At 36.3% G+C, this 72,089-nt stretch overlaps 2 protein-coding genes across 2 annotated transcripts; one reads left to right on the top strand and one right to left on the bottom strand.

The window, feature by feature from the left end:
* Window positions 1–3,647: 3,647 nt before the first annotated feature.
* On the bottom strand, window positions 3,648–4,993 carry LOC112723513 (uncharacterized). Its single transcript, XM_025774911.1, has 2 exons — window positions 3,983–4,993; window positions 3,648–3,716 (listed from the first exon to the last, which is right to left on the bottom strand). The coding sequence occupies exons 1-2, from the start codon at window positions 4,991–4,993 to the stop codon at window positions 3,648–3,650; spliced, it is 1,080 nt and encodes a 359-aa protein (XP_025630696.1).
* A 47,232-nt stretch (window positions 4,994–52,225) lies between these two features.
* Window positions 52,226–66,981, top strand: LOC112723505 (uncharacterized). Its single transcript, XM_072208507.1, has 18 exons — window positions 52,226–52,731; window positions 53,693–53,902; window positions 54,742–54,864; window positions 55,681–55,733; window positions 56,015–56,111; window positions 56,931–57,004; window positions 57,481–57,580; window positions 58,010–58,120; window positions 59,683–59,759; window positions 60,071–60,137; window positions 63,358–63,423; window positions 64,034–64,141; window positions 64,279–64,409; window positions 65,136–65,202; window positions 65,299–65,363; window positions 65,434–65,524; window positions 65,876–65,892; window positions 66,412–66,981. Exons 1-18 carry the CDS (start codon window positions 52,582–52,584, stop codon window positions 66,803–66,805), a joined length of 2,001 nt encoding a protein of 666 aa, XP_072064608.1. The 5' UTR covers window positions 52,226–52,581; the 3' UTR covers window positions 66,806–66,981.
* The last annotated feature ends 5,108 nt before the right edge of the window (window positions 66,982–72,089 follow it).

Below are 72,089 nucleotides of genomic sequence, written 5' to 3'. Positions count from 1 at the left end.
TTTGAGAGGAGTGTTGGTCGTAGGATTATTGATTCTGTTTTGTTGAGGATCTAACCCCAGGCCCCTTAGAGACCCTATTTTTTATCCTTTTTTCTTTTCCCTTTTTAGGTTTCACAATCCTTTTCCTTTTTGAAAAAAGATATCTTCTATAGAGACCCTTGCTCAGTGGGTGGATGTTATGGTTCTTGGGGAAGAAACTTTTGTGGATACTGACTATATCACTGACCTTCGCACGCATCATAGGATTTGTGCTTCTGATAAGGATGAGCCGAAGTATGAACTGGTGGCCCCGGGTCCGGAAGACCGGGTTTGTTTTGGGAGGGCTTCTGATGCGGACCCTCATTTCTTTTTTATGTATCACAGTCTGTTCACCCGTTTGGGTGTTTTTCTTCCTTTTTCCGACTTCGAGATAGCCATTTTATCTCATTGTCGCGTTGCCCCTACCTAGCTTCACCCGAATTCTTGGGGTTTTCTAAAAATTTATCAATTTGTCAGCCATGCACTAGATTTTCCGACCTCTTTGAAGATCGTCTTTTATCTTTTTCATATGACCAAGCCCTTTAGTGGGAAAAATAACAAACGGCAATGGGTGTCTTTCCGGGCCATACAAGGCCGGAGAGTTTTCACCCTCTTTGACGAATCCTTCCATGATTTCAAAATTTTTTTTTAAAGTGCAATCTGTAGAGGGTCACCACCCATTTTTTCTGGACCAAAACTCTTCTCCTCGCTTTCCTTTATACTGGTCGGAGTCTTCTCCCTGTGAAAAATATGGGTTGGATGACCTGGATGAGGTGGAGGCGGCCTTCGTAGGGTTCTTCTGAGAAGCATGGGGAAGAGCCCCTTATTTAGAGACGAAAAAGTTCCTGTAGGGGTCTCCGACCTTTGTGCAGGCCCAATTAGGTAGCGTTATATTTTTATATTCTATTTTCAATCCTGATAGTTTTTTTCGAGTTTTCTTCTCCAACTTGCATGCTGACTTTCTATCTAATGGTTTTTTACAGAAACGGCGAAGAAAATTTTCCGGGAGTCTTATCAGAGAGTCCAGGAGGCCAAGTCGAGGGTTCGCGCCAGAACTGGTGGTGCTAAGGCTACTGGCCCTCTTCCTCCTCCCCTTCCTCCTCCTCTCCTCAAAACTTAGGGACCCCCACCCATCCTATTGTCATATCCTCTTCATCCTCTTCTCTTCCATCCCCTCCTCCCCGATCTTCCCCTGAGGCAGAGAAGAAGAAGCGTAAGGTTTTAGAGTCTAGCTCTTCTTTTGAGGGTGAGGCCAAGTCTAATGCGCCTCAGTTCGTTCATAATTATATTTATCCTCATACTCGTATAAATATGGATGATGCTTCCATTCGAAACCACCTTAATTTTCTGGTTCAGGGGAGTGTTAGGGCGGCGGGGGTGTGCACTAAGCTTATGGATATTTTTTAGAAGACTCTCCTCAGCTCTTTGGGTTTGTCCCTGAGGGTTGAGGAGCTAGAAAGGAGGATTCTCTTATATCAAGAAGCTGAGAAGAGGTTGAAGGAGGAGGTCGTCGAGTTGAAGGAGGAGAGGGATCATATCCTGGAGAGGGAGAGGAAGTTGATGGGCCAGTGTGCCATGGTGGAGGGTCTGAAGGAGAAGGCGGAGCATAGCTATACAAGCTTGTTCGAAGACCTTGTAGAGGTGAAGAAGGATTTGGTGAGAGCTCGAGATGCCTACGTGGAGCTGGAGGACTCTATTGCTGAAGGGGCCGAGGAGGCGTGGAGGATTTTTAAAGAATAGGTCGGGGTTATTGCTCCCAACCTGGATCTCTCTCCTTTGAATCCTGATAAGGTCGTGGTTGATGGGGCTATTGTTTCTCCTCCCTGTCCTGTGTCCGAATCTGAGCTGAAGACTCAGGGACAGAGGATAATAGAATCCCCTCCCCGACCAGGAGATGCCCCGAGTTCCTCGAAGGCTTCCGAGAAAGGTTCTGATCATCCTGATCCGTCCTCTATTGGTGCTGCTTTGACTTCTCTCCCTAGTCCTGATAGTGCTCCGACTGCTCTTCCTGGCTCTGGCGATGATCTTCCTCTTGGTGGTGGTGACCTTCATTCTTCTAATTAATCTATGGAGGCTATATGGGGGCCCGGCCTATGGGTCCCCTATTTTTTAAACAATTTTATATTTATTGTTTTTGGTGGTGGCTGTTGGTACTTTCACATTTTTTGGCCCTTTGTGGCCAAAAACAAAATTAAAAATACCATTTTTTGGATAAGGGTTTTAGGTTATGTTTACGTTGGCCTGCATGCTTTCTATTCAGGTTTTGAGAAAACCTTTTTTGATCTTTTTCTTTTGTTGAAAACCCTTTGTTTCGGAAAAACTTTTACCTTGGCTGGCTGTCCCTTATTTAAGTTATCTTGAACTTTTCTTGAAGGCTTGGGGATAGTCTTTGCCTTTGGTTTTTTATGGGTTTTCCTATCTCTTTTTTGGTATTCCTCGTACTCAATTTTCTATTGAGTTTCTATAACTTAGGTTATTTCCGCGATGCATTTCATTCTTCTCGAACTCTACGACTTGTAAGTCGACTAGGTTCCAAGTTCCTACATGATCTACTTTTATAACCTCTTTACACCGACTTGTACCTCGTCGTTTTATCCTGACGACCATCTAGGTTGGTTCATGGGATTTTTACACTTTGTCGAGCATAAGTCGGTGCGTTTCGTAGAGAGTGAAAGCATAAAAAGGAATTTTGTAAAGAGATATGGGAAAAAGATCTTTATTTGAAGGTACTTTTTTGCTACCAAGGGTTTTGACAATTTTTGTTGCCCCTTAGTCCCCACTTTGATGCCTCGTTAAAAATTCCCCTTCAGGAAAACACTTTCTTTGGGAAAAAACCATGAAGTTGGGAAAAGAGTACATCAGGGAGTGGAGTTTGCTTTTAACTATAGTACCTTTTCATGTTACAAGCATGCCATGACCTAGGTAGCTCCGTGCCGTTTAATTCGGTCACTTTATAGTAGCCTTTTCCTAAGACCTCCCTAATTTTGTATGGTCCTTTCCAATTTGCCGCGAGCTTGCTGATAGGCAAAATTATGATTTACTCTTTTTATAATTCGAACAATTCTTAGTAATGGCTCCAGAGACTTGGTGCACAATACTATGGTTCACTCACATTCCTCACAACTTCGCACAACTAACCAGCAAGTGCACTGGGTCGTTCAAGTAATAAACCTTACATGAGTAAGGGTCGATCCCACGAAGATTTTTGGTATGAAGCAAGCTTTGGTCATCTTGTAAATCTCAGTTAGGCGGATTCAAATAGTTATAATGGTTTTCGAAAATAATAATAAATAAAGCATAAAATAAGGATAGAGATACTTATGTAAATCATTGGTGGGAATTTTGGATAAGTGTATGGAGATGCTTTGTTCCTGTTGAATCCTAGGAGCTTTATCAGCCTCTGTTTTAAATCTCCACCTAGCTTGGCTCCTATGTTAGTATTTTTCCATTCCTCTTCTCCGATTTGAACCTCTTCATGTTTTTCCCCCTGTTGCGGCCACAGCTCTTCTTTAGCTTTTACCCCACCGAGCTCTATGGTGTGAACTTTCTTGCCCTTTCCTCTGAGGTTCAAGCTCTTATTGTAGCACTTTCTTGCCAATTTTTGGTCTCCCCGCACCGTCGCTATTCCCTTAGGCGTTGGAAATTTTATGCAAAGGTGAAGGGTTGACACCACCGCTCTGAGCCGGTTTAGGGTAGTTCTGCCAATTAAGGCATTATACGCCGACCCAACATCAACGAATACAAAGTCGACACTCAGAGTTTTGGATTTTTCCCCCGTTCCAAAGGTCGTGTGGAGGGGTATGTATCCTAGTGGCTTTATTGGCATGTCTTCTAATCCATAAAGGGTGTCCAGGTAAGCTTTTAGCTCCCTTTCATCCAACCCTAGTTTGTCAAATGCTGGCTTGAAGAGTATGTCAACCGAGCTCCCTTGATCCACCAAGGTTATGTGGAGATGGGGATTTACCAGGATCATGGTTATCACCACCAGGTCATCATGCCCAAGGATGATCCCTTGCCCATCTTCTTTGGTGAATGAGATGGTTGGGAGATCGGGAGTCTCGCTCCTGACCTGGTAGACCCGCTTTAGATGCCTCTTGCGAGATGACTTAGTGAGCCCTCCTCCTCCAAATCCCTCCGAGATCATGTGTACATGTCTCTCTGGGGTCTGTGGTGGTGGGTCTCTTTGGTTACTATCATCTCGCTTCCTTTTTCCATGTTTGTCCGACCTTTCTACGAGATATCTGTCGAGCCGACCTTCCCTGGCCAGTTTTTCTATCACGTTTTTTAGGTCGTAACAGTCATTTGTAGGGTGACCATACATTTTATAGTATTCGCAGTAGTCGTCACGACTCTCCCCCTTTTTGTTCTTGATGGGCCTAGGGGGTGGAAGCCTTTCAGTATGACAGATTTCCCTATACACATCGATTAGGGAAACTTTCAGAGGACTATAAGAGTGATATCTCCTCGACTTCTCTACGCCGATCTCCTTCTTCTTCTTGGACTCTCTCTCTTTCTCTTTCAACAGGTGATAGTGCCCAAGCCGCCAACTTGGCTCTCGTAGTCTAGCGTTTTCCTCTATGTTGATGTACTTTTCGGCTCTTTCCTGTACATCATTCAAGGAGGTAGGTTGCCTTTTTGATATGGACTGGGAGAAGGAGCCTTCCCTGAGTCCATTTACTAGGCCCATGATTATTGCCTCCGTGGGCAGGTCTTGAATCTCCAAGCACGCTTTGTTGAACCTTTTCATGTAGTTTCTTAAAGGTTCTTCGACCTCCTGTTTCACACCTAGGAGGCTCGGTGCGTGTTTTACCTTGTCTTTTTGAATGGAGAACCGCATCAGAAATTTCCTCGAGAGGTCGTCGAAGCTCGTGACCAATCTTGGAGGGAGGCTGTCGAACCACTTCTTCGCTACTTTCGTCAAGGTGGTCGGGAAAGCTTTACAGCGAGTGGCATCAGAAGCGTTGGCCAGGTACATCTGACTTTTGAAGTTGCTCAGATGATGCTTTGGATCTGTGGTCCCGTCATAGAGGTCCATATAAGGGCTTTTGAAGTTCTTTGGAACTTTTGCCCTCATTATGTCCTCACTGAACGAGTCGTCTCCCCCCAAGAACAAATCTTCTTGGTCACTGCGAGAGTTCTGGCTTATAAGGGAATATTCTAGCTTTAAGAGTTTTTCTTCTAACTCTTTTTGTCGCTCTATCTCTTCCCTTAAGTTCCTCTCTGCCTCTCGTTATCATTATAATTCCTGTTCTAGCTGCTCTAAACATCCTTGGTGGTCGTGGACCAATTCCATTAGTTTGGCTGCATGGGGCAGTCCTTCCTTTCCTGATTCGCGTCCTTCCGAAGAATTTATCTTTGGGTTTTTTAACCCAGAGGTACCTTCTTTGTGTTGGTCATTCGCTTCCTGGTGAAGGGCCATATCCGCATCATTGTTTCCTGTGTTCAAATTTTCATGTTCTGAATCGGTCGTGGCGTGGCCATCTTCGGGTGAGTTGTCCGTCATCGAAGGATGATCTCTCGGGTCCCCGGCAACGGCGCCAATGTTACATTGGGTAATCGGAGATTGATGGACTGGACTCGCGAGATTGGCCCAATCGTCTTGGGAAGAAGGCCTTCAGGCTTGGTCCTGCGTTTGAGACCTTCGTCCGACTTGTATTCGAAGGAAGGAGAAGGGGGTGGTACCTGCAAAGACACTCCGATGCCTAAGTCAGCAAAGGTCTAAGCAAGTTTAGAGAGTATGGGAACTTAGAGATACCTGAGGGTTGTCAGTGTACTTATAGTGGTGAACCCATAACCACCGTTGGAGTGGTTCCACCTTTTAAGGAGGATAACCGTCCCTTTATCTTATGGAGGTTAAGATTTAACTCTTGGAAGTCGGTTGAGAGATTTTAGGGGCAGTTACTTATTTGAATAAGTGTTATCTGTCAGCTAATCTGACTCCCGACTTCCTTTTAGTGGAGTTTGCGTAGAATCTGACTTCTTGGATGGAGGTCGGTTGCGAGGGGAGGCCAATCTATGGATTGGGCCTCTTTTTCTTATTTGGTCCTAGACCTTAGTGTTGGGCCAATGTATGAACAATAACTAAATAAACATAGTAACTAATATCTTCACATCCATCTTTTTAAGATTTTTGATAATTTTAGATGTGTTTACAAAATTTTTGGTTTGATATTTGTTATTTTAGATGTGTTTATTTAATTTTATCAAAGAAATTTATATTATATGTAGTTTTGAATGTATTTTAAAAATATTTTATTTATTATTTATTATTTTTTATGTATCTTGATTATAATTAAAAATTATATAAAAAAAACCAAATCACTTTTTATGAAAGACACCACTAAAAAACTATGAAAAAACATTTTTCAGCTTCTTGTGGTAAAAGATTCTGTCTTTTTAAATTTATATTTTTGTTTGTTTTTGAGGGAGAAAGCTTCATTATTGTAAGAATGATTTTGAAGCTATCATAGCTATATAAATATAGATAATTTTAGATATGTTTACAAAATATTCAGTTTGTTATTTGTTATTTTAGATGTATTTATTTAATTTTAGCAAAAAAATTATATTATATATATTTTTAAATTTTTTTTAAAAATACTATTTTAGATGTGTACTTAATAATATTTAACAGAAAAAATAAATAAATAAATTTATGAAAACAAGTGCATAGAAAAAAATAGTGGTATGTGTTTAATTGGTTTGGGATATTTTTTTAAAATATTTTTTAATATTTCAAGATAAAATAAGTAACTAAAGCTTAATAGTATAGGAAGTTCAAAAATAAAAGAGAATTGAAGGATATAAAAGTTAAACTAAATCTCAATAGATATGATTTTTTAAAAAATTAAAAAATTAGTAATTAAAAAGTTATTAAAATTAAATGATTACATTTAAAAAACTGTTTAGAGGATAATATTTTAAAGAAAAAGTATAAGTAGATAATGAGAATATTAAATAATGTAAACAATAGATATGTCAGATGTTCAAATCAATAGGTATGCAGATGATTATATTCATTATTTTTAATTGAATAGTTATTTCTTTTGATTCGATTTACTCGTATACAATTAACAATGGCGAGATTTTTAATTCACTAAGTGCAGAGGCGGAGCAAGAAATTTTTTTGAGAGGGGCAAATATGAAAAATATATGTTAAAAAAAGAGAAAAATTAAAAATTAAAAGAAAATTAAACTGAAAAATTAGAGATTTGGGAGGGACCATTGCCTTCTTTCCCACAAAGGTGGCTCCGCTACTGACTAAGTATACAGATAATTATTCTAATGTTAAGGTTTAAAAAATAATTTAAAGTAAAATGTTTTTTTATTTTATTGAGTTAGTTTTAAAATTGATTATTTATATTGTTTATAAAAATATTATTTATCTAACAAAATCATATTTTAAAAGATGAATAATATTTTTTGTTATTTAAATAAAAGACGGACTAAAAGCTGAAATTTAAAGGATAAGTAACATTTTTGTTCTTCGTTATGGAAAGCAGTCTCGTGTTTCTTCTCTAGTTCTGTAATAGTTTCACCCCCATGCGTCCCTGAACTGTGCAACTCCTCCAATTGAGCTTGAAGATTTTCAATCTCAACTTTAGAATTAGTTGTGAGTCTGCTGCCAATGTACTACTAGATGTGGCGCGGACATCGCTTCAATTTCTGGGCCAATATATACATAGCTTGATGGTTTCAGTGACTAAGAGAAGGGGGGGTTGAATCTTAGCCCCCTTTTTGCTTGATTGCACTTGCTGACTTGTTGGACCAATTCTGGAAACTTTTAGTCTTTTTATCTCATCACTGCAAATGAGACTTTTTCTTTTGTCTCGTCCTTAGCCACGAGACTTTTCTTTTTGTCTCGTCCTTAGCCACGAGACTTTTCTTTTTGTCTCGTCACTTGGCACGAGATAATTTTGGATTTTGCTCCTGTGTAGTAGAAACAGAAATGGAGTAGAAAGGAGAAGAAGATTACACCAGATATATCCTGGTTCAGCTGCTAAGTGCAGTACAGCCTACATCCAGTCTCCATCACAAACATGATGGAATTTCACTATAATCAATCTGATTACAACTTGTAAAGTTCTAACCCAACTTACAAGGTGATTCCCACAGAATCAAGAAACATAACATAGATGAACAAAGGAACTCTAAGACATCTATGGCTTTTTCTTTTAATTTTGCACTCTCTGCCTTTTTCCGCTCTATGGCTTTTTCATACAAACCTCACTGTTTGCCTTTTTTCCATGAGACTCAAGACATGACAAAATTAAACAGAAAAATTACAAAACAGAATACATTGAAGGAGAAGAGAAAACTGTTAGCTCAGGTAGCTCTAAGAACTCTGTGCCTTGCACTCTCAAATTTTCTCCTTGCTTCAAACAGTGGCTGTTCTCTCTTTTTAAAGAAGAGGGAAACCTCCACACTTGAAGCCAACACCCAAACCAACTTCTTCCTCCTTCAAGAAACAGAATCGGTTCGGCCACATAGAGAGAGAAGAGATAACCATGCAAAACCCAACATGCAATTACCTTTAGTCCTTTCTTGATCATCACTCTTCATCAATCCGAGCTCTCCATCTTGGCTTGCTCTGCAAGATGGATTTCTGGCCCTTGATGCTTCATGATGATGATGACTTCATCTGCTTCAATCTCTGCCTCAACCATCACTTCGCCGCTCTAGCTACTTCCTGTGGTGCTTGAGCAGAATCAAAGACAAGCCATGCTTCAAGAATCTCCCTTGCTGGCCGAATATTCATCTTCCTTTTTTGAGCATGAAGAGCTCGAGATTACCTCACCAAATCTAACCATATTTGGTGAAAATCTCAACCACTACATACTTTTCTTTTTCGTGTTTTTCTTGCCATCATTAGCTTGATGGTCTTGATGCATGCAACTTCTTCTTTTTCCTGATAGATGAACTTAGCTTCCATTGTTTCCTGAGCAAGGACCGAAAAAGAAGAAAGAGATGAGAGAGAAGAGAGAATCTGAAGAAAAGCAATTCAAAGTGATTAAACAAATTAAATGAAAATAGCTTGCTTTTACTTCCCTTTGCTGAGAGGCGTGCATAGCTATCATAGCTATCAAATCAATCTTCTCTCACTTACTTATGTTCCCAATGCTTAAATTAAATTTGAAATCCATCCCAAAGATAAGAGTGGAATCCGTTGGAAAGCATGAGGCAAGTGATAACATTTGCTTTCCTAATGCATTTTGGATTCGGATCATGCATGGAAGCATTCATCAAAATTGAGATTGGGCTTTGTAGCAATAAAGCTTAATCTGACCCAATAAAATTTTGATTTATTCAAACTAATTGGGCTTGTATCATTAATGAGTAAAGTTGGCCCAAATTATTTATTTTCCATTCACCCACAGGAAGCTAACTTCATATTAATGCTGAATATATTAATCATTGGGCTAGAAACATTTTTATTTCGGCCCAATGGTTTCAGCCATATATGATCATAATATACTAACACCAAAGCTGAATTGGGCTTGCACCAGAATTTTATTTTCGGCCCATTTTATACCTGCACAGCAAAATTAATTAATTAACATATATGAATCAAAATTAGATTAATAATTTTGCTGTTAATAATGCTTGATCATCATTAATTTAATTTAGAATTTTCCAAACTCATCAATCTCCCCCTTGATGACAAACAATATTAAAATTGAAATAGAAAGAAATTTAAAGATTGAGTAAAGAATACTCCCTTTGAATTTGAATTTCTCCCCCTTTCTAAATGTCACATGGCTCCCCCTTAATGTATGCTATTTTACCAAGGGAAGCACTAACCTGTAACATTTGAATCAAGCTTCAAGTAACAATGTTATTTAGCATATTTATTCATGATACTAAATGTTTGATTTATGAGCAGTTTTAAATTGATAATCAAACCTCATTTGATATCATAAACTGATTTTCTGCTCAAACTTTACACATATCAACAGAGCATAAAACAATGTTGTTCAAAAGGTTTCAAATATTTTTCAGTCAAGATATACGAGCCATATTTTTAAGTAAAAAATGTTTTTGAATCACACATGATCACATCAAAACATGGCAGCTGTTAGATATCACAGTTTTAAAGGAACTGCCAAAAAAAAATTTTCAAACCAACATGTTTATCAAGATGAATCAACAACCAGGCATTCATATGATCAAAATCAAACATCATTATAAACCAATTGCCAAATGCAATAAGCAACAGTGACCATAGTGAAACAAATGTAACAACAGTATGTATTCTTTAAACAAGGGTGATCATGAATTTTCAATTGAAAATTTCATCCCCTATTTTCAGCAAATCTTTCCCTGTTTCATTAGTTTCAATTTCAATTTTAGAAACTAATTTTCCTCCCCCTTTTGGCATCAAGGGGCACCTGCACAAAATATGAACAGCACAACAAAATATCCATGATAAAGTAGCAAGAGTGTATCAAAGTATCATAGAGCAGTGAGTATCAAGTCATGCTCTTACAAAAAAAAAACAGATTGAGCCTATTGGAGCCAATATCAAATAAAGTAAAGAAACAGCTATTAATCATCAGAAAGATTAATATCAGATTCCTCAGTGCCTCCTTCGCTATCATCTCCCAGATCTTCCTTAAAACTTTCTATCATCAGATTGATCCTTTCTTTGCAATTTTTCCAAGCTTTTTCACTCTCATAAGCTTGTTTGCAGGCATCTTTGTGAGATTGAAACATCATGTCTGCCATGTTTGATAGTTCCCCCAAAATCTGTTTGATGGGCTTGGCTGTTTTGGAAGATTCTGGCCTGCCTTCATAGTCACTATCTGACGCAGCAGATTTGCGCCCTTTGGTTCCCTTAGTCGCTCCTCCTCCTCTGATTGAGGACACCTTATTTTCTACAGCCTCATTCAGCAAATCAACTTTAAAGTATTCAAAAATTCTAGTTAAAAACATACCATAAGGTAGGTTAGCCTTTTTGGTGCTTCTAACAGAATCCCACATATGCCTAATCATAATGTAACCAAAGGATATTGGAGTAGAGGTAACCAAAGCAAATAATATGAGACAGTCAGAAAATGTTACACGGTTGTGTGAGCCACTTTGGGGAGTCAGAATGTGGGTGATGATTCGGTGAATCAGAGAATTAACTGGTCCTAGAGCTTTGTGGGTTAGAATGGTTCCATGCAAACCAGAAAGGTTCTCGCAAATGTGCTGAAGAACTATGTTGTATGGAACGCCGACTTGTGTATCCCATTTGTCCACCATGTATGCTCGCGGTCCTTCATCCTTGAAGCCCAGGGCCGCTCCAATGGTCTCAAAATCAAGGGCTATTTGAACCCTTTTGACATAGGAATGAAGAGTGTCGTCAATGAGTCGCATATTGGCATAAAACTCTCGAACAAGGCCAGGATAGACTGGTTTCTGGATGAGAAGAAGTGGCTTCCAGTTGAGAAGTTCAAACAGAGAGGAGATGTTGATGCCTTTGTTAGTGAGAGTGTCGAGACTAACAAGGTAGGCTGCACACAAATGACGCTTTTGCATAACCTCTTTGTGAAACTCAAAAGAGGTGCAAGAGTTGAATCTGCTTGGATCAAAGTGGGAGTGAGTCTTGCCATATTTATTTTTGAATTCCAAAGATTCCAAATTTGGAGGTTCGGTAGTGTCGTTCAGTGCAAACCCTTTGGTCTTCTGTGAACTTTTTCCGGAAGTAGCTTTCTTCGGTGATGAAGGTGGTGAATGAATGGGAGATGTATGAGATTCTTCATCTTCCTCAATGCGGGGTTCCTTATTCTTCCCGCTTCTTCTTCTTCCGGAGCTCTTGTGTGCCACTACTTTTCTTCTCATGGCTTCGGTCTGCTTGGTTGGGGGTGAGGGAGAAGATGAAGAAGTAGAATGTATGTGGATATGAGTGTGGGTTTGAGGCGTTGATGGTTTTTGAGAAAGAAGAATTATTTCACTCTTTCTTAGCGCGGTTTTCTTTTTCATGGTAATGGAGGAATAAAATATGAAAGGTTAATGGAATAACCGAATTGAGGGAGAGAGAAGCAAAGTTGGTGACACATTAAATGAGGTTTGGAGAGAGAATATGGTGGAAGTAATGACCATTAGTGGACGGTTAATGACCATTATGGGGTGGTTATTACCCAAAAATGATTTCCCCTTTTTAAATTTTGAAATCTAAAACTGAAAAGTTGTTGCCTTAAATCAAGGGATTAGATGAATTGAAAGGATTTGATTTGACAACATGCTTCTTCCAACAAGATATGATAGGACAACTTGGAGATTTGATTTCAAAAAAAATAGGTAACTAACAAAATGGTCCGAGATGGATCAAAAAGGTTTTGTGGGGCCCATTGGAATTTATTTCTGTGCAGTCTCCCCCTTAATCATAGCTCCTCCATCAAGCATGCAGTTTTATCTCGTCCAAACCTACGAGATAAAATTTGAACAGAATAAGAATTTTAAAAATTTTCAACAGAACTTAAATCAAACATTCCCAAACTTTCTCTCAAGGTACAGAATCTGTCTTCACAGAGGGGTTTTGTAAAAATATCAGCAATTTGGTCTTCAGATTTTACAAATTGAATATCAATAGTACCCTTTTGCACATGTTCTCTAATGAAATGATATTTTATCTTAATGTGCTTAGTTCTTGAGTGCAGAACAGGATTTTTTGAAATGTTTATAGCACTCATAGTATCACAAAATAAGGGTATACTATTGATTTTTAATTTGTAATCTTCCAATTGTGTTTTTAACCAAATTAATTGAGAGCAACATGCAGATGCGGAAATATATTCTGCTTCAGCTGTGGATAGAGCCACTGTGGCTTTTTTTTGCTTGACCACATGTTGAGTGAGCTTCCAAGGAAGTAACACATGACGGAAGTGCTCCATCTATCCACTCTATCTCCCGCATAATCTGTATCACAAAATCCTACTGCACAAAAATCATCAGATTTAGGATACCATAAACCATAATCACATGTTCCCTTAATATATCTAATGATGCGTTTAACGGCCGATAAATGGGATTCTTTTGGGTGAGATTGAAATCTTGAACATACACCCACACTTTGAACAATATCTGGTCTAGAGGAAGTAAGATACATTAGTGAGCCGATCAATCCCCTATACCGTGTCTCATCCACATCTAGGCCATCATCATCCTTTTCAAGTTTAGTGTTAGGATTCATTGGTGTTCCCATTGGTTTGGAATTTTCTAGCCCAAATTTCTTTATCAATTCTTTTGCATACTTGCCTTGGTGAATAAAAGTGCCACTAGGAGTTTGTTTAATTTGGAGGCCAAGAAAGAAAGTTAGCTCTCCCATTAAACTCATTTCAAACTCACTAGTCATGAGTTTTCCAAACTCTTCACACAAGGACTCATTGGCCGATCCAAACACAATGTCATCCACATAAACTTGAACAAGAAGTATATCATCATTAGATGCTTTAATAAATAAAGTAGTGTCGGTGGTACCCCTTTGAAAATGGTTTTCCAACAAGAAGGCACTAAGCCTCTCATACCAAGCTCTTGGAGCTTGCCTAAGACTATAAAGAGCCTTTGAAAGTTTAAAACATAATTTGGAAAATCTTTATGTTCAAAACCGGGGGGTTGTGCCACATACACTTCTCTATCAATAAAGCCATTAAGAAAAGCACATTTAACATCCATTTGAAACATTTTGAAACCCTTATGGGCAGCATAGGCAAGAAACAACCTAATTGCTTCCATTCTAGCTACCGGAGCAAAAGACTCATCAAAATCAATACCCTCTTCTTGATCGTAACCTTGGGCCACTAATCTAGCCTTGTTACGAACAACTTGTCCATCCTCACCAAGTTTACTTTTAAACACCCACCTAGTACCCGTTACCTTTTTACCATTCGGATGAGGTACTAGTGTCCAAACCTCATTTTTGTCAAATTGAGCAAGCTCCTCTTGCATGGCCTTGACCCATGATGGATCTTCAAGAGCTTGTTTGACATTGTTGGGCTCCATTTGTGACAAGAGAGCAACGTTGCTAGGTTCGGTTTGCCTTTTGGTGGAGGATCTTGTTGTTATTCCTTGAGAGGGATCACCAATGATGAAGTCATGAGGATAACCCCTCATAGACTTCTATTCCCTAGGCTTTCGGACAGGTGTAGAGCTTTGATGAGCTTCTGGTGGTCTCACTATTTCAGTTGCTTGTGCTTGCCCAGGAGACAAAATGGAAATGTCTCCTTCAATCTGACGAGACAAAACTGGGCTGACAGATTCTTCATTTTGCACAGATTTGGGTTTTTCTTTACTTGTTCCATCTTCTTCACAATCTAAATCATTTTCTATCACAGTACTGGGAATTAAGTTAGAATCACAAAAAGTAACATGTATGGATTCCTCTATGGTTCTATGCTCTTTTAGATAAACTCTATAGGCCTTGCTTGTGGTGGAATATCCAACAAACATCCCTTCATAGGATTTTGGATCAAATTTTCCAAGGTTTTCCTTATTGTTAAGCACAAAACATTTGCATCCAAAAACATGAAAGTACTTAAGATTTGGAGGGGTTCCTTTCCATAGCTCATAAGGAGTCTTCTTTAACCTTTTTCTTATGATTGTTCTATTCAAAATATAGCATACTGTGTTCACAGCTTCAGCCCATAAAAATTTAGGAATTTCATTCTCACATAGCATAGCCCTAGTCATTTCTTGAAGGCTTCGATTCCTTCTTTCAACCACCCCATTTTGTTGGGGGTTCTAGGGCATGAAAAGTTATGAGAAATTCCTAAGTCATCACAAAATTTTTCAAAGTCTTGATTTTCAAATTCTCTTCCATGATCACTTCTCAAATGGGCAATTTTCAAATCTTTTTCATTTTGAATTTTCTTGCAAAGGGTGGAGAAAGCATAAAATGCATCATTCTTATGAGCAAGGAAAAGTACCCAACCAAATCTAGAGTAATCATCTACCACCACAAGACATAGTGTTTACCTCCTAAACTTTGAGTTCTAGTAGGACCAAAAAGATCAATATGTAACAGCTCCAATGGCCTTTTGGTGAGATTCCATCTTTTGACTTAAAAGAGGATTTTACTTGTTTTCCCAATTGACAAGCATCACAAGTAAGATCCTTATCAAACTTGATATTTGGAATTCCTCTAACCAAATTCTTTTTAACTAGCTTAGAAATTTGGTACATGCTTGCATGGCCCAACTTTCTATGCCAAAGCCATTTTTTAGATTCAAGAGAGGTAAAGCATGTTACATTTTGTTCCTTTAAATCCTCAAGAGTTAATCCATACACATTGTTACATCTTTTAGCTTCAAAAAGAACATCCCCAGTTTTCTCACAAACAACTAAGCAAACAAACTTCTTAAAAATAACTTCAAAACCCAAATCACATAATTGACTAACACTAAGTAAATTATGTTTCAAGCCATTACAAGAAGGACATCATTTATACAAGATGAGAGATTTTTACCCACTTTTCCAACAGCCACTATTTTTCCTTTTGCATCATCACCGAAAGTGACAAGTCCTCCATCATATTCATCAAGCTTTATGAAGAAGGTTGTCTTTCCGGTCATATGCCTAGAGCATCCGCTATCCATGTACCACATATTTTCTTTCTTCTTGGATGCTAGGCATACCTACAAAATAAGCTCAAGTGACCTTAGGTATCCAAATTTTCTTGGATCCTTTCACGTTAAACCATCTCTTATGTCCCAAATCATTGTAATTAAAAAACAACTTTGTAAACTTTATCATCTATCATTCTTTCACTAAAGAAACAATGAACTGGAAAATGACCACTTCGGTTACATAATCTACAAAACCTTGGAGTTGCTGTTTTATTAAAGTAGGTGGGATCTTGATACCTTGTGTCATTGGATGAAGAAGGTTTTTCTTTAAAAGAGAGTTTCTTATCAGATTTATAAAATCCCAATCCAGCTTTATCAAAAAGTAGTCTTTGACTAGCCAAGATTTGATTTAGATTTTCAGAACTGAGAGTAAATTTGGCTAAGTCATTTTCAAGATTTTTAACCTTCTCCAGCAACTCTTCATTTTCCTTAAAACAATTTACATACGCAACTACCGAGTGATCACTTTCACAGCTTCTAAGTTGAGCTTTCAACTGCTTATTTTCTTCCACAAGATCACAAGCAGTTTCGGCCTCTCTTAGTTTTTCTTTGAGAAAATCATTTTCAACTTTAAGAATGAAATTTTGTTGTTCAAGATCTTGATTATCAGTTAGAAAACATCTTAACTTTTCAAAGAGGTGATCTATCATAAGATGAAGGTCTTCAGTGTCAGGGTTTTGAAAGAATACCTGATCTACATCATTTGCCATGAGACAAGGCTGTGACTTAGTCTCAGATTCTTCATCATCATCATCTGAGTCATTTTCCAAATCTTCCCATGAAGCCATCAGTCCCTTCTTCTTTCCCTTTTTCTGCTTTTCCTCCTTCTTTAACTTGGGACAATCAGATTTGAAATGCCCCATTTCCTTGCAATTATAACAGATTACTTTGCTAACGTCTTTCTTCATCCTCCTTGAGCTGCTGCCTTTGCCTTTGAGTTTCATCATTTTCCTGAATTTTTTTGCAAACAACACAAACTCATTTTCAGAAGAGTTATCACTGGATTCATCATCCAGAGGGTTAGTCACAGAAGAAAAAGCAATTCCTTTCTTTTTTGAATCTTTTTTCAAATAGGAGTTTTCAAAAGCAAGTAGATTTCCTCTCAAATCATCAAGTGTCATGGAGTCTAAGCTACTACTCTCAGAAATAATTAAAGATTTTGTTTCCCACTCTTTTGTAAGACATCTCAACACTCTTCTCACTAGCACAGATTCTGAATGTGTAGTTCCAAGAGCATCCAAGCCAACAATGATGGAGTTGAACCGTTCAAACAGTTCATCAATGGATTCTCCTTCCTTCATTGCAAACATTTCATATTCTCTGTTCAACATGTTTGTCCGAGCTTTCTTTACAATGGTGGTTCCTTCATGAGTGATTTGTAGCTTGTCCCAGATTTCCTTTGCCGTTGTGCATCATGATACTCGTCGGTATTTCTCAAAGCTGATAGCACAGTTGAGCAGGTTTACTGCCTTTGCATTTAACTCTACCTTCTTCCTATCTTCCTCGGTCCATCTTGCTTCTGGTTTGAGAGAGACTACTCCTTCAGCACTTGTGGTAGTTGGAAATTCAGGTCCTTCAAGGATAATCTTCCAAAGTCTGTAATCCAATGCCTGTACAAATATCTTCATCCTCTCCTTCCAATAGGTATAATTTTTCCCATTGAAAAGGGGAGGTCTGTTGCTTGATTGACCTTCAGTCAGATTGTAAGACACCACATTTGCGCCACTGTTTTCCGCCATGAGGATCTTTACTCCAAGCTGCAAAGTTTGATCTCTTTGAGACCAAGCTTTGATACCAATTGATGGTTTCAGTGGCTAAGAGAAGGGGGGTTGAATCTTAGCCCCATTTTTGCTTCATTGCACTTGCTGACTTGTTGGACCAATTCTGGAAACTTTTAGTCTTTTTATCTCATCACTGCACACGAGACTTTTTCTTTTGTCTCGTCCTTAGCCACGAGACTTTTCTTTTTGTCTCGTCACTTGGCATGAGATAATTTTGGATTTTGCTCCTGTGTAGTAGAAACAGAAATGGAGTAGAAAGGAGAAGAAGATTACACCAGATATATCCTGGTTTAGCTGCTAAGTGCAGTGCAGCCTACATCCAGTCTCCATCACAAACATGATGGAATTTCACTATAATCAATCTGATTACAACTTGTAAAGTGCTAACCCAACTTACAAGGGGATTCCCACAGAATCAAGAAACACAACATAGATGAACAAAGGAACTCTAAGACATCTATGGCTTTTTCTTTTAATTTTGCACTCTCTGCCTTTTTCCGCTCTATGGCTTTTTCATACAAACCTCACTATTTGCCTTTTTTCCATGAGACTCAAGACATGACAAAATTAAACAGAAAAATTACAAAATAGAATACATTGAAGGAGAAGAGAAAACTGTTAGCTCGGGTAGCTCTGAGAACTCTGTGCCTTGCACTCACAAATTTTCTCCTTGCTTCAAACAGTGGTTGTTCTCTCTTTTTAAAGAAGAAGGAAGCCTCCACACTTGAAGCCAACACCCAAACCAACTTCTTCCTCCTTCAAGAATGATGAGCGGATAATTTATACGCTTTTTGGCATTATTTTTAGGTAGTTTTTAGTAAGTTCAAGCTACTTTTAGGGATGTTTTCATTAGTTTTTATGTTAAATTCACATTTCTGGACTTTACTATGAGTTTGTGTGTTTTTCTATGATTTCAGGTAATTTCTGGCTGAAATTGAGGGATTTGAGCAAAACTCTGAAAAAGGCTGACAAAAGGACTGCTGATGCTGTTGGAATCTGACCTCCCTGCACTCGAAATAGATTTTCTAGAGCTACAAAACTCCAATTGGCGCGCTCTCAACGGTGTTGGAAAGTAGACATCCAAAGCTTTTCAGAAATATATAATAGTTCATACTTTATTCGGAAATTGACGGCGTAACTTGGTGTTGAACGCCAAGTACATGCTGCTGTCTGGAGTTAAACGCTAGAAACACGTCATGATCCGGAGTTGAACGCCCAAAACACGTTATAACTTGGAGTTCAACTCCAAGAAAAGCCTCAGCTCGTGGATAGATCAAGCTCAGCCCAAGCATACACCAAGTGGGCCCCGGAAGTGGATTTATGCATCAATTACTCACTCATGTAAACCCTAGTAGCTAGTTTAGTATAAATAAGACTTTTTACTAGTGTATTAGTCGTCTTTTGACCACGTTTCATCTTTGGTCTCAGTTTTGTATTATTCTTCATCTTAAGAGGCTATTGATCACGTTTTAGGGGGCTGGCCATTCGGCCATGCCTGAACCTTTTACTTATGTATTTTCAACAGTGGAGTTTCTGCACACCATAGATTAAGGGTGTGGAGCTCTGCTGTACCTCAAGTTTCAATACAATTATTATTATTTCTATTCAATTCTCTTCTATCCTTATTCCAAGATATACGTTACACTTAACGTTGATGAAGATGATGATCCGTGACACTCATCATCATTCTCACCTATGAACGCGTGTGACTGACAACCACTTCCGTTCTACTTTAGGCCGGGCGCATATCTCTTAGATTCCCCAACAGAATCTTCGTGGTATAAGCTAGATAGATGGCGGCATTCATGGGAATCCGGAAAGTCTAACCTTGTCTGTGGTATTCCGAGTAGGATTCCGGAATTGAATGACTGTGACGAGCTTCAAACTCCTGAAGGCTGGGCGTTAGTGACAGACGCAAAAGAATCAATGGATTCTATTCGAACCTGACTGAGAACCGACAGATGATTAGCCGTGCTGTGACAGAGCATTTGGACCATTTTCACTGAGAGGATGGGATGTAGCCATTGTCAAGGGTGATGCCTCCAGACGATTAGCCATGCAGTGACAGCGCATAGGACCATTTTCCCGAGAAGATGAAAAGTAGCCATTAACGACGGTGATGCCCTACATACAGCTTACCATGGAAAAGAGTAAGAAGGATTGGATGAATGTAATAAGAAAGTAGAGATTCAAGAGGAGCACAGCATCTCCATACGCCTATCTGAAATTCCCGCTATTGATTTACATAAGTATTTCTATCCCTATTTATTTTATTTATTTTTATTTATCCAATATAATCACATTTGACTTTATGAGTCCACTTAACTGAGATTTACAAGATGACCATAGCTTGCTTCATACCAACAATCTCCGTGGGATCGACCCTTACTCACGTAAGGTATTACTTGGACGACCCAGTGCACTTGCTGGTTAGTTGAACGGAGTTGTGACTTCAAATAGAGCCAATTATTAAATTTCATACAAGTACAATAAGTATGGATCACAATTTCGTCCACCAAGTTTTTGGCGCCGTTGCCGGGGATTGTTCGAGTATGGACAACTGACGGTTCATCTTGTTGCTCAGATTAGGTAATTTTCTTTTCAAAAAAATCTTTTTCAAAATTTTTCTTTTCTTTTTCGTTTTTCTAAAAGAATATTTTTGAAAAAATAAAATAAAAATACAAAAAAATTAGAAAATCATAAAAATCAAAAATATTTTGCTTTTCTTGTTTGAGTCTTGAGTCAAATTTTAAGTTTGGTGTCAATTGCATGCCTTAAAAATTTTTCTTGCATTTTTCGAAAAAATTCATGCATTCATAGTGTTCTTCATGATCTTCAAGTTGTTCTTGACAAGTCTTCTTGTTTGATCTTGATGATTTCTTGTTTTGTGTCTTTTGTTGTTTTTCATGTGCATTTTTGCATTCATATTTTCCAAGCATTAAAAATTTCTAAGTTTGGTGTCTTGCGTGTTTTCTTTGCATCAAAATTTTTTCAAAATTATGTTCTTGATGTTCATCATGATCTTCATAGTGTTCTTGGTGTTCATCTTGACATTCATAGTGTTCTTGCATGCATTATGTGTTTGATCCAAAATTTTCATACTTTGGGTCATTTTTATGTTTTTCTCTCTCATTTTTAAAATTTCAAAAATCAAAAAAATATCTTTTCCTTTTTTCTCTCCAAATTTTCGAAATTTTGGGTTGACTTGGTCAAAAAATTTTCAAAATTAGTTGTTTCTTACAAGTCAAGTCAAATTTTCAATTTTAAAAATCTTATCTTTTCAAAATCTTTTCCAAAAATCATATCTTTTTCATTTTTTTCTATTTTTCGAAAATTCCAAAAATCTTTTTCAAAATATTTTCAAAATCTTTTTCTTATCTTTACATCTAATTTTCGAAAATTAGCTAACAATTAATGTGATTGGTTCAAAAATTTGAAGTTTGTTACTTTCTTGTTAAGAAAGGTTCAATCTTTAAGTTCTAGAATCATATCTTGTAGTTACTTGTTAGTTAAGTAATTAATTTTAATTCTAAAATTAAAATCTTTTTCAAATATCTTATCTATTTTATCTTTTATCTTATCTTTTTCAAAAATTTTATCTTTTTCAAAATTTGATTTCAAAATATCTTATCTAACCTCCTATCTTCTTATCTTTTCAAATTTTGATTTTAATATCTTTTTCAACTAACTCTTTGACTTTTTGTTTGTTTCTTATCTTTTTCAAAATCACCTAACTATTTTTCCCTCTCTAATTTTCGAAAATATCTCATCTCTTTTTCAAAAAAAATTCTTTTTTTTTTAAATTTTAATTTAATCTTATCTTATCTCTAATTTTCGAAAATTACTAACCCCTTTTCAAAATTTTTTCGAAATTCTCTCCCTCTTCTCTTCTTCTATTTAATTATTTATTTACTAACACCTCTCTTCACCTCTCTTCATCTGAAGATCCGAACCCAATCTATCCCTTGAGTTTGGATTCTTCTTCACTCTTCTCCCTTTTCTTCTTCTACTAATATAAAGGAATCTCTATACTGTGACATAGAGGATTCCTCTTCTTTTCTTGTTTTCTTCTCTTTCATATGAGCAGGAACAAGGAAAAAGGCACTCTTGTTGAAATTGATTCAGAACCTGAAAGGACTCTGAAGAGAAAATTAAGAGAAGCTAAATTACAACAATCTAAAGGTAACCTTTCAGAAATATTAGAACAAGAGAAGGAGATGGAAGCCGAAAATAATAATAATGCAAGGAGAATGCTTGGTGACTTCACAAAGCCAACGTCCAAATTTGATGGAAGAAGCATCTCCATTCCTGCCATTGGAGCTAATAACTTTGAGCTGAAACCTCAGCTAGTTGCCTTAATGCAACAAAACTACAAGTTTTATGGACTTCCATCTGAAGATCCTTATCAGTTTCTAACTGAGTTCTTGCAGATCTGTGAGACTGTAAAGATGAATGGAGTTGATCCTGAAGTCTACAGACTCATACTTTTCCCTTTTGCTGTAAGAGACAGAGCTAGAATATGGTTGGATTCACAACCCAAGGATAGCCTGGACTCCTGGGATAAGCTGGTCACTGCCTTCTTGGATAAATTCTTTCTTCCTCAAAAGCTGAGCAAGCTGAGAGTGGATGTTCAAACCTTCAAGCAAAAAGATGGTGAATCCCTCTATGAAGCTTGGGAAAGATACAAGCAGCTGACCAAAAGATGTCCATCTGACATGTTTTCAAAATGGACCATATTAGATATATTCTATTATGGTCTATCTGAATTTTTGAAAATGTCATTGGACCATTCTGCAGGTGGATCTATTCACCTAAAGAAAATGCCTGAAGAGGCCCAAGAACTCATTGATATGGTTGCAAACAACCAATTCATGTACACTTCTGAGAGGAATTCCGTGAATAATGGGATACCTCAGAAGAAAGGAGTTCTTGAAATTGATGCTCTGAATGCCATATTGGCTCAGAACAAAGTGTTGACTCAGCAAGTCAACATGATCTCTCAAAGTCTGAATGGATGGCAACATGCATCCAACAGTACTAAAGAAGCAGCTTCTGAAGAAGCTTATGATCCTGAGAACCCTGCAATGACAGAGGTTAATTACATGGGTGAACCTTATGGAAACACCTATAACTCATCATGGAGAAATCATCCAAATTTCTCATGGAAGGATCAACAAAAGCCTCAACAAGGCTTTAACAATGGTGGACGTAATAGGCTGAGCAATAGCAAGCCATATCCATCATCTTCTCAGCAACAGACAGAGAATTCTGAACAAAACACTTCTAATTTAGCCAATCTAGTCTCTGATCTGTCAAAGGCCACTTTCAGTTTCATGAGTGAAACAAGATCCTCCATCAGAAATCTGGAGGCACAAGTGGGCCAGCTGAGTAAGAAAGTCATTGAAACTCCTCCCAGTATTCTCCCAAGCAATACAGAAGAGAATCCAAAAGGAGAGTGCAAGGCCATTGATGTGATCAATGTGGCCGAATGCACAAGGGAGGAGGAGGACGAAAATCCTAGTGAGGAAGACCTCCTGGGACGTCCTTCAAGCAAGAAGGAGTTTCCTATTAAGGATCCAAAGGAATCTGAGGCTCATATAGAGACCATAGAGATTCCATTAAATCTCCTTCTGCCATTCATGAGCTCTGAAGACTATTCTTCCTCTGAAGAGGATGAAGATGTAACTGGAGAGCAAGTTGCTCAATACTTAGGAGCTATCATGAAGCTGAATGCCAAGTTGTTTGGTAATGAGACTTGGGAAAGTGAACCTCCCTTGCTCATTAATGAACTAGATACCTGGATTCAGAAAACTTTACCTCAAAAGAGACAAGATCCTGGCAAGTTCTTAATACCTTGTACCATAGGCACCATGACCTTTGAAAAGGCTCTATGTGATCTGGGGTCAGGGATAAATCTTATGCCACTCTCTGTAATGGAGAAGCTGGGGATCATTGAGGTACAACCTGCCTTGTTCTCATTACAATTGGCAGACAAGTCATTGAGACAAGCTTATGGAATAGTGGAGGACGTATTAGTAAAGGTTGAAGACCTTTACATCCCTGCTGATTTCATAATCTTAGACACTAGGAAGGAAGAGGATGAATGCATCATCCTTGGAAGACCTTTCCTAGCGATAGCAAAAGCTGTGATAGATGTCAACAGAGGTGAATTAGTCCTTCAATTGAATGGGGACTACCTTGTGTTTAAGGCACAAGGCCATCCCTCTGTGACAAAAGAGAGTAAGCATGAAGAGCTTCTCTCAGTTCAGAGTCAAGAAGAGCCCCCACAGTCAAACTCTAAGTTTGGTGTTGTGAGGCCACAACCAAACTCTAAGTTTGGTGTTAAGACCCCATATCCAAACTCTAAGTTTGGTGTTGGGACTATACAACATTGACCTGATCACCTTGTAACTCCATGAGAGCCACTGTCATGCTATTGACATTAAAAAAGCGCTTGTTGGGAGGCAACCCAATTTTATCTAATTTTTATTTTATATCATTTTATTTTTATTTTGTGTTTTCTTAGGTACATGATCATGAGGAGTCACGAAAAAATCAAAAAAATTAAAAACAGAATCAAAAACAGCAGAAGAAAAAATCACACCCTGGAGGAAGCATAGGCTGGCATTCAACGCCAGTAAGATGCATCTGGACGGCATTCAACGCCAGAACAGAGCATCATTCTGGCGCTGAACGCCAGAAACAAGCAACATTCTGGTGCTGAACGCCAGGAATGTGCCTAGAGAAGAAAAGCTGGCACTGAACGCCAGTAACAAGCATGAAACTGGCGTTCATCGCCTGAAACATGCTTTAAATGGGTGTTGAACGCCCAGAATGTGCACCACACAGCGTTTAAATGTCAGAATGGTGTGCAAAGGCAATTTACACGCCTATTTGGTGCAAGGATGGAATTCCTTGACACCTCAGGATCTGTGGACCCCACAGGATCACCTCAGGATCTGTGGACTCCACAGGATCCCCACCTACTATATTCCTACCTTACCTCCTAATCCTATTTTTGTGATGACTATTCCCCATGTCACACTTCCCAACACTCTTCACCAATCACCTCAATTCCTCTTCCCAATCACCCCTTTCACCACTCACATCCATCCACTCTTCCCCATAAACCCCACCTACCTTCAAAAATTCAAAAACCATCTTCCCACCCATTCCCACCCTAAATGGCCGAACATACACTCCCCCCTCTCCCTATATATACCCTTCCATTCTATTTCATTTTCAAACAACACAACCCCCTCTTCTTCACCTTGGCCGAACCTACATCTCTCCTTCTCTACCATATTCTCTTCTTCTTCTTCCTATCTTCTTTCTTCTATTGCTCGAGGACGAGCAATATTTTAAGTTTGGTGTGGTCAAAGCACAATATTTTTTGTTTTCCATTACCATCAATGGCACCTAAGGCCAGAGAATCCTCTAGAAAAGGAAAAGGGAAGACAAAAGCTTCCACCTCCGAGTCATGGGAGATGGAAAGATTCATCTCCAAGAGCCATCAAGACCACTTCTATGATGTTGTGGCAAAGAAGAAGGTGATCCCTGAGGTCCCTTTCAAGCTCAAGAAAAATGAGTATCCGGAGATCCGACATGAAATCCGAAGAAGAGGTTGGGAAGTCTTAACCAACCCCATGCAACAAGTCGGAATCTTAATGGTTCAAGAGTTCTATGCCAATGCATGGATCACTAGGAACCATGATCAAAGTATGAACCCGAATCCAAAGAATTATCTCACAATGGTTCGGGAGAAATACTTAGATTTTAGTCCGGAAAATGTGAGGTTGGCGTTTCACTTGCCCATGATGCAAGGAGATGAACGCCCCTACACTAGAAGGGTCAACTTTAATTAAAGGTTGGACCAAGTCCTAATGGACATATGTGTGGAAGGAGCTTAATGGAGAATAGACTCCATAGGCAAGCCAGTTCAACTAAGAAGACTGGACCTCAAGCCTGTGGCTAGAGGATGGTTGGAGTTCATTCAACACTCCATCATTCCTACTAGCAACCGATCTGAAGTTACTGTGGATCGGGCCATCATGATTCATAGCATCATGATAGGAGAGGAAGTAGAAGTTCATGAGGTCATCTCCAATGAAATCTACAAAATAGCCGACAAGTCCTCTACCATGGCAAGGCTAGCTTTTCCTCACCTTATTTGCCATCTATGTTACTCAGCTGGAGTTATCATAGAAGGAGACATCTCCATTGAAGAGGATAAGCCCATCACCAAGAAGAAGATGGAGCAAGCAACAGAAACCCTTCACGGTTCTCAAGAGATGCATGAGGAAGCTCATCATCAAGAAATCCCTGAGATGCCTCAAGGGATGTACTTTCCTCCCAACAACTATTGGGAGCAACTCAACACTTCCTTAGAAGATTTGAGCCACAATGTGGAACAATTAAGGGTGGAACATCATGAGCACTCCATCATTCTCCATAAAATAAGAGAAGATCAAAGAGCAATGAGGGAGGAGCAACAAAGTCAAGGAAGGGACATAGAAGAGCTTAAGGACATTATGGGTCCTTCAAGAAGAAGACGCCACTAAAGGTGGATTCATTCCTTGTTCTTATTTCTTTCTGTTTTTTGGTTTTTAATGTTGTGTTTATCTATGTTTTGTGTCTCTACTTCATGATCATTAGTATGTAGTAACCATGTCTTAAAGCTATGAATAAAATCCATTAATCCTTCACCTCTCTTAAATGAAAAATGTTTTAATTCAAAAGAACAAGAAGTACATGAATTTCAAATTTATCATTGAATTTAATTTAATTATATTGATGTGGTGACAATACTTTTTGTTTTCTGAATGAATGCTTGAACAGTGCATATTTTTGATCTTGTTGTTAAAACTGTTGGCTCTTGAAAGAATGATGAACAAAGAGAAATGTTATTGATGATCTGAAAACCATGAATTTGATTCTTGAAGCAAGAAAAAGCAGTGAAAAAGCAAAAGCTTGCGGAAAAAAAAAGGTTGCGAAAAAAATAGAAAGAAAAAGAAAAAAAGCAAGCAAAAAAAGCCAATAGCCCTTAAAACCAAAAGGCAAGGGTAAAAAGGATCCAAGGCTTTGAGCATCAATGGATAGGAGGGCCCAAGGAAATAAAATCCAGGCCTAAGCGGCTAAATCAAGCTGTCCCTAACCATGTGCTTGAGTCATGAAGGTCCAAGTGAAAAGCTTGAGACTGAATGGTTAAAGTCGTGATCCAAAGCAAAAAGAGTATGCTTAAGAGCTCTGGACACCTCTAACTGGGGACTCTAGCAAAGCTGAGTCACAATCTGAAAAGGTTCACCCAGTCATGTGTCTGTGGCATTTATGTATCCGGTGGTAATACAGGAAAACAAAGTGCTTAGGGCCACGGCCAAGACTCATAAAAGTAGCTGTGTTCAAGAATCAACATGCTTAACTAAGAGAATCAATAACACTATCCGAAATTCTAAGTTCCTAGAGAAGCCAATCATTCTAAACTTCAAGGAAAAAAGTGAGATGCCAAAACTGTTCAGAAGCAAAAAGCTACAAGTCCCGCTCATCTAATTATAATTAATATTCATAGATATTTTGAAATTTATAGTATATTCTCTTATTTTTATCCTATTTGATTTTCAGTTGCTTGGGGACAAGCAACAATTTAAGTTTGGTGTTGTGATGAGCGGATAATTTATACGCTTTTTGGCATTGTTTTTAGGTAGTTTTTAGTAAGTTCAAGCTACTTTTAGGGATGTTTTCATTAGTTTTTATGTTAAATTCATATTTCTGGACTTTACTATGAGTTTATGTGTTTTTCTGTGATTTCAGGTAATTTCTGGCTGAAATTGAGGGATTTGAGCAAAACTCTGAAAAAGGTTGACAAAAGGACTGCTGATGCTGTTGGAATCTGACCTCCCTGCACTCGAAATGAATTTTCTGGAGCTACAGAACTCCAATTGGCGCGCTCTTAACGGCGTTGGAAAGTAGACATCCAGAGCTTTCCATAAATATATAATAGTCTATACTTTATTCGAAAATTGACGACGTAACTTGGCGTTGAAAGCCAAGTACATGCTGCTGTCTAGAGTTAAACGCAGAAACACGTCATGATCCAGAGTTGAACGCCCAAAACACGTTATAACTTGGAGTTCAACTCCAAGAAAAGCCTCAGCTCGTGGATAGATCAAGCTCAGCCCAATCATACACCAAGTGGGCCCCGGAAGTGGATTTATGCATCAATTACTCACTCATGTAAACCCTAGTAGCTAGTTTAGTATAAATAAGACTTTTTACTAGTATATTAGTCGTCTTTTGACCACGTTTCATCTTTGGTCTCAGTTTTGTATTATTCTTCATCTTAAGAGGCTATTGATCACGTTTTAGGGGGCTGGCCATTCGGCCATGCCTGAACCTTTTACTTATGTATTTTCAACAGTGGAGTTTCTGCACACCATAGATTAAGGGTGTGGAGCTCTGCTGTACCTCAAGTTTCAATACAATTATTATTATTTCTATTCAATTCTCTTCTATCCTTATTCCAAGATATACATTACACTTAACTTTGATGAAGGTGATGATCCGTGACACTCATCATCATTCTCACCTATGAACGTGTGTGACTGACAACCACTTCCGTTCTACTTTAGGCCGGGCGCATATCTCTTAGATTCCCCAACAGAATCTTCATGGTATAAGCTAGATAGATGGCGGCATTCATGGGAATCCGGAAAGTCTAACCTTGTCTGTGGTATTCCGAGTAGGATTCTGGAATTGAATGACTGTGACGAGCTTCAAACTCCTGAAGGCTGGGCGTTAGTGACAGACGCAAAAGAATCAATGGATTCTATTCCAACCTGAATGAGAACCAACAGATGATTAGCCGTGCTGTGACAGAGCATTTGGACCATTTTCACTGAGAGGATGGGATGTAGCCATTGTCAAGGGTGATGCCTCCAGACGATTAGCCATGCAGTGACAGCGCATAGGACCATTTTCCCGAGAGGATGAAAAGTAGCCATTGACGACGGTGATGCCCTACATACAGCTTGCCATGGAAAAGAGTAAGAAGGATTGGATGAATGTAATAAGAAAGTAGAGATTCAAGAGGAGCACAGCATCTCCATACGCCTATCTGAAATTTCCGCTATTGATTTACATAAGTATTTCTATCCCTATTTATTTTATTTATTTTTATTTATCCAATATAATCACATTTGACTTTATGAGTCCACTTAACTGAGATTTACAAGATGACCATAGCTTGCTTCATACCAATAATCTCCGTGGGATCGACCCTTACTCATGTAAGGTATTACTTGGACGACCCAGTGCACTTGCTGGTTAGTTGAACGGAGTTGTGACTTCAAATAGAGCCAATTATTAAATTTCATACAAGTACAAGAAGTATGGATCACAATTTCGTCCACCAAAGAAACAGAACCGGTTCGGCCACATAGAGAGAGAAGAGATAACCATGCAAAACCCAACATGCAATTACCTTTAGTCCTTTCTTGATCATCACTCTTCATCAATCCGAGCTCTTCATCCTTGGCTTGCTCTCCAAGATGGATTTCTGGCCCTTGATGCTTCATGATGATGATGACTTCATTTGCTTCAATCTCTGCCTCAACCATCACTTCGCCACTCTAGCTACTTCCTGTGGTGGTTGAGCAGAATCAAAGACAAGCCATGCTTCAAGAATCTCCCTTGCTGGCCGAATCTTCATCTTCCTTTTTTGAGCATGAAGAGCTCGAGATTACCTCACCAAATCTAACCATATTTGGTGAAAATCTCAGCCACTACATACTTTTCTTTTTCGTGTTTTTCTTGCCATCATTAGCTTGATGGTCTTGATGCATGCAACTTCTTCTTTTTCCTGATAGATAAACATAGCTTCCATTGTTTCCTGGGCAAGGACCGAAAAAGAAGAAAGAGATGAGAGAGAAGAGAGAATCTGAAGAAAAGCAATTCAAAGTGATTAAACAAATTAAATGAAAATAGATTGCTTTTACTTCCATTTGCTGAGAGGCGTGCATAGCTATCATAGCTATCAAATCAATCTTCTCTCACTTACTTATGTTCCCAATGCTTAAATTAAATTTGAAATCCATCCCAAAGATAAGAGGGGAATCCGTTGGAATGAATGAGGCAAGTGATAACATTTGCTTTCCTAATGCATTTTGGATTCGGATCATGCATGGAAGCATTCATCAAAATTGAGATTGGGCTTTGTAGCAATAAAGCTTAATCTGACCCAATAAAATTTTGATTTATTCAAACTGATTGGGCTTGTATCATTAATGAGTAAAGCTGGCCTAAATTATTTATTTTCCATTCACCCACAGGAAGCTAACTTCATATTAATGCTGAATATATTAATCATTGGGCTAGCAACATTTTTATTTCGGCCCAATGGTTTCAGCCATATATGATCATAATATACTAACACCAAAGCTGAATTTGGCTTGCACCAGAATTTTATTTTCGGCCCATTTTATACCTGCACAGCAAAATTAATTAATTAACATATATGAATCAAAATTAGATTAATAATTTTGCTGTTAATAATGTTTGATCATCATTAATTTAATTTAGAATTTTCCAAACTCATCAATCCCTTCTTGATGACAAACATTATTAAAATTGAAATGGAAAGAAATTTAAAGATTGAGTAAAGAATACTCCCTTTGAATTTGAATTTCTCCCCCTTTCTAAATGTCACATGGCTCCCTCTTAATGTATGCTATTTTACCAAGGGAAGCACTAACCTGTAACATTTGAATCAAGCTTCAAGTAACAATGTTATTTAGCATATTTATTCATGATGCTAAATGTTTGATTTATGAGCAGTTTTAAATTGATAATCAAACCTCATTTGATATCATAAACTGATTTTCTGCTCAAACTTTACACATATCAACAGAGCATAAAACAATGTTGTTCAAAAGGTTTCAAATATTTTTCAATCAAGATATCAGAGCCATATTTTTAAGTAAAAAATGTTTTTGAATCACACATGATCACATCAAAACATGGCAGTTGTTAGATATCACAGTTTTAAAGGATCTGCCAAAAATAAATTTTCAAACCAACATGTTTATCAAGATGAATCAACAACCAGGCATTCATATGATCAAAATCAAACATCATTATAAACCAAATGCCAAATGCAATAAGCAACAGTGACCATAGTGAAACAAATGTAACAACAGCATGTATTCTTTAAACAAGGGTGATCATGAATTTTCAATTGAAAATTTCATCCCCTATTTTCAGCAAAATCTTCCCCTGTTTCATTAGTTTCAATTTCAATTTTAGAAACTAATTTTCCTCTCCCTTTTGGCATCAAGGGGCACCTGCACAAAATATGAACAGCACAACAAAATATCCATGATAAAGTAGCAAGAGTGTATTAAAGTATCATAGAGCAGTGAGTATCAAGTCATGCTCTTACAAAAAAAAACAGATTGAGCCTATTGGAGCCAATATCAAATAAAGTAAAGAAACAGCTATTAATCATCAGAAAGATTAAGATCAAATTCCTCAGTGCCTCCTTCGCTATCATCTCCCAGATCTTCCTTAAAACTTTCTATCATCAGATTGATCCTTTCTTTGCAATTTTTCCAAGCTTTTTCACTCTCATAAGCTTGTTTACGGGCATCTTTGGGAGATTGAAACATCATGTCGGCCATGTTAGTTCCCCCAAAATCTGTTTGATGGGCTTGGCTGTTTTGGAAGATTCTGGCCTGCCTTCATAGTCACTATCCAAGGCAGTAGATTTGCGCCCTTTGGTTCCCTTAGTCGCTCCTCCTCCTCTGATTGAGGACACCTTGTTTTCTACAGCCTCATTCAGCAAATCACCTTTAAAGTATTCAAAAATTCTAGTTAAAAACATACCATAAGGTAGGCTAGCCTTTTTGGTGCTTCTAACAGAATCCCATATATGCCTAATCATAATGTAACCAAAGGATATTGGAGTAGAGGTAACCAAAGCAAATAATATGAGACAGTCAGAAAATGTTACTCGGTTGTGTGAGCCACTTTGGGGAGTCAGAATGTGGGTGATGATTCGGTGAATCAGAGAGTTAACTAGTCCTAGAGCTTTGTGGGTTAGAATGGTTCCATGCAAACCAGAAAGGTTCTCGCAAATGTGCTGAAGAACTGTGTTGTATGGAACGCCGACTTGTGTATCCCATTTGTCCACCATGTATGCTCACGGTCCTTCATCCTTGAAGCCAGTCCGCTCCAATGGTCTCAGAATCAAGGGCTATTTGAACCCTTTTGACATAGGAATGAAGAGTGCCATCAATGAGTCGCATATTGGCATAAACTCTCGAACAAGGCCAGGATAGACTGGTTTCTGGATGAGAAGAAGTGGCTTCCAGTTGAGAAGTTCAAACAGAGAGGAGATGTGGATGCCTTTGTTAGTGAGAGTGTCGAGACTAACAAGGTAGGTTGCACACAAATGACACTTTTCCATAACCTCTTTGTGAAACTCAAAAGAGGTGCAAGAGTTGAATCTGCTTGGATCAAAGTGGGAGTGAGTCTTGCCATATTTATTTTTGAATTCCAAAGATTCCAAATTTGGAGGTTCGGTAGTGTCGTTCAGTGCAAACCCTTTGGTCTTCTGTGAACTTTTTCCAGAAGTAGCTTTCTTCGGTGATGAAGGTGGTGAATGAATGGGAGATGTATGAGATTCTTCCTCTTCCTAATGCGGGGTTCCTTATTCTTCCCGCTTCTTCTTCTTCCGGAGCTCTTGTGTGCCACTACTTTTCTTCTCATGGCTTCGGTCTGCTTGGTTGGGGGTGAGGGAGAAGATGAAGAAGTAGAATGTACGTGGATATGAGTGTGGGTTTGAGGCGTTGATGGTTTTTGAGAAAGAAGAATTCTTTCACTCTTTCTTGGCGCGGTTTTCTTTTTCATGGTAATGGAGGAATGAAATATGAAAGGTTAATGGAATAACCGAATTGAGGGAGAGAGAAGCAAAGTTGGTGACATATTAAATGAGGTTTGGAGAGAGAATATGGTGGAAGTAATGACCATTAGTGGACGGTTGATGACCATTATGGGGTGGTTATTACCCAAAAATGATTTTCCCTTTTTAATTTTTGAAATCTAAAACTGAAAAGTTGTTGCCTTAAATCAAGGGATTAGATGAATTGAAAGGATTTGATTTGACAACATGCTTCTTCCAACAAGATATGATAGGACAACTTAGAGATTTGATTTCAAAAAAAAAATAGGTAACTAACAAAACGGTCAGAGATGGATCAAAAAGGTTTTGTGAGGCCCATTGGAATTTATTTCTGTGCAGTCTCCCCCTTAATCATAGCTCCTCCATCAAGCATGTCATTTTATCTCGTCCAAACCTACGAGATAAAATTTGAATAGAATCAGAATTTTAAAAATTTTCAACAGAACTTAAATCAAACATTCCGAAAATTTTTCTAAAGGTACAGAATCTGTCTTCTGGTGCACGAAATTGCAATCACACTTTGCAATCCCGCACAACTAACCAGCAAGTGCACTGGGTCGTCCAAGTAATAACTTACGTGAGTAAGGGTCGATCCCACGGAGATTGTCGGCTTGAAGCAAACTATGGTTATCTTGTAAATCTTAGTCAGGATATCAATAATTATCAAGGTTGATTGTGAAAAGTAAAAGAACATAAAATAAGTACTTGTTCTGCAGTAATGGGGAACAGGTTGAGGTTTTGGAGATGCTCCATCTTCTGAATCTCTACTTTCCTACTGTCTTCTTCTTCAAGCACGCAAGGCTCCTTCCATGGCAAGCTGTATGCAAGGGTTTCACCGTTGTCAGTGGCTACCTCCCATCCTCTCAGTGGAAATGTTCAACGCACCCTGTCACGGCACGGCTATCCATCTGTCGGTTCTCAATCACGCCGGAATAGAATCCAGTGATTCTTTTGCGTCTGTCACTAACGCCCCGCCCTCAGGAGTTTGAAGCTCGTCACAGTCATTCAATCATTGAATCCTACTTAGAATACCACAGACAAGGTTTAGACCTTCCAGATTCTCTTGAATGCCGCCATCAGTTCTAGCTTATACCACGAAGATTCTGATTAAAGAATCCAAGAGATATCTACTTAATCTAAGGTAGAACGGAGGTGGTTGTCAGGCACACGTTCATAGTTGAGAATGATGATGAGTGTCACGGATCATCACATTCATCCAGTTTAAGAACAAGTAATATCTTAGAATGGAAGCAAGCATAATTGAATAAAAAACAGTAGTAATTGCATTAATCCATCAAGACACAGCAGAGCTCCTCACCCCCAACCATGGGGTTTAGAGACTCATGCCGTAGGAAGTACACAAAGAAACGTGTAAAGTGTCATGAGGTACAGATACAATGTCAAAAGATCCTATTAATAGTGAACTAGTAACCTAGGGTATACAGAAATGAGTAAATGACATAAAAATCCACTTCTGGGTCCACTTAGTGTGTGCTTGGGCTGAGCATTGAAGCTTTCATTTGTAGAGACTTTTTCTGGAGTTAAACGCCAGCTTTCATGCCAGTTTGGGCGTTTAACTCCAAGTTTTATGCCAGTTCCAGCGTTAAACGCTGGAAATTCTGAGGCTGATTTGCCACGCCGGTTTGGGCCATCAAATCTCGGGCAAAGTATGGACTATTATACATTGCTGGAAAGTCCAGGATGTCTACTTTCCAACGCCGTTGAGAGCCTGCCAATTGGGCTTCTGTAGCTCCAGAAAATCCACTTCGAGTGCAGGGAGGTCAGAATCCAACAGCATCTGCAGTCCTTTTCAGTCTCTGAATCAGATTTTTGCTCAGGACCCTCAATTTCAGCCAGAAAATACCTGAAATCACAGAAAAACACACAAACTCATAGTAAAGTCCAGAAAAGTGAATTTTAACTAAAAACTAATAAAAATATACTAAAAACTAACTAAAATATACTAAAAACATGCTAAAAACAATGCCAAAAAGCGTATAAATTATCCGCTCATCACAACACCAAACTTAAATTGTTGCTTGTCCCCAAGCAACTGAAAATCAAAGTAGGATAAAAAGAAGAGAATATACTATAGACTCCAAAATATCAAGGAAACTTAGCTCCAATTAGATGAGCGGGACTAGTAGCTTTTTGCTTCCGAACAGTTTTGGCATCTCACTTCATCCCTTGAAGTTCAAAATGATTGGCATCTATAGTAACTCAGAACTCAGATAGTGTTATTGATTCTCCTAGTTAAGTATAATGATTCTTGAACATAGCTAGTGTATGAGTCTTGGCTGTGGCCCAAAGCACTCTGTCTTCCAGTATTACCACCGGATACATACATGCCACAGACACATACTTGGGTGAACCTTTTCAGATTGTGACCTAGCTTTGCTAGAGTCCCCAATTAGAGGTGTCCAGGGTTCTTAAGCACACTCTTTTTTTGCCTTGGATCACAACTTTATTTCTTTCTTTTCTTTCTTTTTTTTTCATTTTGTTTTTTTTTTTGAATCACTACTTTTTCTTGCTTCAAGAATCAATTTGATGATTTTTCAGATCCTCAATAACAGTTCTCTTTTTCTCTCATTCTTTCAAGAGCCAACAATTTTAACATTCTCAAAACAACAAATTCAAAAGACATATGCACTGTTCAATCATTCATTTGGAAAACAAAGAGTATTGTCACCACATCAAACTAATTCAACTAGTTTCAAAGATAAATTCGAAATCCTGTACTTCTTGTTCTTTTGTGATTAGAGCACTTTTCATTTAAGAGAGGTGATGGACTCATAGGACATTCATAGCTTTAAGACATGAATTTTAAATTTTATTAATTATGAATTAAGCACAAGACTCAAAAATAGATATAAGATGATACTAAAATAGAAAACAAAAAACAAAAAAAATTAAATAGGCTCCTAATGATAGATGTTTTCACAGAGTTAGGACTCAACAACCTTGATTTTGAGAAGTGGATGCTCCCTCAAATTGAGGGGAGAATTTTTGGCGTTTCAGTTCTTGAAGTTCACGCCCCTGCTTCTCTTGTTCCTTCAGCAATTTGCAGAGCATGCAGTTCTGATTCTGCTGTTCTTCCTTAAGTTGCTCCATAGTTTCTTGCAACTTGGTGATAGATGCTTCTAGGCTGGCCCAGTAGCCAATTTCAGGAAATTCAGGGAGGAACTCCTGCGCCCTCCTTTTGATAGAGTTGTCTTGCACTTGTCCTTCCATTGACTTCTTGGTGATTGGATGTTCAATGGGTATGAATTCATCTACTCCCATCTTTACCCCAGCCTCTTTACAGAGCAAGGTGATCAAGCTTGGGTAAGCCAATTTGGCTTCAGTGGAATTCTTATTTGCAATTGTGTAGATCTCACAAGCAATCACATGATGAACCTCCACTTCTTTTCCAAGCATAATGCAATGAATCATCACTGCTCTCTTGATAGTGACCTCAGAACGGTTGCTAGTGGGCAGTATGGAACGCAGAATAAAGTCTAGCCAACCTCTTGCAATTGGTTTGAGGTCTCCCCTCTTGAGTTGGTTTGGGACACCCTTTGAATTGGTTATCCACTTAGTTCCAGGGAGGCATATGTCCTCTAGAACTTGATCCAACCCTTTATCTGCTCTCACCATTCTCCTATTAAAGGAATCAGGATCATCCTGCAGTTGAGGCAATTTAAAGATTTCTCTTATTTTGTCGAGATGGAAGTACATAACTTTCCCTCTGACCATGGTTCTGTAGGTATGGTAGGCAGTTCCAGTCATTCTCTGCTTATCTGTTAGCCACAGATTTGAGTAGAATTCCTGAACCATATTTCTTCCAACCTTTATCTCAGGATTGGTTAGAATTTCCCATCCTCTGTTTCGAATTTGCTCTTGGATCCCCGGATATTCATCTTCTTTCAGATCAAATTTAACTTCCGGGATCACTGACCTCAGACCCATTATTTTGTGATAATGGTCTTCATGTTCTTTGGTTAAGAACTTCTCTTGATTCCAAAGATTCTTCGGATTATTCTCTTTCTTTCCTCTTAAATTGGTTTGTTTTCCCTTAGGAGCCATGATCTTGATGAATCTTGGCTCAGTGATCACGGAAAAGCACACCAAACTTAGAGGTTTGCTTGTCCTCAAGCAAAAGAAAGGAAGGAGGAGAGAGAGGAGAAGAGCAAATTCGAATGGTGTGGGGAATGGTGAGGCCGAACGTCTATATATAAGGGGGAAGAAGAGATTTCGAAAAATTGGAAGGAGATTTGAGAAGATGTGAAGAGATTTTGAGAGATTGGTGAGTTTTTGAATAAGATTTGGGATTGATTTGAGAGATTTGAAGAATGATTTTGATTTTTGAAGATTTGAAGGTGAATGATGAAAGGTTGAAATGTGTTTATGTAGAAAAGTATGGGTCAAAAAAAGGAAAGTTTGAAAAAAATTTGATTGGAAAGCAAAATCTTGGTCCCCCACCTTTCTGGCGTTAAACGCCCAGAATGGTATCCATTCTGGCGTTTAACGCCCATTTGTTAGCCAATGTGGGCGTTTAACGCCCAGCCAGGTGCCCTGGCTGGCGTTAAACGCCAGGATTCCCTTTATCACTGGGCGTTTTGCTAAACGCCCAAGATGCTGCACACCTGGCGTTAAACGCCCAGAATGGTGCCCATTCTGGCATTTAACGCCCAAAATGGCACCTTTACTGGCGTTAAACGCCTAGAATGGTGCCCATTCTGGCGTTTAACGCCCAAAATGCCCCTTACTGGCATTTTTTCGCCAGTAAGCTCTGCTTCTCTGCTTTTTGCACCAAATCCTTCTGTAACTCTGTGAATTCCTTCATTTTTGATACTTGCCTCTGTAGAAACAAAACATATAACCTGCTAATGACTGGGTTGCCTCCCAGCAAGCGCTTCTTTATTGTCGTTAGCTGGACCTTTACTGAGGATCATTCCAGCCCAGTTTTGAGCATTCCTGCTCAATATTGCTTTCAAGATAATGCTTGATTCTCTGTCCATTAACAATGAACTTTTTGTCAGAATCAATATCCTGAAGCTCAACATATCCATATGGTGACACTCCTGTAATCACATACGGACCCCTCCACCGGGACTTAAGTTTTCCTGGAAACAATCTGAGCCTAGAGTTGAAGAGCAGAACTTTTTGTCCTGGCTCAAAGACTCTGGATGACAACTTCTTGTCATGCCACTTCTTTGCCTTTTCCTTATAAATTTTTGCATTTTCAAAGGCATTGAGTCTGAATTCCTCTAGCTCATTTAGCTGGAGCAATCTTTTTTCACCAGCTAATTGAGCATCCATGTTTAGGAACCTGGTTGCCCAGTAGGCTTTATGTTCCAGTTCCACGGGCAGATGACAGGCCTCCCCATACACCAGTTGGTATGGAGAGGTTCCTATTGGAGTCTTGAATGCTGTTCTGTATGCCCACAGAGCATCATCCAAACTCTTTGCCCAATCCTTTCTTCGGGCTATCACAGTCCATTCTAGGATTCTTTTTAGCTCTCTGTTAGAGACTTCAGCTTGCCCATTTGTCTGTGGATGATACGGAGTTGCCACTTTGTGGCTAATTCCATATCTGACCATAGCAGAGTATAGCTGTCTATTGCAGAAATGAGTACCCCCGTCACTGATTAGTACTCTGGGAACACCAAATCTGCTGAAGATGTGTTTCTGGAGGAATTTCAGCACGGTCTTGGTATCATTAGTGGGTGTAGCAATTGCTTCTACCCACTTAGATACATAGTCCACTGCTACCAAAATGTAAGTGTTTGAGTATGATGGTGGGAATGGACCCATGAAGTCAATTCCCCATACATCAAACAATTCTATCTCTAATATCCCTTGTTGAGGCATGGCATATCCGTGAGGCAAGTTACCAGCTCTTTGGCAACTGTCACAGTTACGCACAAACTCTCAGGCATCTTTATAGAGAGTAGGCCAATAGAAGCCACATTGGAGGACTTTAGTGGCTGTTCGCTCACTTCCAAAATGTGCTCCATACTGTGATCCATGGCAGTGCCATAGGATCCTCTGTGCTTCTTCTCTGGGTACACATCTGCGGATCATTCCGTCTGCACATCTCTTAAAGAGATATGGCTCATCCCATAGGTAGTACTTGGCATCTGAAATTAATTTCTTTCTTTGCACTCTGCTGTACTCCTGGGGTATGAACCTCACAGCTTTATAGTTTGCAATATCTACAAACCATGGAGCTTCCTGAATGGCAAAGAGTTGCTCATCTGGGAAAGTCTCAGAAATCTCAGTAGAAGGGAGGGACGCCCCAGCTACTGGTTCTATTTGGGACAGATGATCAGCTACCTGGTTCTCTGTCCCTTTTCTGTCTCTTATTTCTATATCAAACTCTTGCAGAAGCAACACCCATCTTATTAGCCTGGGTTTTGAATCCTGCTTTGTGAGTAAGTATTTAAGAGCAGCATGGTCAGTGTACACAACCACTTTGGATCCCACTAGATAGGATCTAAACTTGTCAATGGCATAGACCACTGCAAGTAACTCTTTTTCTGTGGTTGTGTAATTCTTCTGTGCATCATTTAGAACACGGCTGGCATAATAAATGACGTGCAGAAGCTTGTTATGCCTCTGTCCCAACACTGCACCAATGGCGTGGTCACTGGCATCACACATTAGTTCAAATGGCAATGTCCAATCGGGTGCAGAGATGACTGGTGCTGTGACCAGCTTAGCTTTCAGGGTCTCAAATGCATGCAGACATTGTGTGTCAAACACAAATGGTGTGTCAGCAGCTAGCAGGTTACTCAAAGGTTTTGCAATTTTCGAAAAATCCTTTATAAACCTTCTGTAGAATCCTGCATGCCCCAGAAAGCTTCTGATTGCCTTAACATTGGCAGGTGGTGGTAATTTTCAATTACCTCTACCTTTGCCTTATCCACCTCTATTCCCCTGCTTGAAATTTTGTGTCCAAGGACAATTCCTTCAGTCACCATAAAGTGACATTTCTCCCAGTTTAAAACCAGGTTAGTCTCTTGGCACCTTTTCAGGACAAGTGCTAGGTGGTTAAGACAGGAGCTGAATGAGTCTCCATATACTGAGAAGTCATCCATGAAGACTTCCAGGAATTTCTCCACCATATCAGAGAAGATGGATAACATGCATCTTTGAAAGGTTGCAGGAGCATTACACAGACCAAAAGGCATCCTCCTGTAGGCAAACACGCCAGAAGGGCAAGTAAATGCTGTTTTCTCTTGGTCCTGAGGATCTACTGCAATTTGGTTGTAACCTGAATAGCCATCCAAAAAGCAGTAATAATCATGACCAGCTAGTCTTTCTAGCATTTGGTCTATGAATGGTAAAGGAAAATGATCCTTTCTGGTGGCTGTATTGAGCCTTCTGTAATCAATACACATACGCCACCCTGTGACTGTTCTTGTAGGAACCAGTTCATTTTTTTCATTATGAACCATTGTCATGCCTCCCTTCTTGGGGACAACTTGTACAGGGCTCACCCAGGGGCTATCAGAAATAGGATAAATAATCCCAGCCTCTAGTAATTTAGTGACCTCTTTCTGCACCACCTCCTTCATGGCTGGATTTAGCCTCCTCTGTGGTTGGACCACTGGTTTGGCATTATCCTCCAACAGGATCTTGTGCATGCATCTAGCTGGGCTAATGCCCTTAAGATCACTTATGGACCACCCAAGAGCTGTCTTATGTGTCCTTAGCACTTGAATCAGTGCTTCCTCTTCCTGTGGATTTAAAGCAGAGCTTATAATCGCTGGAAAAGTGTCACCCTCTCCCAGAAATGCATACTTCAGGGATGGTGGTAGTGGTTTGAGTTCAGGTTTGGGAGGCTTATCCTCCTCTTGAGGAATTTCCGAAAATTCCTTTGTTTCCTCTGGTTCTTCTTGATCAGGTTGAGCATCCTTGAAGATGTCCTCAAGCTCTGATTCTAGGCTTTCAGTCATATTGATCTCTTCTACCAGAGAGTCAATAATGTCAGCGCCCATACAGTCATTTCGTGTGTCTGGATGCTGCATAGCTTTTACAGCATTCAACTTGAACTCATCCTCATTGACTCTCAGGGTTACTTCCCCTTTTTGTACATCAATAAGAGTTCGTCCAGTTGCTAGGAAAAGTCTTCCTAGAATGAGAGTTGCACTCTTGTGCTCCTCCATTTCTAGCACCACAAAGTCAGTTGGAAAGGCGAATGGCCCAACCTTGACAATCATGTCCTCTATTATGCCTGATGGGTGTTTAATGGAGCCATCAGCAAGTTGGAGGCATATCCGGGTTGGTTTGACTTCTTCAGTCAACCCAAGCTTTCTGATAGTGGATGCAGGTATTAGATTGATACTTGCTCCAAGATCACATAAGGCTGTCTTAGTGCAAGCGCCTTCTAATGTGCATGGTATCATAAAGCTCCCTGGATCTTAAAGCTTTTCTGGTAAGCTTTTCAAGATGACTGCACTGCATTCTTCAGTGAGAAATACTTTTTCAGTTTCTCTCCAATCCTTCTTATGACTTAAGATTTCTTTCATGAACTTAGCATAAGAAGGTATTTGCTCAAGTGCCTCTGCAAACGGAATCTTTATTTCAAGAGTCCTTAGATAGTCTGCAAAGCGGGCAAATTGCTTTTCCTGTTCTGCTTGGCGGAGTTTCTGAGGATAAGGCATCTTGGCTTTATATTCTTCAACCTTAGATTCTGCAGGTTTATTCCTTACAGAAATGGTTGAAGAAGCCTCTTTAGAGGGATTACTGTCAGCACTCTCAGGTGTCTGATCCTCTCTTGGCGTCTGAACGCCAGAATTGGGTGAAGATTGGGCGTTTAACGCCAACTTCTCTCCCTTCTCTGGCGTTTAAACGCCAGAACTGGGCAGGGAATGGGCGTTTAACGCCAGCTTTCTCCCCTTTTCTGGCGTTTGAACACCAAAAGTGTTCCTCTCTGGGCTCTTACTGTCCTCAGAGGGATTTTAAACAGTGGTTTGGTTATCCTCTGTCAATTGTTCCTTATTTGGCTTTTTGCTCTTTTGAGCAGTGTTATTCAATGTCTTCCCACTCCTCAGTTGAACTGCTTGACATTCTTCTGTTATCTATTTAGATATTTGCTGTTTTGCTTGATTCAACTGCAGTTCTATATTCTTGTTAGCAACTTTAGTTTCGTGGAGCATCTCTTTAAATTCTACTAACTGTTCTGTCATCAGGAGCAATTGTTGATTAAGCTCAATCATCTGTTCTTGAGGATTGGGATCAGTGGCTACTGCCATGACTTCCTCTTTTGGGGAGAACTCATTGCTAGAGTACAAATATTGATTTCTAGCAACAGTGTCTATAAGCTCTTGAGCCTCCTCAATTGTCTTCCTCATGTGTATAGATCCACCAGCTGAGTGGTCTAAAGACATCTGAGCTTTTTCTGTAAGCCCATAGTAGAAGATGTCTAACTGTACCCACTCTGAAAACATTTCAGAGGGGCATTTTCTTAGCATACCTCTATACCTCTCCCAGGCATTATAAAGGGATTCATTATCCTCTTGTTTAAAGCCTTGGATGTCCAGCCTTAACTGTGTCATCCTCTTTGGAGGGTAAAAGTGATTCAGGAATTTGTCTGATAACTGTTTCCATGTCTTTATGCTTGCTGTAGGTTGGTTATTCAACCACCTCTTAGCTTGATCTTTTACAGCAAATGGAAACAGTAATAGTCTGTAGACATCCTGATCCACCTCTTTATCACGTACTGTGTCAGCAATTTGTAAGAACTGTGCCAGAAACTCAGTAGGCTCTTCCTGAGGAAGACCGGAATACTGGCAATTTTGCTGCACTATGATAATGAGTTGAGGGTTTAGCTCAAAGCTGCTTGCTTTGATGGGAGGTGTACAGATACTACTCCCATATGCAGCTGTAATGGGGTTAGCATATGACCCCAGAGTCCTTCTGGACTGATCAATCCCACTTAGGTCCATAATGGATAAAGGGAAATGATATGGATTGCAAATAGATAAAAATATATTTTTTTTGAATTAAATGAAAAATAAAATAAAAACAAAAGGAAAATAAAATAAAAATTCGAAAATTAAAAGAAAATAAGATCAAAGCAAATTGAAAACTGAATCAATTAGTTAATTAAAAAGATTTTGAGATTAGCAATTAGAAAGATATGATTGAAAAATTTTTATGAAAAAGATTTGATTTTTGAAATGAGGAAAGAGAAAAACAACAAAATGACACCAAACTTAAAATTTTTAGAAAATCAAACACAAGTTTTCGAAAATTTTAAAGGAAAAACACCAAGAGGACACCAAACTTAGAATTTTTACGGATCAAAAAGGGGCTAAAGACATCCAAATTCGAAAATTAAAAGAAAAACAAAAGCATGCAATTGACACCAAACTTAAAATATGAAACTAGACTCAACTAAAAGACTCTAAACTGACGAAAACAAAGCAGTCCTAATCTAAGCAACAAGATAAGCCGTCTGTTGTCCAAACTCGAACAATCTCCGGCAACGGCGCCAAAAACTTGGTGCACGAAATTGCAATCACACTTTGCAATCCCGCACAACTAACCAGCAAGTGCACTGGGTCGTCCAAGTAATACCTTACGTGAGTAAGGGTCGATCCCACGGAGATTGTCGGCTTGAAGCAAACTATGGTTATCTTGTAAATCTTAGTCAGGATATCAATAATTATCAAGGTTGATTGTGAAAAGTAAAAGAACATAAAATAAGTACTTGTTCTCCAGTAATGGGGAACAGGTTGAGGTTTTGGAGATGCTCCATCTTCTGAATCTCTGCTTTCCTACTGTCTTCTTCTTCAAGCACGCAAGGCTCCTTCCATGGCAAGCTGTATGCAAGGGTTTCACCGTTGTCAGTGGCTACCTCCCATCCTCTCAGTGGAAATGTTCAACGCACCCTGTCACGGCACGGCTATCCATCTGTCGGTTCTCAATCAGGCCGGAATAGAATCCAGTGATTCTTTTGCGTCTGTCACTAACGCCCTGCCCTCAGGAGTTTGAAGCTCGTCACAGTCATTCAATCATTGAATCCTACTTAGAATACCACAGACAAGGTTTAGACCTTCCAGATTCTCTTGAATGCCGCCATCAGTTCTAGCTTATACCACGAAGATTCTGATTAAAGAATCCAAGAGATATCTACTTAATCTAAGGTAGAACGGAGGTGGTTGTCAGGCACACGTTCATAGTTGAGAATGATGATGAGTGTCACGGATCATCACATTCATCCAGTTTAAGAACAAGTAATATCTTAGAATGGAAGCAAGCATAATTGAATAAAAAACAGTAGTAATTGCATTAATCCATCAAGACACAGCAGAGCTCCTCACCCCCAACCATGGGGTTTAGAGACTCATGCCGTAGGAAGTACACAAAGAAACGTGTAAAGTGTCATGAGGTACAGATACAATGTCAAAAGATCCTATTAATAGTGAACTAGTAACCTAGGGTATACAGAAATGAGTAAATGACATAAAAATCCACTTCTGGGTCCACTTAGTGTGTGCTTGGGCTGAGCATTGAAGCTTTCATTTGTAGAGACTTTTTCTGGAGTTAAACGCCAGCTTTCATGCCAGTTTGGGCGTTTAACTCCAAGTTTTATGCCAGTTCCAGCGTTAAACGCTGGAAATTCTGAGGCTGATTTGCCACGCCGGTTTGGGCCATCAAATCTCGGGCAAAGTATGGACTATTATACATTGCTGGAAAGTCCAGGATGTCTACTTTCCAACGCCGTTGAGAGCGCGCCAATTGGGCTTCTGTAGCTCCAGAAAATCCACTTCGAGTGCAGGGAGGTCAGAATCCAACAGCATCTGCAGTCCTTTTCAGTCTCTGAATCAGATTTTTGCTCAGGACCCTCAATTTCAGCCAGAAAATACCTGAAATCACAGAAAAACACACAAACTCATAGTAAAGTCCAGAAAAGTGAATTTTAACTAAAAACTAATAAAAATATACTAAAAACTAACTAAAATATACTAAAAACATGCTAAAAACAATGCCAAAAAGCGTATAAATTATATCAATAGTACCCTTTTGCACATGTTCTCTAATGAAATGATATTTTATCTCAATGTGCTTAGTTCTTGAGTGCAGAACAGGATTTTTTGAAATGTTTATAGCACTCATATTATCACAAAATAAGGGTATACTATTGATTTTTAATTTGTAATCTTTCAATTGTGTTTTTAATCAAATTAATTGAGAGCAACATGCAGATGCAGAAATATATTCTGCTTCAGCTGTGGATAGAGCCACTGTGGCTTTTTTTTGCTTGACCACATGTTGAGTGAGCTTCCAAGGAAGCAACACATGCCGGAAGTGCTCCTTCTATCCACTCTATCTCCCGCATAATCTGTATCACAAAACCCTACTGCACAAAAATCATCAGATTTAGGATACCATAAACCATAATCACATGTTCCCTTAATATATCTAATGATGCGTTTAACGGCCGATAAATGGGATTCTTTTGGTTGAGATTGAAATCTTGAACATACACCCACACTTTGAACAATATCTGGTCTAGAGGAAGTAAGATACATTAGTGAGCCGATCATTCCCCTATACCGTGTCTCATCCACATCTAGGCCATCATCATCCTTTTCAAGTTTAGTGTTAGGATGCATTGGTATTCCCATTGGTTTGGAATTTTATAGCCCAAATTTCTTTATCAATTCTTTTGCATACTTGCCTTGGTGAATAAAAGTTCCACTAGGAGTTTGTTTAATTTGGAGGCCAAGAAAGAAAGTTAGCTCTCCCATTAAACTCATTTCAAACTCACTAGTCATGAGTTTTCCAAACTCTTCACACAAGGACTCATTGGCCGATCCAAACACAATGTCATCCACATAGACTTGAACAAGAAGTATATCATCATTAGATGCTTTAATAAATAAAGTAGTGTCGGTGGTACCCGTTTGAAAATGGTTTTCCAACAAGAAGGCACTAAGCCTCTCATACAAAGCTCTTGGAGCTTGCCTAAGACCATAAAGAGCCTTTGAAAGTTTGAAAACATAATTTGGAAAATCTTTATGTTCAAAACCGGGGGGTAGAGCCACATAAACTTCTCTATCAATAATCCATTAAGGAAAGCACATTTAACATCCATTTGAAATATTTTGAAACCTTTATGGGCAGCATAGGCAAGAAGCAACCTAATTGCTTCCATTCTAGCTACCGGAGCAAAAGACTCATCAAAATCAATACCCTCTTCTTGATCGTAACCTTGGCCACTAATCTAGCCTTGTTACGAACAACTTGTCCATCCTCACCAAGTTTATTTTTAAACACCCACTTAGTACCCGTTACCTTTTTACTATTCGGATGAGGTACTAGTGTCCAAACCTCATTTTTGTCAAATTGAGCAAGCTCCTCTTGCATGGCCTTGACCCATGATGGATCTTCAAGAGCTTGTTTGACATTGTTGGGCTCCATTTGTGACAAGAGAGCAAAGTTGCTAGGTTCGGTTTGCCTTTTGGTGGAGGATCTTGTTGTTATTCCTTGAGAGGGATCACCAATGATGAAGTCATGAGGATAACCCCTCATAGACTTCCATTCCCTAGGCTTTCGGACAGGTGTAGAGCTTTGATGAGCTTCTGGTGGTCTCACTGTTTCAGTTGCTCGTGCTTGCTCAGGAGACAAAATGGAAATGTCTCCTTCAATCTGACGAGACAAAACTGGGCTGACAGATTCTTCATTTTGCACAGATTTGGGTTTTTCTTTACTTGTTCCATCTTCTTCACAATCTGAATCATTTTCTATCACAGTATTGGGAATTAAGTTAGAATCACAAAAAGTAACATGTATGGATTCCTCTATGGTTCTATGCTCTTTTAGATAAACTCTATAGGCGTTGCTTGTGGTGGAATATCCAACAAACATCCCTTCATAGGATTTTGGATCAAATTTTCCAAGGTTTTCCTTATTGTTAAGCATAAAACATTTGCATCCAAAAACATGAAAGTATTTAAGATTTAGAGGGGTTCCTTTCCATAGCTCATAAGGAGTCTTCTTTAACCTTTTTCTTATGATTGTTCTATTCAAAATATAGCATGTTGTGTTCACAGCTTCAGCCCATAAAAATTTAGGAATTTCATTCTCACATAGCATAGCCCTAGTCATTTCTTGAAGGCTTCGATTCCTTCTTTCAACCACCCCATTTTGTTGGGGGGTTCTAGGGCATGAAAAGTTATGAGAAATTCCTAAGTCATCAAAAAATTTTTCAAAGTCTTGATTTTCAAATTCTCTTCCATGATCACTTCTCAAATGAGCAATTTTCAAATCTTTTTCATTTTGAATTTTCTTGCAAAGGGTGGAGAAAGCATAAAATGCATCATTCTTATGAGCAAGAAAAAGTACCCAACCAAATCTAGAGTAATCGTCTACCACCATAAGACCATAGTGTTTACCTCCTAAACTTTGAGTTCTAGTAGGACCAAAAAGATCAATATGTAACATCTCCAATGGCCTTTTGGTGAGATTCCATCTTTTGACTTAAAAGAAGATTTTACTTGTTTTCCCAATTGACAAGCATCACAAGTAAGATCCTTATCAAACTTGATATTTGGAATTCCTCTAACCAAATTCTTTTTAACTAGCTTAGAAATTTGGTACATGCTTGCATGGCCCAACTTTCTATGCCAAAGCCATTTTTTAGATTCAAGAGAGGTAAAGCATGTTACATTTTGTTCCTTTAAATCCTCAAGAGTTAATCCATACACATTGTTACATCTTTTAGCTTCAAAAAGAACATCTCCACTTTTCTCACAAACAACTAAGCAAACAAACTTCTTAAAAATAACTTCAAAACCCAAATCACATAATTGACTAACACTAAGTAAATTATGTTTCAAGCCATGTATAAGAAGGACATCATTTATACAAGATGAGAGATTTTTATCCACTTTCCCAACAGCCACTATTTTTTCTTTTGCATCATCACCGAAAGTGACAAGTCCTCCATCATATTCATCAAGCTTTATGAAGAAGGTTGTCTTTCCGGTCATATGCCTAGAGCATCCGCTATCCATGTACCACATATTTTCTTTCTTCTTGGATGCTAGGCATACCTACAAAATAAGCTCAAGTGACCTTAGGTATCCAAATTTTCTTGGATCCTTTCACGTTAAACCATCTCTTATGTCCCAAATCATTGTAATCAAAAAACAACTCTGTAAACTTTATCATCTATCATTCTTTCACTAAAGAAACAATGAACTGGAAAATGACCACTTCGGTTACATAATCTACAAAACCTTGGAGTTGCTGTTTTGTTAAAGTAGGTGGGATCTTGATACCTTGTGTCATTGGATGAAGAAGGTTTTTCTTTAAAAGAGAGTTTCTTATCAGATTTATAAAATCCCAATCCAGCTTTATCAAAAAGTGGTCTTTGACTAGCCAAGATTTGATTTAGATTTTCAGAACTGAGAGTAAATTTGGCTAAGTCATTTTCAAGATTTTTAACCTTCTCCAGCAACTCTTCATTTTCCTTAAAACAATTTACATACGTAACTATCGAGTGATCACTTTCACAACTTCTAAGTTGAGCTTTCAACTGCTTATTTTCTTCCACAATATCACAAGCAGTTTCGGCCTCTCTTAGTTTTTCTTTGAGAAAATCATTTTCAGCTTTAAGAATGAAATTTTGTTGTTCAAGATCTTGATTATCAGTTAGAAAATATCTTATTTTTTCAGAGAGGTGATCTATCATAAGATGAAGGTCTTCAGTGTCAGGGTTTTGAAAGAATACCTGATCTACATCATTTGTCATGAGACAAGGCTATGACTTAGTCTCAGATTCTTCATCATCATCATCTGAGTCATTTTCCAAATCTTCTCATGAAGCCATCAGTCCCTTCTTCTTTCCCTTTTTCGGCTTTTCCTCCTTCTTTAACTTGGGACAATCAGATTTGAAATGCCCCATTTCCTTGCAATTGTAACAGATTACTTTGCTAAGGTCTTTCTTCATCCTCCTTGAGCTGCTGCCTTTGTCTTTGAGTTTCATCATTTTCCTGAATTTTTTTGCAAACAACACAAACTCATTTTCAGAAGAGTTATCACTGGATTCATCATCCAGAGGGTTAGTCACAGAAGAAAAAGTAATTCCTTTCTTTTTTGAATCTTTTTTCAAATAGGAGTTTTCAAAAGCAAGTAGATTTCCTCTCAAATCATCAAGTGTCATGGAGTCTAAGCTACTACTCTCAGAAATAATTAAAGATTTTGTCTCCCACTCTTTTGTAAGACATCTCAACACTCTTCTCACTAGCACAGATTCTGAATGTGTAGTTCCAAGAGCATCCAAGCCAACAATGATGGAGTTGAACCGTTCAAACAGTTCATCAATGGATTCTCCTTCCTTCATTGCAAACATTTCATATCCTTTATTCAACATGTCTGTCCGAGCTTTCTTTACAATGGTGGTTCCTTCATGAGTGATTTGTAGCTTGTCCCAGATTTCCTTTACCGTTGTACATCGTGATACTCGTCGGTATTCCTCAAAGCTGATAGCACAGTTGAGTAGGTTTACTGCCTTTGCATTTAACTCTACCTTCTTCCTATCTTCCTCGGTCCATCTTGCTTCTGGTTTGAGAGAGACTACTCCTTCAGCACTTGTGGTAGTTGGAAATTAAGGCCCTTCAAGGATAATCTTCCAAAGTCTGTAATCCACTGCTTGTACAAATATCTTCATCCTCTCCTTCCAATAGGTATAATTTTTCCCATTGAAAAGGGGAGGTCTGTTGCTTGATTGACCTTCAGTCAGATTGTAAGACACCACATTTGCGCCACTGTTTTCCGCCATGAGGATCTTTACTCCAAGCTGCAAAGTTTGATCTCTTTGAGACCAAGCTCTGATACCAATTGATGGTTTCAGTGGCTAAGAGAAGGGGGGGTTGAATCTTAGCCCCCTTTTTGCTTGATTGCACTTGCTGACTTATTGGATTAATTTTGGAAACTTTTAGTCTTTTTATCTCATCACTGCACACGAGACTTTTTCTTTTGTCTCGTCCTTAGCCACGAGACTTTTCTTTTTGTCTCGTCACTTGGCACGAGATAATTTTGGATTTTGCTCCTGTGTAGTAGAAACAGAAATGGAGTAGAAAGGAGAAGAAGATTACACCAGATATATCCTGGTTCAGCTGCTAAGTGCAGTGCAGCCTACATCCAGTCTCCATCACAAACATGATGGAATTTCACTATAATCAATCTGATTACAACTTGTAAAGTGCTAACCCAACTTACAAGGGGATTCCCACAGAATCAAGAAACACAACATAGATGAACAAAGAAACTCTAAGACATCTATGGCTTTTTCTTTTAATTTTGCACTCTCTGCCTTTTTCCGCTCTATGGATTTTTCATACAAACCTCACTGTTTGCCTTTTTTCCATGAGACTCAAGACATGACAAAATTAAACAGAAAAATTACAAAACAGAATACATTGAAGGAGAAGAGAAAACTGTTAGCTCAGGTAGCTCTAAGAACTCTGTGCCTTGCACTCTCAAATTTTCTCCTTACTTCAAACAGTGGCTATTCTCTCTTTTTAAAGAAGAGAGAAACCTCCACACTTGAAGCCAACACCGAAACCAACTTCTTCCTCCTTCAAGAAACAGAATCGGTTCGGCCACATAGAGAGAGAAGAGATAACCATGCAAAACCCAACATGCAATTACCTTTAGTCCTTTCTTGATCATCACTCTTCATCAATCCGAGCTCTCCATCTTGGCTTGCTCTCCAAGATGGATTTCTGGCCCTTGATGCTTCATGATGATGATGACTTCATCTGCTTCAATCTCTGCCTCAACCATCACTTCGCCACTCTAGCTACTTCCTGTGGTGGTTGAGCAGAATCAAAGACAAGCCATGCTTCAAGAATCTCCCTTGCTGGCTGAATCTTCATCTTCCTTTTTTGAGCATGAAGAGCTCGAGATTACCTCACCAAATCTAACCATATTTGGTGAAAATCTCAGCCACTACATACTTTTCTTTTTCGTGTTTTTTTTGCCATCATTAGCTTGATGGTCTTGATGCATGCAACTTCTTCTTTTTCCTGATAGATGAACATAGCTTCCATTGTTTCCTGAGCAAGGACCAAAAAAGAAGAAAGAGATGAGAGAGAAGAGAGAATCTGAAGAAAAGCAATTCAAAGTGATTAAACAAATTAAATGAAAATAGCTTGCTTTTACTTCCCTTTGCTGAGAGGCGTGCATAGCTATCATAGCTATCAAATCAATCTTCTCTCACTTACTTATGTTCCCAATGCTTAAATTAAATTTGAAATCCATCCCAAAGATAAGAGTGAAATCCGTTGGAAAGCATGAGGCAAGTGATAACATTTGCTTTCCTAATGCATTTTGGATTCGGATCATGCATGGAAGCATTCATCAAAATTGAGATTGGGCTTTGTAGCAATAAAGCTTAATCTGACCCAATAAAAGTTTGATTTATTCAAACTAATTGGGCTTGTATCATTAATGAGTAAAGCTGGCCCAAATTATTTATTTTCCATTCACCCACAGGAAGCTAACTTCATATTAATGCTGAATATATTAATCATTGGGCTAGCAACATTTTTATTTCGACCCAATGGTTTCAGCCACATATGATCATAATATACTAACACCAAAGCTGAATTGGGCTTGCACCAGAATTTTATTTTCGGCCCATTTTATACCTATGCAGCAAAATTAATTAATTAACATATATGAATCAAAATTAGATTAATAATTTTGCTGTTAATAATGTTTGATCATCATTAATTTAATTTAGAGTTTTCCAAACTCATCATAGCTGACCGGTCTACTCTCTCCCTCCAAACCTCCTCTATAAGCTTCCAACCTCCCTAGTAGAGCAAAGCTTCCAACCTCCCTAGTAGAGCAACACCGTTCTTGGAATTTAAAGCGTATTTAAGGTAGCGTTTGTTTTGAGGTATTGAGACATAAAATAAGAAATTGAGATTCAATATTATATTTGTTAATTTAGAGATTAATACTAAAATTTTTATTTTCAAAATTTCACTATTTCAATAACACTAAAAAATGAAGACACAAGAAAATAAAATTTTTAGAGATAAATACTAAAATTTTAATAATATTTTATACTTAAAATATTTTTATTTTAATTAATTAATTTTAATTTTATTCTATATGTGTAAGTTAAATTAAAATTTTATTTTTATTTTAATTTTTATCTCTTATTTTATACTAAATAAAATACTAAAATTTATTTCAATATCTATTTTTTGTTTCGTTATGTCAGAGCGTTCTACCACCGGATTAGAACCAGATTCACATAATCGCAAGACAGCAGCAATAGAAGATCTATTTTGTCACGCTGTACCAACTAGGATCCGATCAAATCTCTCTTCAAATAATTCATCTGTGTAAAGTTAACAAATTAACTAATCATATGTGATGAAAAAATATAGTTAGGTTTTGGATACATGACCCAAATTAGAAAGAGTGTTCTTTTTTTTTTCTGGTTTTTTGTTCGATTTATTGGTTTTGTTCAATTTTAAATACCATTAATAAGGACTAAAATTCGTCCCTTTTTTTAGTTTTTATTTAATTTTTATGATACAAAAATTTATATTAAATTATTTTTGTGACAAATAGGTCATAAATCAATACTGAATTACTGATTAAAGTTATCATTAGAGGTGCTCTTATAACGACGATAAATTTTTGAAAGCTTTTTATTTTTTTGCATGTTTGGTAGATTTTTGACCAACAATGTCAGTGATGTAAACAATTTTCAGTAAACCAAAATTAAATTCATCATAAATAAGCTGGACAAATTGAAAATCAGCACATGATTTTGAAAAAAGATGAAAGCGAAACAGATGGCAAGGAAATCGAAGTGAATGGCATCAATCAATGTTCACCGATGCACTATTGACTTCTTCCTTTCTCCTTTCGCCATTTTTTCTCCCACACTTCATCCATTCACTTAATTCCCATTCTCATTTCCATTCGCATCTCAAAAACAATAATGTAACTAACTTCCACTTCATTATTAACTTATTCGTTCTTTTCTAATCCCCCCCAATACACTTCTTTTCTTATTTTCCTTTCCCCTAATTCACTTTCCTTATCCGTGACATAAAAATCCTGTATTTATATACATGTACATATACGTAGATACATGTATATATATACACAAGCATGTACAATCGATGAAAAGAGGAAAAAGCATATGATAATAACGATTATTGTTTATATAAGAGACTGAAGAAGAAGAAGAATGGCGTGGGTAAGATCGGCGGTGAACAAAGCCGTTGAAGCGGGTGGCCAAAGCTCTATCAGACGCAGCCTTCGTAACTATGCCGACTCCATGAAGCTCCATGCAACCACCGCCGTCGTCGGCGGCGCCAGAGTCTTCCACGATCGCATGGTAAACCACATTTTCTTTCCAAAATTTTGATTTTAATTTTATTTTTGATTTTGTTTAGATTTGAATGGGGTGTCCTAGGTTAACCGGAAGTTCCGACTTCGAATTCTAGGAATGGAGTTGCTTGAAAACCTGAAATGGGAGCTTCAAGAGCTAATAGAGATCCTAACGGAATCAATTATGATTGAGGGATGTGTGTGATTTGAAACGGAAACAAAATATTTCTTGGTTTGGATAAAAATTTCTACCTTGGGAATGATACCTTGCATTGCAAGAAATCTCTACATTACAAATCTAGTTCAAGGAAAGATTTGAAATGAACTATATTATTTGCAAAACAGTTAAGATTATTCATTAAAGTAACCAGTAATTTGTAGTCTACAAGTTAGAACATGGAAAAAAGCTCTGCTCTGAATCTATTCATTTCATTGCATCTATAGTGTAATAAGGTATTGTGTATATTATCTATTTTCTCCAAAGTTTATTGAGCATGCCGCTTTATATTTTTATGAACTATACTTTGATAACTGCCTTACTTGTGCTCACCTTATTATACAACATTAGTGCATTATACAAATTATTTGCAGTGTCACTTCAGTAGTTTTTCACTCATTGATATTCGAGTTATTAATTTTGTTTTATTTTTGTATTTCATCTATTGGCCTAATGATATAGTCCAAAGTATTACATTATCGTTGTATTCATGCAATATTCTCATAGTATGCAAGAATTCTCTCATTCATGATTAGATTTGTTCTGTTATTACTCATTTTGTTCTTCTTTATCTGTCATTTTAAAAGTTTGGTACATTCATTTGGATATGAATTGCATCTGGATACATTAAGTGTGGATATATCAATGTACCAAAATTCTAAAGTAACAGATAAAAAGAATAGAGTATCTTCAGAAAAGTTGTTGCTTCTTTCTTAAATATTGTATGTAAAGGGTTGTTTTTGTTGAACAGGTGGCTCAAAATATGCGAAGCTTTAGGCACACTGTAAAAAGGTTAGAAGAAGTTTCTGTATCATGTAGAGGGGTTGAGAGAGTTCAATTGCTAAGGAGGTGGCTGGTTGCATTAAAAGAAATCGAGAGACTTGTTGCTGCCTTCGCTGGCAGCAATCCAAACGATCTCCTTCCTGATGAAATTAAGGAGTTACCTATAAGCCCCACTTTGGTTTGTCAAATTCATCTTATTTTTGCCACTCTAGCATTGTATTTAATTTACTAGCATTATTTCATATCCCTCTTTAGTATCTAGTGATTTAAAATCCAATCATGGTGCCGCGATTGTAACCTGAATTTGAGCCTATTCCGACCTTGACACGGTTGCATTGCGAATTGCTATTTGAAACATGTGAAGCCAGTTTGCTTCTATGAAACCCTTTTTTGCACTCATACATTATATTTTCTTGCATTATTTCATTTCCCATATGTGTGTATGTGTGTCGTTTTTCTAAAATTGATGGTATGGGCATGCTCAATAAACAAAGGAGCAAGCCAAAATAATACACAATATCTAAAAAGATGCAGCAACAAGTCCCATTATCATATCCCTCACTACCCACTCAAGCACCTAAGTGATGATACACAACAGCGCACTAAGCCCAAAAACCAACCCTATATAAAAAGCCAAAAAAGGTTCTGCCACAAACGAATAGCTCCAATAGAGACAAGAACTAAACAAGAACACCTAAACATAGTCATGTATATTACTCAAAGCCTTATCAAAAACCAAAGAAAGTAGCACCTAAAAAACCCAAAAAAACAACATTTTGCTTGCTAATAAACGACGATGATTACCACTAAAAGTCTTAAACACATTATAACTAAAAGCTTCAAGATCATAAAAGAAACAAGAAGAGAACACAACTATGCCCGGACTTCCAGCACAAATCAGTGAAATCACACCTAGTGTAGGCCATTGTACATCTTAGACAATCAACCAAGCTATTCTCCTCCTCTTCTTCTTCTTCTTCTTTGAACGTTTTTTGTTCATTTTTAAAATGGTAATTCATGCTCATGGTGTATAAATATGGACAGGTTTATTATGTAGACCCTGACATTGTGGATGAACCAAAAAATTTTCGTGATGTCTTTCTTCAAAGTCAAGCTCTTGAGGGTATAACATTATCAATGGTGAGTTGAAGCAACATGATGTTGCCTACAACTTCAATAGTGCTAAACTTTTCTGTTATTAGTATTAGCCTGTTAGATGAATGCGATAGCCAATTATCTAATCTTGATTCAGTATAGGATTTGTATTTTACAAGGGGGATTAGGTTTTAGATAGTATTTTGTTGTATGAATTTGCAATCATATTATTCAAATATTCAAATCAATATTCACTTCATACTTCCCATATTGGTTTCTATAAATTTATTGTTTTCACATTTTCTTTTACAAATTATTAAATAGAAAATACTAAAATGAAAATATAAAATAAAAGTGCTAACCAAACATATCCTAAATTTTTTTGTTGATAACTGAGGGTATGTTTCATTTGGGGGGGGGGGGGGGGATAAAGTGGGAATAAAGTTTACCCGAATGAATTTCATGTGTAGTTGAGTTTCATGTACAATTTGCACATAAACCTCATTTGGGTAAATTTTAACCCTTTTTAACTTCCCAACCAATCATACCCTAAAAAGAGAGTTCCTATATAGTTATCTCTACAATATTAGTTTTTGTGCAAGGAAGAGAGTTCTTGTTCTACTGTAAGATTGAATTATGGTTACAGTTCACTGATAATTGTATGTTTAATATACGAGATGTATGCAAAATAATGAATCCTTCATTCAAGTTTATTTCCCTTTTAAGACAATTCTATGTGTTATTGCATTACTATTGACAAATTATATATATTTTCAGTAATATTCTGTTCACTATGCCATAGCTTTCATAATTGCTGATTTATGAAACTTAACCGCAGGTTAACTCTTTTGTGTGACTCAGATTCTTGAAGCACCAAATGAGGAAGAAGTTTCACTACTTTCAGAGATCTATGGGTAATTTTGGCTATCTACTTTAACCTTTATTTCCTTTTAGTTTATATTTATGCTTCCAAATATTGTTTGGGAAGAAAATCTTATTGGCATATGGGGATTAAGTGCTACATATTACCCCGAACTACTACTAATTGCCAATACCTAACTGCTAAAAAGAAGAGTTCCCACCCATAGCTACATGTCTATTAAGAGCTATACCTGGAGTTGAGTTAACTTCTTAAAATATAATCAATAGTATGATTACAGTTCTCCTTTCGGTTTGATATGGTATTGTTAAACAGGCTCTGTATTAAGGGTGAAAAGGAGGAACGCACTGCCTTGTTAGCCAGTGTACAAGATTTGGCAAAAGCGTTTGCTGGATATGAAGATGAAGTCTTGGTAATGATATAATATTTTCTTATATAATTAGTTTTTGTGGTTAATAACTTAATATTCACCCATGCTCCTAGTTTTGCATCCTATGAGGGACACATAAGAATGATACAGAAAAGACAACAACTAGTTTGTCATTATTTTAAGTCTAGGTCCCTAGTATTTAATTTAGTTTATTTGATATTTTGATTAGTTTTAGCTTTATCTTTATTGTTTTGTTATTAACACTTTCAATTTCTAGTATAACTTATACTTGAGTTCAACCATATTTCATCCAAAATGTCTTCAAAGGATATACTCAGATCACCCAAACATCATATTAGATGTGATTACATAAATGACCAGAAAAAGATCAGAATGATAGAGATGCTTTGATCTATGCTTGTTCATGTTTGTCGTCACTTAATTTCCCATCTTCTCATTTAGGAACAATGGTTAATGGCACTGTTCTATGTTAGCATTGTGTGGACAAGTGATACACCTCAACTTTAACATTCAAATTGATTACAATTTTGTCTGTTTGAATTGTAAATCATTAACAGTGTGCTTTTGGTTTTTTTTTTTTCTTTTTGTTAACCAGAGAAAATATTTAAAATTCATGTTAAACTGAATTTCCTGTAAGGCCTTCACTATTAACATCTCATCTGTCAAAAATAAATATCTCATCCATTTTCGTGCTTGAGGTGGTCTCTAATTAATTACTCTTCAAATAAAAAATTTGTCTTTGTAAAAGTATTGAACTTATATGCATTTTATACGAATGCTAATTGATTAGGATCACATACTCGATAGCATAAAAACCTTTAAGTATTATATTGTCAACAGGCAAAGCGAGAAGAATTGCTTCAATATGTCCAAGCTGCCATTTCAGGGCTAAAAGTAAATGCTGATCTCATGAGGTTGTGGCACATCATATCTCTTTGATGCTCGTTACCTGTGGATGTGTGTGTGTTTTCTTTTACTCTATGTTATGCTAATATCTTATATGAGTTGAACATTGCTAAGTCCTAATGAACATTTTATGTTTTGATTTTTTTTATTCTTGCATTTGCAAAATCTTTTTCTTTTAATGTGTTGTTTGTAACATGTACTCCATCTGTTTCGATTGTTGATATTTTATTCAAATATTGAAGAAAAAGAATTATTTGCCACCGATACAATTATGAGGTTAGGTTGCCTATATTACAATCTTTTGATGCAACTCTTTCTCGAACCCTAGGTGAACACAGGATTCTTGTATACCGTACTGCCTTTTTACTCTACTATAGGTTAAAGAAATGTATTAGGTTCTTGTTCCACATGTACTATATTAAAAGCCAAATATATTGTGATCATTATTTTTCCTATCATATGTGAATACATTCTCCTCTCTCAGAATAGAAGATGAAGTCTTCAGTCTAAAGGAAAAAATTGAGAAGTTTAAGCCAAGCAATTTTGATGCAAAATCTAATGAGACAACTACTATAGATGTAAAGGTAAGCTCGGTTTTCTTAAATTTAACTATGATTCTACCAGTGCACCTTTCTTACGAACACATTTTGCATCCTTACTTCTACTTGGTTCATATAAAAAAAATTATTAGTACATTATTATTAGTAATAATAATAGTAAAAGATATCAAAGATTAGATTAAAATTATTAATTTCATAAGTTTTTTTATTAATGGATTATTCATCCCAATGATGCCTTAACTCTTAACAAGGTGTGTTATAATAGTTTCATACTTTATATCTATTTTTTTCTCATGAACTGTCTTAATTTGGAATAGTGCCTTAGTTATTAATTTTTTAAATACATCGAGTGGTGTATAGGGATATTTTTTACTCTTCTTTAATGCATTAAATATCATCATGTAAAATTTGTATTTGCACTTTACTGACAATTGCGCTTTTGATTTACTTCAGGCTAATCATGAAGCTTTGGCACAAATTCAAATGTATTCCAAATTGGAGGAACTCTTACTCAAAAAGAAATACTTCACCTGTGGTGATTCTTCAGAACTTCATGCTGAAAAGGTTTTGATTTTTCATGGTTTTATTTTATTCTTTTTTACTCTCATCATTCAATCAGAGTTAATCACTCATAAATCAGACTAAATTCCCATAGTAGTTCTTGAGATTTACGACTTTCACCATTTTATTTCTTCATATTCAAAATTTATTATACTGGTCCACAAAATCAAGCTCTAGGCACCATATTAGTTCTTGGACCCTTTTCGACATCGAGTCAACGAACAAAATGTTGAGCTAGTTCTGACTTACCATGCTAGACGTAGGGCTAAATGACGTCATTTTGTTTTGATGCTTAAGGCAAAAACGAGATCATTTTGGAGAATGAGGAGAGATAAAACGTTTGCATATCATATAAACTCTTTTTCATCTTTTCTTTTTTGCTTATTTTAGTGCCAAAATAAAACGATGCCGATTAGCCTTGCGTCCAACGTGGTGAGCTAGATTAGAACTTCGTTCGCTAACTCACTGCTAGAAAGGGTCTAGGGAGCAATATGGTACCCAGAGCTGAATCTTGGGACTTATATTGAATTTTAGATTTTAGAGACTAAAATAGTAAAAGCCGTGAATATGAAGGACCACTTTGGGGATTTAGTCCTTAAATCAAGATAGTGAGGTTCACATATGATGGAAGTTATAAAATTAATGATGATTAACTCTTCACTTTATCACTTTACTAATTCTCTTACTTTAGAGGATCTAAATTCTAAATCTTTACATCACATATAACATAAAAATTTGTGAAAGTAACCCTTTAGCATTTTGTCTGTGTTAAGCCAAAATTTCACTATGAGTTTAGTATTGCCGTAATTTTTTAAAAGCAATTGATTCCAAAAGTTGTAAATAGTTATAAAAGTATCTTCCAATAAGGAAGCTACAAAAACAGTGTTTGGTAAAGTTGCTCCCAAAATTTTTAATGACTATAATAAATATAAATATATTATATTCTTATATAGTAAAACCCTTGACATAAAATTATTTCTTTCAAAAAGCCCCCACAAAAGTTAACCTCTCTCCCTTCCTTCCCCTCCCAACACTTTTTTCACTCTATTGTCACCCACCATTTGATTCTCTAAAACTTTTATTTTGGCCTTCTAGGCAAATGCAATCCATGCAAAATTTTATTATCAGATTTACTTGGAGGAAAACAATTTCAGAGCATACAATCCAACTCTTGTGCATAATAAGGTCCTCTTCTTACTTCCTAGAACAAGTGGTGGCTATTATTATGGCTATTGCAAGCTGATGAAAATTCAACATAGCTTTACCTTTTGCATTTATTTTCCCCTAAAATATATTTATGATGCAATTTCTCATCATCTTCATGAACGCACTCTTCAAACAATCATTTAGAATGTTCAGCTAAAACTTTGGAATCTCCATATATAATAGGTAAGTTTAATTTTATTTTTAATTATGTATAGCAAGACAGTTTGATTTTTGTATGTTTTGAAATGCCAAATTGTTTTCGCATGTAGTCACGATTCTTTTATATGCTTGATATGTTATTTTTTGCATCTAGTACTACATTTTTTGTGGTTGATGATGTGTGATTGAATAATTTGCAGATTGATAAATTGAAAATCTTATCAGAGTCTCTTGCAAATTCTGCAACAAAAGCTCAAAATCGCATTTCAGAAAACAGGTGCTAAAAATAGTTATTTTGAGTTTTCTATAAGTTTTTAAAAAATGAAGTATCTTATCCTATGTTACACACTGAAAACACAAAATTTGTCCCTTGATTGAGTTTCATGCAAAGATGTTAAATACTTTGTGTAATAGCTCTATTTAGCAGGATACAAATTAAATTTTAACAATGGAACATTGGACACTTATGCATCTGACTTACTTTTGGCGAGTTGAAATTTATTGTAGAAATATCAGATTGTTTACTTGACTAAAATTTGTAATGACTTTTTTTTCTTAATTTTGTTGTATATTTTTGTTCAATACCAGATCTCAAAAAGAAGAAGCACTTAATTTTCGGCTAACTAAGACAAAGGAAGTTGACCAAATTGAGAAGGTACACTACCCCTAAAACCCACCAAATGTTTGTACAAATTTACATGTTCTTGGAACATATTATAATGTGTATTTTGTTCCACGAGAAATCATAACCACTTCTTGCTTTTTTTTTCCCTCTTAAATGTAATCTCTAATTATTATGAATGGAAATAAATTGTTACAGTCACTCCTAAAGCACGCATTAAATGCGCTTTAATTGCGGTCAAAATTTTCTAGTACATATATTTATGTAGATACAATGAAGAAGAGACTGGGAGTTTTCATCAAAAACACTTTCCCGTTATATCAGATGTATCTAGAGGGATATCGAAAGTACTTTCCTTGAGTAGTAGGTTAGGTCACAAACCCAAAAATATAGAGTGGCCTTGTGTTAATAAGGTCGAATAGTAACAAAAATCCAGGATTTGAATTCTTTTAGCAGTTCTTTAGTATATCACCTACGGGAGCAGATTCGTTGGTCACCCTTGCTGTGGGCAATGCTGCAGTTCATTAATTTTGATAGGTTAGATTAGTTCTTTTATTCAATCCAATGGTTTTATTAGGTTTTTGTAATCAACTATACTTCGTATACACTAAAAGTAGTCATCAAAGTAGTTATAGAGTACAAGTTGCAATACAAAATACATATTAAAATAAATTAAACACTATATATATTTATTTTTTTTTGTGACTACACTATATATATTTATTTATATACAAATACATAGTGGGTGATTTTTTTTTATGTGCACATAGCATTTTTGTATTGCAATTCCTAATGGCTTTAGGTTCTCACATGTGTAGTTGGGATATTTTGTGTTTTTCCATTTCCATGGTTTCTTTTGTTATCTTTAAACAATATTGGGATATTTTTGAAAGAAAATTTATGTCAAATAATTTTTATAAGGTTATTATTATTCTTGAAGAACATAACTTTTAAATGTTATTTTTGTAATTTTTCTCTTATCTTTTACTCTTAAGAAAGTTTAACTTGAAAAAAACTTTTGATTTGACCAACTTATTATACAAATGATCCTATTTTATTCTTCTCTAATTATTTTGTTGAATTATAATTTGGCCTTGGATACCTTAAAAACTCAAGAGTTAACTCTAGTATTTGGACAATGAATCCTACTTCAGTCGTCGTCGACCACAAAAAAAGTCTGCAAGTAGAGTGCGGTTAAATGAAATAAATTAATAATCCACAAAAGATATGTAAGAATGCCAAATCTGTATAATGGAATACAAAATAAGTGAAAAGCACATGAAAGGGCAAATACTGAAATAAGTTAAAAAGTATGAAATTCTATTTAAGGCCCCCATACAAATGATAGCCCAAATCTACATGTTCCAATGAATCCGCTCCTATCATTTATAAAAGAGTCCTGCTAGAAAGACAATGGCTTATTTGTACAATGTGCATAATGGACTATAATACTATATGAGTTACAAAATGAACATCTTCGTACTATCTAGAATAATCATCCGAGTAATAGGGATAATAAACATCTTCTCAAAAGCTTAAACTAATTTTTGGGTTCACCAAAAATCGAACTCTTAACCTTTTGGATATAGAGCTCTAATACTATGTTATGATACCATTCATTCCAAAAGTTTCAACTGATGAAAAAAAGATAACACTAATGGTTATATCTCTAATACTCCATAAACCTCCATTGTACACATTGTACAAATATTTCATTAACTCCTCATACTTTCCCTTTATAAAAATGAATGCTATACTTAGATCTTTTTCAATCAACAAATTACCCTTGCCTTAAACTAGTGGCAAATTCTTTGATGCCTATAAGTTTGGTGTCGAATTTGTCGAAATTACTTTTTATGGTAAGTTTTAAATATTTAAAAATAATTTATTTTTATATTTGTTAAATTAAATATTAAATTTTATTTTTTTTAGTAAATTAGGCAACTTTCTATTAGCACGCTAGCAAACACCCAAACTAGTACCTACCAAACAAGTAATCTTGTTTTTCTTGGCAAGGACTATTTGGGTCTTATGATTTGGGCTTTTGGAGGACTATTTTGGACTTGAAGCATGACTATGGATCAATTTGAACATGATTGGCATCCAAGTGAGGCCTGGATCAGATAGCAAATTGACTGTCTCTTAAAAAGCTACACCAGGGTTCACTTTCTAACTAAGATTGGGTTGTGATTTAAGAACACCATACTGACCAAAAAAAAAAAAAAACGGAACACCACACTGTGTATGAGTTGTGTACTTGTGACAAAAAAATGCTTTGCTGAAGAATATTTAATTGGATAAATTGTCCACCAAACAATAGACTTGGATGAGTCGAGTGGTCAGCTCATTTGTCCGCTTAAACAAGTGTCAGAGGTTTGAATCCCGTCTTGTGCATACAATAACTCATTAGCTAATGGCAGGACCCTTAAATGGAGCTTAGATTCGCGACATATTAGTTCTTAGTCTGTCGAGTTGGAAAATACCGTAGACAATAAAAAAAAAAATTGTTCACCAAACCCTGTGCCTCAAAGTGCTTTGGTTTCATGTTTTATTTCAACAAACTTTGGATATTGTACTTTTGCATTGAGTTGAAGGATGATGGCTTGGGATCCATTTGGGAAGAGTATTTGGACTTAGACCTTGCGTAGAGCCAATTTTGGCTGTTGGCATAAAAATTATTACACCTAGATTGGGATCTTATGATGTGGTAATCCGAAAGTGAAGATGTTGGCCAATCCAAGCTTATTGTGGTTCTCTTGAGTAAATATTTCACATAACTTCCTTATATGAAGATTTTGGATCAAATTCTTCTAAAGAGAAAATATTGGCAGAGGAAAAAAGTGAAAGGCTAATCACCCTTGAATCAAGGTATCACATATGATAAAAATTACAAATTCAATGGTAATTGACCGCTTACTTTATCCCTTTGAAATTCTCCCTACTTTAAAGGATACTTTTCAAAAGATTTTTACTATTGATTAGATTGTCTTCTAGAATGCATAATACATAACCTTCCTGATCAAATGTGAAAATCTACGCGTCTAAATCATATAAAATTTTCACATTGAAGAGTTCATTTTCATTATTCTAACAATGCTAGTAAGCAATGCTAGGTTCAATAGAACTATAGAAAAGTGATACAACTAGTAATATATGAGAATTACATTTTGGGCCAAATTTGCTATATATATATATATGAAGCAAATAAAATTTTCTCATTTCTTTCTAGGTAATTATCACTATCCTTTTGCAGGAAGTAACAATGGAGATTGAAGAACTTGAGAAGCTAAAGGATGAACTTGAAGAGAAACTGAAAAAGGTTTTTCTATTTTGCCTGCTCGTAATTGTCTTGTTCCAATTACAATATATAAAATCTATTGTGTTTATATACGCAAATGTAATTTTGGGGAGTAACTGTTCTCCTATCTATAACTTGCAGGCATGATTTGTAAAATTTAACAGATTTAAGGCTAGGAATAGAATACCAACCAAATAAGAATAATAACCAATAACAGTGCATACTTGTTGGATCTTCCTTACCAAGAAATCATATTCATGAATCTCTGAACCCTCTTTTAGAAAAGGAAACATTCTTTCTTGTAGATGATAGTTTGAGGAGATTCCATTTTAGACTATTCCTCTTATCAGATAATTACACTGATGGAATAGTAGATTAGTAGCCACCAATTGCTTAAGTTTACACTGGTTTCTGCACTCCTGTTCAGCACACTCACTTTCACCCAAACTCAATCACAGTGTCACTTCCAAACCTATAGCGGTTCACTAAATAATTCGTGGTTTTTCAATCAGGTTTAATTGAACATAATTTCCACTTTCAATAGAAGCCCAGCATCACAAAATGCTAACATGATTTTACATATCGTCTTTCTGTTACATTTTGGTTGAATTACATAATCCTACTACTACAGGTCAACAGCTTGTTATTATCTGCTAGAATGCGCCTCCACAATGCAAGAGAAGAAAGAGATCAATTCAATGAAGCAAGCAATGAAATTGTTGTACATTTGAAGGCTAAGGTACAAAATTTTATTTCATGCTTAAGGTGACATCTACAGGAAAGTTAACTAATTTTAAAGGCTACTCAGAAGCCAATAATGTGTTATGAACCCTTTTGATATTTTTGATAATCTGTTATGAAGTTTTTTGATATTAGGAAGATGAGATGATTCGATCAATTGCTTCTTACACAAGGGAATCAAATGTTGTTGATACATGGATGCATTTTCTAGAGAATACATGGCTTCATCAAACCTCCCATACGAAGAAAGAGAAGGAGCAGATCAAGTATGTGCTCTAGTTTAGTAACATTGGCCAATAAAATATAATCAACTAACACTCTTGAAAGAATACACTTTTGATTATTCCAAGAGTTCCTATAGTTTCATTTAATTTCAAATTATGTCTCTAAAGTTGAAAAGTTTATAATCAAGTTTTTACATTATGAAAAAGTTTAATTAGGTCTTAGTTTACATACTTCTAAGTCTTCATACAATAAAAAAGGTTGCTCTAGTTTAAAATTTTGTCATCAAGTCCTACATTGTACAAAAATTTTCAAGAAGAAAAAGAAAAAAGAAAAACAGCAATTCATCATCCAATATAAACGCTTGATCACAAAGTTTTTTAAACTACAAGAATTTAGTTAAAAAGAGGTTGTAAAATATGGAGATTTGACTTGAAAATGTTTAGGTAGTAGGGGCCTAATCAAAAGTTTTTATGAAATATGCGACCTTAATTACAACATTTGTGTTAGACTACTTACATTACACACTTTAGATGCAACCTTTTTTCAATTTTTCTAAACCGTGTTGAATGTAGTATGCTTGCACTGAGCTGCCCTATAAAAAACTTAATTACAAACTTTCAATTTATTAGGACTTAACTTAAAACTAAATGTAATTATAAGGATTTCTAGAACCTATCAAATTTATATCTGTCATTAATAGTGCCTGATGTGTGCCTTACGTTTTAATTTTCATAGTATCTAATTTTTTTCTTTTTGCTTATACAAAGTGTTGAACTCCAGAGATATGGAGAAAATTATGTGAATTTGATCATTCAGCTTTTGTCTTCATATGAGGTAATAAATCACCAAGCTTAATAACTTTCAGATTTTTTTATAAACTCACTTGCTTCATTTCTTTATCTTCTCATCACCAGCTTACTTATCTGTTAGGAAAAATTGGGTTCATCAGTTAAGCAAATGAGAAAGCTTGTGGAGAATTTAAGTTCAAATAAAGGGTATGGCACTCTGTCTCTCTTAATTGTATATTGTGTCAAAATTATAACTATAACTTTTTACTCATACCAGATTAGAGAATCCAACAGCTCCAGATAATGAGGATTCTAAAGTGAATCCAAGGAAAAAGCTTCAAGATGAATTTTTGGATATAGAATCCAAGGTATTTTTCCTTTCCAATGATTGTTTTTTTATCACATGAGTTGAGGTGAAAATCATATGCCTCTAAGTATGACAACTACAATCTGTACTTGAGCAGTTACATGATATGGTGAATTTCAAGTCCATTGTTTTGTAAGATTTTGAGGTCTTAAAAGTTAAGATGGACTCTCATTTCTTTTTTGTTTGTCAGTTTTTGGCCACTCTGACCATAGTGGAGACCATAAATAATCAGTTTCACATCCAAAGGGAAGGAATTTATAGGTTTGTTTCTTGAGTAAAGCTTCACTTTAGTCATTCACATTTTGATTTCTGATATTGCATTTTATCCATTATTTTAGTTTCGTCATGACAGCTCCATGACATATCACGGTAAGTGAAATGCGTCATGACTAAGTACTGTGTCAGATACTAGGAGTTGTTATGTATTGAAGGGGATACATGATAATGCTATGTGATAGAGGTGCCACGTTGTCATGACACATGTAAATTAATGTGGCATGTCAATAAATCCGTAATGACAGCAATTAGTGACTAACACAATAGGAACTCAAATGCTTGAACAAACTCTTTTAAAATGAAAAAAGTTGATAAAATAATAAAATAAGACCACCTTTAAATCAATATAACGGAATTCACAAATAAAAGTGATTTTAAAATATTATTTTATTAATTTATCAAATTTCTTACTTATTACGAAATGTCATAGAATAAATTAATTCATGCCTACCATGTCGAGAATCAAAATGAAGTTTTACTCGTCATTTTTTGCATTCTTCTATCCTCGTCTGTTTTCCTTTTCTTGTTTTAGTTTTGTTATCATGTTAACATCCACGTAAGTGTTGCTTCCATATCCATTTAATTACTAAACTGTGAAAAATTTGATAACAGGAAAGATAGTGACAATGTCATAAAACTCCTAAATGCCATCAAGAAAATAAAGGAAGAATATGAATCCATTAAGAGACCGAAACTGGAAATAGAGATCACACCTCGAAAGCAAGAACAACCTCAAACAGAAACACCAAAAACACCAAAAACACCAAGAACACCAAGTCAAAAGAAAACATTTATGAGAAGTCTTTCAAGTATTTCCTTAACCAATAGAATGAGGCAAGATGAAGCGATCATGTCTCCGTCTATCCACAGAAGATCAAAATCGGCAGGCATAGATTCATTGCAAATGGAAGTAGAACTTGATGATATGAGCGACTATGATTCAGCAGAAGAGATAAGTGAATGGGAATTCGATGATGTTGAGCAAGATCATCACACCAGAAGTTGACCCACAAGGAAATTATACCCAAAATGAAAAATAATTTTTTGCCACAAGTTTCTATCTAATTAATGGTTGAGGTTTAGTCACAAGTTTTAGCTAATGTAAAAAGGTATGAAGAAAGTAGAACCATTTTGTCTCTTGAGAAGTAGATTTGTTGTGTAGGATTTATATAGTAACTCAGATTTGGGACACAATATGCTGTTGAGAAATACTGCTTAAATAGTGAAATTTGTGTTTGTACCATATTCAATAATGAAATGTAGATACTAGTCATGAATCTTGTGTATCTTCTTGGACAAACACTTTATCGTTTGCACAATAATTTACTAGAGAGAGAGAGAGTGAGAGAGATGCTTTTGATTTTAATGCTAGTTTGCAAATGTTGATAAATAGGTCTTAACTTTTTTGTACGTCCGTAATACTAGAGACAACAATCTATAAAACAATACAAAAAATAAACACTTAATAGCACAATCATCTTTCTATCTTTGTTATATAAAAGTTGATATCAAATTATTATGAAATAAACTTATATCCTATGAGAGAAAATTTAGGGGCCAGTAGATTTTGTGGTTTTTAACCATCAATTAGTCATCAATTATGTTTTTAATGGTGTGAGATTATATCTAATGATATAAAATTATTTAATTTCTTTCTGATAATTAAGTGCTGACCAAAATTTAACAAAAGTGCTAGTCTCCTAACACTCCTCATCCTATAATTACTTCCCATTGTGTTATGTTAACTATTTTAAATAGGTGACAATTATTAAAAAACTCTTGAGCCATGTCATCCATTTTAAATATGTGGCATACTCACATATTTTGCATTTTCTTTCTTTACCAAAAAAACTTTATCCCTTAATCATTATCATTAAATATTTTAATTATAAAATAATGACTAAATACAATTAGCTTCTATATCAAAATTGAAATAATAATAATAATTTTTAATTATAAATATTCAAATTACGTATTGTTATGATCTACTTATATATATAATTAACAACACTGTTAATTACTACAATTATTTTATCAAACTCATAATTTCTTACACGAATTACCAGAAACTTCCCTAACTACTTTCAACTTTGGCACGACAACATCAAAATTACACCATAGAGCATCATTCAGCAAAAATGACAATATTTGTATTTGCTTTTTAAGTTTATTTAGTGATACATGTACAAAATAATCAAATATAGCCATACAAAAAATAGCTAAAAATATTATATATGACAAACTTTGTTTATTCATTTTTAACTATAATTATATAAACAATAGGGATTACCTCTTTATGTGATTGTGTAGAAAAAAACAATTTACAAATTTAAATATTTGCTAAAGGAAATATTTTAATATATAAAATATAGATTGCTAAAATAAAAACTCATCCATTATTTTTAATTATCTAAAAGGTTATCTACAAAAAATTTATAATATTAGTTTTTCAAGCATTGCACGAATTTAAATCTAGTTTACAAGAAAGTTATCACATTCTAGACAAAATTGATATAGTTAAATTCCTTTCATAATCGTTTTCTTTCGTTTAAGAATGATGATTGGAACTCCTAATTTATACTTCTAATTATTCTTCTAATATTTAAATAGGTAAACATTCAAATATATAAGTCATTTTTTGAAAATGTTAAGACGATAATAAAATTCAAAACTTTCTTTATTTAGAAACTAGAAGAATACACCAAAATCAATCCCAAATTTTGTGTGAAATCAAATCCTAAAAAAACTCTTCTTCTATACTCCTTATTATTACATCCATAACTATGCAATTTTTACCGGAGTAAAAATTTCAAATCTTCGTAACATTAACCCTAAAAAAGTTCTCAAATAAGCACATTTTATCAAAAGTCCAAACATCTCAAATTCAATCAATCTCAAATTATTTGTTAATAATATGAATTTTGAAATTGGATTATATTAGATATAATAAATATGTAATTATATATGTTACATTAAAGATATTTTACCTACTTTTATTATACAACATATTGTATACATAGAATGTTACAGATAAAAAATAAAAAATCAAATATAGAAGAAAATTATTAGATAAATTGAAAATTTTTTATGTGATCATATTAGAATCAATAAATAAGTGCATGCATATACTTGTGCATGAAATTATGGATATTAAAATAATAATATTGCTATAAGCTTTGCAAATAATATGTAACATGGAAGTGAGAAATATTAGATGTAATTTGTGAATATATATGGATGTTATACTTATATGTATGAAATTGTAGAAGTTAAATAAGTTTAAAATATTTTAATAATTTTTACTACACAACTAATGTTTTTAGATAGATTGTTATAAGCAATATGGAAGAACATTATGAAACAAAATTTAAATATGATTTTTATGTGATCAGATTAGAACCAATAAATAAGCACAGATATGCATATCAATTAAAAAATATCAAATTAGTTTGCAATATAATTATGCCTCTTTAGCACTGGTGTGAAATCCCATACTCTCATATATTAGATGATTAACAAGATGAGCTCAAGAGATGTTTAAAATCATCGACTTATGACGAAGACTTCATGTTTAGGTATAACTCAAATTTCATAAAATGGGAAAAATTATTCTGCCGCTAAAAAAATGGTTGATACATCACACACACGTGCGCACACAGTGCCCTTGGGAATTTTTTATGGTAACATCAAAATTAAAAATGGTACACTATTTAACGTCAAATCTGAAATCTCGTTACTAAAACTGACACAAATTATGGAGTAAAGTTTTTGTCAAAATGGCGTGAGTTTTATCGTCAGAATTTTCATGGAAAAATCTGAAGGTAATGTCGCGATAACAATATTTTTTTTTGGTAAAAAGCTACCATCGGATAATTTTCAATGCTAAACCAAACGATGCATTTTGTTTATGACCAGTTTGCTACTGTTAGAATTTTTCAACAAAAAATTCTTTCGTAATCCCTACCCTAAATCTCAAAATGCGAACTCTTCTCTCTCAATTAGGGTTTTGCTTTTTCTTTAATTGTTTTGTTTAAGTTATTTTAATTAAATTAGGCAACTTTTAATTTTAATGAATTTAACTTTTTAAAATCTTTTTATTTTCTTTAGGTCTTGATATTTGATTTAAGTTTAGTATGATATGTTGTATGATAAACGAGGGAGAATTAAAACTTAATTATTTTTATGGTGTGGATGCTTTTATCGTACATATATTCAACACTGAACCTTTTAGCCGATATAACTAATTATTTGTACTAGCATGGGTTCAAACTTGGATATCAGGTGTGAATTAAACATGAAAAAATTAGAAAAGATGCCAGGTGAGATTAATCCTTAATCCTTTCACGTTGTTAGCCAATAGAGGATGAAGACTTGTTGAGGAGAACTAATATAAGTGATGTTAACATGGAAGAGGCTGATTGGGAGATTAATCAAGATATATATATAATGGGGTTATTTTTCCTTCAATCGGAGTTATTAATTTGAAAAATGTCGAAGAGTAGCCTAATTTAAAAGCAGCTAGGTTTTATGATCTCTTAGAAGCTGTCGTAAAATCATTGTAAGAAGGTTGTGTTAACTTTAGACTATCTTGCACTATTACGATGCTGAATATTAAGGCTGAGGCTAACCAAACCTAAGATTTTTTTTCAACCAATCGTTGCACTAATAAACAAACTGCTTCCTGAAACAGATGACATTCTTAAAAATTATTATGAGATCAAAAAGATAACTTCTAAACTAGAATTAAAATCAAAGAAATTTGATTAATGTCAAAATAGTGGTATGTTGTACTACAAAAAAGATAAAAATCTTATTGCTTGCATGATTTGTGAGACCTCGATGTATGAAACAATGAAAGAGAAAGTTCAGAAATAGAAGATGAAGAGAATTTCACTTAAAAGAATGCATTACTTGCTCCTATCCTTATACTTAAAATATTATATATACCTCTATTATAAAATCCAGCTAACCGGTAATTAAATAAGTAATGAATTAAATATGGGTCAAAGGAGTTAGAATATTTAGAATTTTATAATTTGAAAATTTAACGGTGACATTTAGATTTGGAGAATTTTTTTGAGCGGAAAATGTAATTTATTTTGAAAAAATGTGTAAGAACGCGTACTAGTAATCTAATCGGTTGTACCAACTAAAATCTATCTGACACTGTGAGTGAGAAAATTAATTTATGAGTGAATAAAATTAATAAATTAAAATCTATAATTTGAAAAGTAAAATTATTTAGGATACAAATTAGAACACTAATTTTAAAAGTTTTGGTCAAAGTTGGATCAAATGCACCAAGAATGGACCTCGGCCACACTTGGGCCAAGGCCCACAAACCACACAATAATATCCCCTCACCCATGAGCCATTCAGCTAATTTTCACAAAAGAAAGAGAGAGAACTCGGTTAGGAGAGAAGAGAGTGAGAAACCCTAACTCCACAAACTTCAATCGTCCAAAATTTTTAATCTGGAACTCCGATTGACGAGTCGTTTGTGACCACATGTTCATCTCAAAATTCTCTTTGGTATGGTTGGCAATGGATAGGGTAGGATAGGGCTAAAAATAGGCCATGAGTCGGGGGTTCTCATTCAGTATATATTCATTCTTTTTCAGATTCAGGTCCTGGTGCTCTGCAGTGAGTTAGAGTTCGTCTAGATGACGACGAAGTTTAGTTTGAATTCTATTTCATATTTTGCTTAAATTTTTTCCCTTATTTTGGAAAACTTTAGTGATTTATATGTATATATTTTCTTTTAAAACTTTGCCTACAGAGGCTTTAATATATTTTGAGGAGAGATAGGATTGTTATCAACTGTTTTGTTGTTGTAACCCTAGCCGACTTAAACTTCGCAAGTTGTGACTAGTGGCTATCATACATATGTTTATATATACGTATTTTGTCTTTACTCTATTCCTCTTTTAAGTTTTTATTTCATACCAGTTTTCTAAACGCATTATATATTTCGATACTGTGTGTTTTCGCTCGCGATTTTCTTTAGTTCATTTTCAAACTTTTCGTTTAATTCCTTTTCCGAACGTTATATATGTATTACAACTCCACCTTGAGTTGTACCACCTTATTATTATTGACTTATGACTTGAGTATAAGAATTTGAATGTTAGCATGTTACATTATGGTATCAGAGCAGTTCATCCTCGTGAGCCTGAGGGATGGACTGTTTATGCTTCAATGCATACTCTGAGTTTGTGCCTGTGCTATTTAAGATATCTAATTGATATGTTTAGCATGATTTCATGAGTATACCTTTGAAATTTTGAAGC

Source organism: Arachis hypogaea, chromosome 2 (genome assembly GCF_003086295.3).
Source record: "Arachis hypogaea cultivar Tifrunner chromosome 2, arahy.Tifrunner.gnm2.J5K5, whole genome shotgun sequence".
Lineage (NCBI taxonomy): Eukaryota > Viridiplantae > Streptophyta > Magnoliopsida > Fabales > Fabaceae > Arachis > Arachis hypogaea.
Note: the sequence above shows the minus strand (reverse complement) of the source record. Positions and strands in the feature narration are given on the sequence as shown.

Excerpts from the sequence above, each read along its gene's own strand:
- LOC112723513 (XM_025774911.1), bottom strand. The coding sequence starts at position 4,993 with ATGTACCTGGCCAACGCTTCTGATGCCACTCGCTGTAAAGCTTTCCCG. Across the intron at positions 3,717-3,982 it reads TGGTGATAACCATGATCCTG|AACTACCCTAAACCGGCTCA; the intron begins GTAAATCCCCAT and ends CTTAATTGGCAG.
- LOC112723505 (XM_072208507.1), top strand. The coding sequence starts at position 52,582 with ATGGCGTGGGTAAGATCGGCGGTGAACAAAGCCGTTGAAGCGGGTGGC. Across the intron at positions 55,734-56,014 it reads CTACTTTCAGAGATCTATGG|GCTCTGTATTAAGGGTGAAA; the intron begins GTAATTTTGGCT and ends ATTGTTAAACAG. Across the intron at positions 65,203-65,298 it reads AGCTTTTGTCTTCATATGAG|GAAAAATTGGGTTCATCAGT; the intron begins GTAATAAATCAC and ends CTTATCTGTTAG.